Here is a 60,806-nt window from a genome sequence, read left to right as displayed (position 1 = left end):
TATCAAAAATACAGAAAAGCTCTAAGAATCTTCCCAAAATGTTGGCAGTAATGACTTCTGAAGTATGTCCCAATCCCCACATTGAGTAAAATATCTAAATAAAAGATCTTATTTACAAGCACATGTATCCAACATTAATATATTCCCAGCTGTACTTGTACACTTACAGCAAGGTATTTTTCCTAGAATCCACTCTAGGCTTGCCCATATTTTTCTAATATGATCCATATTTGTGGATATAGAGGAATTACAGGAAATCAGAACACAGAAATGCATGTATTGGAGAAAATAAAAACCCTTTGCAATGTATGTTTCTCATCACACAAAAATCCCCAGGCCTGTAAATAAATGAAAAAAAAAAAAATCCTTGTGCTGTGAAAGAGGCAGGTACTAAATTGCCACTGACAATTAGTCATGAGCCTGCAGAGGAGGAGGAGAACAACATGGGGAAATGCTGCTCTTTGTGACAGGAAATGGAACATTAAAATCCGGAAAAAGCAAAAAAAAATCCGGGAAGCAGCTTCACTGCCTCCAGGAGATGTGGCAGTGGGATGTGGAGCTCGAGTCCTCCAGACACCCCCCTTTCTGCAGTGCTCCAGAGTTTTGGAGGAGCACACAGACCAGCAAACCCATCCCACGACTTGTTTCCTCTCTTTAAGGAGGAGAAGATCCACACACACGCACAGGAATGTTTATCTTGGCAGGGTTTATTTCACTAATTGTTTACGTTGGAAATGATGGGATTTCTACCTCGCCAAAAAACAAACAAACAAAAACTAAACCAACAAAAAAAATTCCACCAACCAAAAAACCAAAAACCCAACCCACAACCAAAACCCAACCAGAACTGAAGCAGGTTTGTGAATTAAGCGTCTCCCAGCTCATGTGGCAGGAGGCACAGGAGTGCCAGAGGCACTGGGCACACAGGGCTCACATCCCCACAGCCATCCAGAGCCATCCTGAGCCTGCTTCCCACCTGGAAGAGAATTCCATGGAAGCATGCACTCGGGATGAGCAGAGTTCATGGGAGTGCTCTGCGCACGGGCAGCCCTCCCTGGTGCTCCTGGTGTCCTTCCTCCTTCCATAGCTCCTGGGCTTTTATCTCCTGCCAGCCAGCGGGCAAGTGTTTGATGCTGGCACGCCACCAACGCCGGAGGTGTTTTCCAACTGCTTTCCCTGCCCAGACTCCGGTGTTCAGACCTCACAAGGCCCAGGAGCCCTTTGGATTGATTATGAACTCAGCACAGGGGACTTTCCAGGATCTGAGGGGAGCCTACAAGAGAGATGGAGAGGGACTGGGGACAGGGGCGTAGAGGGACAGGACAAGGGGGAATGGCTTCCTGTTGCCAGAGGAAGGCTTAGATTGGATACTGGGAAGAAATCCTTCCCTGGCACAGGTTCCCAGAGCAGTTGTGGCTGCCCCTGGATCCCTGGAAGTGCCCAAGGCCAGGCTGGACAGGGCTTGCAGCAACCTGCAAGTGGAAGGTGCCCCTGCTGCCCATGACAGGAATAGGACTGGATGGGCTTTAAAGTGCCTCCCCACCCAGGCCATTCTGTGATTTGAGATGATCTAATTCAGTCCCGGATCCCAAAAATGATCATCCTCTGCAAGAATCCTTCTGCACACCACATAGAAAACAATCTGCCGAGTGGCCATGGTGCAGTCTGTGCGTGAGTGGGTGTGTTTATATATATATGTATGTGTGTATATATAAAATGGTGTTTTTATTACTAAGAAAATGGAACAGGTTTTTGTGCTCTCACACTCGCTTTTCTGACTGAAAAGAAACGCAGCCTGGGGAATTTTGGATGCAAGCAGGGCTGACTGCTTTTGTTGAGAGCACAGCAAAAGGTCTAAAAGCGAATCCCGAAAATAAAGCGGTGATAAAAACTGGCGCTGTGGGCAGTGGCAGGTGAACGGGACAGCAGGGCACGAGGGGCAGTGACCGTGGCTCTCTGTGTCAGGCACTGACACCGCAGGACAAAAAAAACACAGGTGATAAAGCCCTTTTCAGTGGAAAATAATCTTTAGACCAGAGCTCACCATCTCAGAGCAAACTGCTGCAAACTGCCGTTAGGATTGTTCTCGCTCTAAAAACAAACAAAGCCCCACCAACACCCAGGGATTTTGTCCTCTGAATGCAGGGACACGTCAGATCCTTCGTACCGAGCCAGGAAACAGAGATCTTTTGTGAAGCAGCGAGTTCCTGGACTTTGTTCTTGAATCTGCGCCCCTCGTGCGCCACGAGATCAAAGTCATCTTTTATCCCGTGAATTCACAGTGGCCCAGGATATTTGCTGACACTCCTCTCGGACAGTTTCAGGGAGAGAGAAATTGTGCTTCTTTCCCTGCTTTACCCCTCTTAGTGTGGACATCAGGGCCATCTCCTGGCCACTGCAGGCACTGGCGGAGCAGTAAATAAAAAAAAAAAAAAAAAAAAAAAAAAAAAAAAAAAAAAGTTGGAAATCTAAGGTGTGAAGCCTCTCAGGAATTATTTGCTCCCCAATACCCGGAAAGTTTAATAGAAGCCAGGTTAGGATTTGATCAGTGTTCTCCAGAGAACCAAGGAAATCATCTTTATCATCTGTTATCATCTTCGACCTAAGAGCTGTCTCTTGCATAGGATTTCTTTCTCCTCCCTCAAATGCAATACAACTAGATTTTTTTTACCAGTCTATTGCAAAACCAAAAATGTTTACAAGTTGATCAGTCGCAAGTTGATTACTCCTTCTCAGGTTTAAATACTCCGTGCTTACATCCCACAGAAAAGCACTGAGGGACCCGCAATTTCATTGTGCCCTAGGGCTCAATTTTATTGTACCCACCGAGCTGCCCTAAAGCTCTTCTGAACTGAGCCCGGGCAAGTGAGCCGAGCTTAGCTGAACCGAGCCGGGTTCGGCCGAACCGAGCCGGGTTCAGCCGAACTCGGCCGAGTTCAGACGAACCGAGCCGGGTTCAGCCGAACCGAGCCGAGTTCAGACGAACCGAGCCGAGTTCAGCCAAAGCGAGCCGGGTTCAGCCGAACCGAGCCGAGTTCAGACGAACCGAGCCGAGTTCAGCCAAAGCGAGCCGGGTTCAGCCGAACCGAGCCGAGTTCAGACGAACCGAGCCGGGTTCAGACGAACCGAGCCGGGTTCAGACGAACCGAGCCGAGTTCAGAAGAACCGAGCCGAGCCCAGCCGGGCCCGGCCGCACCGCAGCAGCCGCGGCCTGCTCTGAGGGGCGGAACCGCGGCGCCTGTGGGGCGTGCCGGGACGGCGGCTGGGGCAGTGTCGGTGAGGGTGACAGCGGCTGAGGGCATCGGCGTCGCCGCTGCCGCCATTCTCCCCGCCCCCGCCACAGCGGGGGTGGCGCTGGCATGGCGCCGGCGCGCGCGCGGAGCCGAGCCGAGCCGAGCGGTCACGTGGTGCCGCCATCCCTCCCGCCCAACCTCTCGCGTGGGCCGGGAGGAGGCCCGGCCGATCCCGGCGTGCACCGCGCCCCCCCTCCGCCCCCCCCCCCCCGCCCGTCGCGCGGTCGGCCCGGGCCGCGCGCTGCCCGCGAGCCCCGCCATGGCCGCCGCCATCATGGCCGCGCCCTGAGGGCACCGACCGGCCCTGCCGCGCCGCCCGCCCGCCCCGCCCGCCGCCTCCCGCCGCCAGCGCCGACATGGAGGCCGTGAACGCCTTCAACCAAGAGGTGGGAGCCGGGGAGCGGGCGGCGAAGCGCGGGCCGCGGCGCGCTGGGCGGGGGGGGACACACGGCGGCCGCCATCGCGTCCCCCAGCTCCCCGCGCTTCCGGCCGGGCCCGGCCCCGCTGCCTGCGGCCTGCGCGGGGAGCGCCGGCCCGTGCCTGCCGCCGGGCGCAGAGCGCTGCTTCGGGGCAAAATGGAGGCGAGCGCGGCCGGGCCGCTCCGCGGGGCCCCGCGCGGGCCGGGCCGGGCCTGCGCGGCGGGCGGCGGTGGGGAGAGCCTCGGGCCTCCCCGCCGGCCTCCGTGCTCCCGCTGCTCCCTCGCTCTGCTCCTGGCAGCGCCGCAGAGCGGCATCCCGGGCTCCCGGGCCGGATCCCTGTTGGCAGGGGTGCCCAGGCGGGCTCGCTGTCACGCGGGCTGCTCGGGACTGGCGTTGCCCGGTAGTGGCTTGGCGAGAGAGACGCGGTGCGAGGCGGCGGCACGGGCAGAGGCTGCAGAGGGAGGGAGGGCTGGGAGGGGGCTCATCCCTCTCTGGGAACGGCGTCTGGGATGGGGCTCGGGCATCGATCCCAGTTCTGGGGGCTGGACAGGTTGGAAAGCGTTCACTCACCTTTCCTACCGCACAGAAGGTCCCTCCTTGTCTTCTTCGTTTTTTTTTTTTTTTTTTTTTTTTTTTTTTGTTTTGTTTTGTTTTGTTTTGGTGTGGTTTTTTTTTTTTTTTTTATTTCTTCGGCAGTCGAGAGGAGTTGGAAGCAAAGAGGACCGTGGTTGTTTTTTGCATAATATGTAGCAACTCAATTCGGCCTCTGCGGCATAAAGTTTTTGACACGTAACTTCAATATGATTATTAATTACTGTTAGCTACACCTCTGCCTCAGTTGGACAGTGTTGCTTTGCAGACCATCCGTGGACAGAAAGTCACTTGAAGCTGAGCCAGAGCCTGTTCCTGTTTCCAGGTTCGTGTTGGAGGCTGGCTGGCTGTGCCTGCCTGTTGAACAGAAACAGGAGGAATGGCAGCTGCTCCCCTGTGATGGACTCAGGCCGTGTAAGGCTCACTCTCTGCAAGGCTTTGTCAAACACACACCTGAGAATGCCCTCATCCTACCAAAACTGTGCTAGAGCAAAGGGAAAAGTAGATAGCATGCAGCTCCTGTTAATGCTTTGTTTACTTGCCAGTGTTTTGGAAGTTTTGTGCAGCTCTGAACCAGTGGGATGGCAGGGTGCAAAGCCACCTTCCCCAAAAAATTAAAACAACACACGTGTGCCATTTTCAGTGTTGATAGAAAGAGGGAGCAGCAATATTGTTAATTTCCTGCCTCAGTATGAGCAGTGGTCCTGGCAGAGCAGTGCTGCTGCCAGACCTGAGTGGTGCAGGCAGTGCCCCGTGCCTGTCAGACAGTAACCCCACTGCTGGTGCTGAAGGGTGGCTGCAGAGCAGAAGTGGTGCTTCTGGGGATCCTGTGACTAATCCGTGTCCTGGCAACGGGCGTGTTTGGATCTGTACCTCTTCCTCTCCACGTAGGAATGGTGGGATGCCTTCCTTCGGTGCAGTTAGGAATCCTGAGACAAATCCTGCTGTGTGGCTGCTGGGGGAGCAAAGCACTGGGTTTCAGTTGGATCTCAGATCTGGGGGAGAGAAGCGCACTCGCTAAAATCCCTGTTCTGCGGTCCTTTGTATGCCTGAGTGCTTCTGTGCAGCTACTGGTGTGTGAAGCAGCACACGAATAACTTCAGGGGCTGCTTCAGGGGCTGCGTGCTTCCTGCCCTGTTCCCTCTCAGGAGCGGTGTTTGTGGTGCTGTGCAGGGCATAAAGTCCAGTTCTCAGACTGGTCCCTTTCCTTTTGCACCCGTGTTGCCTGGGGCTGTGCACTCAGAGCACGCAGGCTGACAGAGCTGTGAGGAGGGTCAGATTTACGGGCAGGTATTGTTCCTTTCTGGGCTTTCTCAGGGACAGAGCAGTTGTAGCAAAGCTCTGGGTGGTGTTCCCACAGCGGTGGGGGTAGCACAGGCTGCTCAGCCTGGGAGAGCTCATTTGTGAGGCCTTCAGGGTGCCACTCCCAGGTCACTGAAGAGTTAATTATTTTACTGGGAGGGGAACAGCTTCAGCAGTGAAGATGGGGCAGCTACTGAATACCCTAGAGGAATACAGAATACCCTAGAGGCCCGGAATTCCTGCACTTGCTGGCTGTACAGTGCCACTGTAGCCAGGGAATTGTGGTTTTACCATGGCAGCTCCAACTGCAGTTTGGTGCTGCGCTTGTCTTGTGTGCTAGAAGTGATTCCCTGCTGGCTTTGCTTCCCTGGAGGTGGCACCTGCCAGCTCTTTGCCGCTCTGCCTGAAAGAAGAGATGCCACTCACTCCGTCAGGTGGTCCCGTTATTTGGAGCTTTTGGGAGGGTTTGGATTTGGTGGCAATTTCTCAGATGGTGGGGGCCCAAGTTCAAAGCGTGGCTGTAAACCTGGTGTCCACTAAGCTGTGGGGTTGGTGTCCCCTCTTGGGCAGAAGGGCTTGGGGAGGGAGAGAAGCGAGTTTGGCTCTGGCAGCGGGTGGGAACTCCTGGGATGCATAATTGATGTTGGATTGTGGTGCCATCGCCAATCCTGTTCTTTGGACCTGCATTTTGAGTGCACCTTTGCCAATAAATGTCCCCATCCAAGTCCTCATGTTTCTCCAGGAGCACGCAGGGGTTTTGTGTTGGCTGCTTTCTTTTCATGCAGCTGTAGTTTGAGCAGGTGCTGCCAGCTGAATGGGTGGGATTTGACAGGTCTGTAGTGGAGTGTGTTTTCTCTGAGGAGTTTACTTCCATGAGTTAGAATTCATGTGCTATATATGTTATGTTACAGTAATGATATGGTATAAGTAAATCACAAAAGGTAACTGGATAATGGGACAGAACTTTACATGGTTTTAAGAAAACAAGCAAATATTTTTCTTAAAAAAAAAATTAAAAATCACACCTGCAAAACACAACCCCCCCACTGAACCCACACATCTGCCATATAAATCCTTGGAATGTTTTAGTTTAGGGGATGCCTGTCTTTTTCTTTAATCTGGAAAGCTTGAGGCATAGTTTACAGGTTATAAAAGTTAGAAATAAAGATTTTTTTTTCTGCAGTCTTGCTGCTGGAAGTAGAATAAAGTCAACTTTCCTGTTTTGTAATCTTTTATTTGTGTTGAGTAATGCATGTCATTCACTTAGTCCTGTGTCTCAGTCGTTAATGTGTACCCCTGAAACAATTGATACCCCACCTAAAAGTGCCTAGAGGCAAACAAATTAACGGTGCTGGTGGCTGTTTATTTAAAGCTGGAGCTGCACATTCCTTCTTTGCTGTTTGCCCATCCTTAGGGTGCTGGACAGTTGAGGTTTGGATCCAGTGTGGCTGTTTTCTGCCAATGGCAAAGCTTTATTTTGCCCTCTGTCCTGAGGAGCTATAAATAGAGGTTAGCAGGATATCCTTCCCAGTGGTTCTCCAGCAGTTACTGGAGCTCAGGATCACCAGTGAGGCTCCATGTGCACAGAAAAGGAGAAGGACACAGCTACCAGCATCTGGCTGGAGTCTCTTGCCTCTGCCCTGAACTTGTTTCCAGGAACATTGGGAGCTGTGACATTCTGGTAGGGATTCCTGGTAAGAGAAGTAGTGAGACAGGCAGCTTTCCAGGAGATGTGCTGGACAAAAGAACCCCGCGCCGATCCCGAAAGCTGCCTTTCCAGAGCACATGAGTAGAAAACAAAACTCCATTCTGTGCACTTGCGTGATGTCATTTTCATATGAGTATCTTTTGTGAAGATGTTTCTCCCCAGTGATTCAGGATTTGTGAATGGTCTTTTTAGGCCACAGAAGTAGCCTAGTTGATGAAGTGCTATTAAGCTTCATTGCCTGGGGGTCATATCTGGTCAAAATCAAATCTCACTTTATTTTCCAAAGAATGCATCCTGACAGCTTTGGACGTTATGGTGTTCTCTTACCTTCAGCAGCACCTAATACTTGCTGTGCTTCACAGCTGGTGGTCAAGCATTTAAAACTTGCATTGATCTTCTGAGATACAGCTTAGCAACAGATCCTTCTCCTTCCCTTAAGGAAGAACGGGGACCTGAAGAGGTAAGGAAGCAGTGACTTTTATAGGGGAAGGAAAATGTATAGAGTGACAGAATTCCTTTTAGAGATCTGGTCGTGCATTAACAGTAAAGGTGTTTTATTAACAAAACAGTGCAATATTTGTTTGTCGTGTCCTCCACGAGCCCTTTGTTTCTGTACAGGAACAAGCAACTGCAGTTATGTCTGTAAGTCACTGGTGCTTGGCTGGGTCGGGTGGTTTCTAAATGCATGAATAAAATACATTCTAAAAGACAGTGAATGAATGTGGAGCCTGCTTTGGGAAGGGTTGTTGGACACCTAAGGCGTGTTGGAATGGTTGAGGGCATGTTAGACTGCTCTGGAAATTGGAGAAGGGGAGGTTGAATGAGGTGTCCTGACAATGACCTGGGTGCTTGATATCCACTAATCACTAACCACTGTCTGGTTCAGTAGCTCGTGCTCCTCTCTGTGCAGCTGCTGTGCTCTGGGGTTTGTGTAGTGAGTGTATGAAATGGGCTCACAGCTCTTTATTTGTAAATAAAGACACCTTTTTATGGCACAGACACTTGAGCAAGAGGGCAAAGCCAAGGAAGTCAGTTCAAAGTCAGTCCTAAAAGGTACTTTTACTGTGTTACCTCACACTTAAAACAGATGGACTTAAGATCATACATCAAGGGTAAATTTTAAAGTAGCAGTTCTCCCTTTTACTTCAAAACCCCTTGTTCTCAGGTTTCCACATAAACATCACAGGGCATTAATTGTAGAATGAGAGAAATTAATATTTTGCTGCTCAAAAGACTGAGAAGTAAAGGCCATCAGCACCCTATTCCTTGTGCCATTACCTGTCCCTGGGCACCTCACGGGGCTCCTGGGCTGGAGCAGGGGCACAGTGGGAGTTGGAAGGTCTCTGTTCACTCTGCCCCATGTGGAGCTCCTGCATTTCACACTCATTCTGCATTTGGGGACAGTCACTCTCTGCGTGGTCTCCCTTTTGCTGTCCTGCTGTGGTTTAATAGCATTTTTACCCTGAAATTAAGTAGGTGAATTTTCTGCCTTTTGCATCCCTGGCTTTATAGATACTTCACCATGTACTTCCATCCTGCTGGGAGAAGCACCCAGAAATACTCTTAAATCCATGTTTTGTACTGTGGCTTCAGTTTAATACCCTTGAACACCTCTACTTCTTTTGTATCTGCATCCTGTGAACAGGCAGTTAGGGGCAGTAAAAGCAGAAAGTAATTTCTAGCAGGTCACAGCATTCCAGGCACGGGTTCCTGTTGTGAGGCAGGACTTTGGAAACCTCTCAAGCCGTAAATTTTCTTTGCCTTTGTTCCATACTACTTCCTTTTTTTATTTTTTTCATAAATAGAGTGTAAATTTTTGTGTCCATGTTGTTCCTTGAGTTGATCATGGTGTCCTTTGAGAAACTGGATGTATTATTGTGAAATAGCCCTCTGAAAATAGTGTTTGGGTGACTGTTTTGTATATTAGTTTGGGAAACGTGTGTGAAAGATGATCCAGGTCTAGATGAAGAAATGCAGCTGGAAGTAGTGGGGTGTCTTTTGAGCAGCTCCCCGTTCCAAAAGGGAGAAGCCATGAGGAACTAGGAAGGGAGCTAAATTTTAGCTGTAGCCATCGCTAAAACATGGTGTTGACACATGTAATATATCGAGAATTACATAAAAATTGACTATAAATAATTATTTGGTGTACTAAGATCTTAGGTAATTTCCAAAAAAGAGCAAAATTCTGATGTGAAATTCCAAGAGATGGTGGATGAGGTGAAAAGAGCAGGATGGATGGATAGATAAGATAGATATACACACTCATGTATATGTGCCTTCATTCTCCCTGGCAGTTTATGTGTCCTTGGTTTTTATTTTTTTCTGTGTTTCCCCCAGTTGCAACGTCCTGCTTGAGATACTTTTAAGACACTTCTTTTTATTTTCTTGCTGCACTCGTTTCTTGTCACCTTGGGCCCTGCTCTGAGCTCTCCCAATTTCCTCGGGGTCTCTCCTTGTGTTCCTGAAATACAAACATCAAAGCAGTGCTTCCACACCAGCTCCTTTGTTCTCTTTCTGTGGGACTGGATCCTTTCCTGGAGGAACCACTTGCTTCTTCATGGGTAAAAGAGGGGATATGGAGTGGCAGTCCTAATGCTGGTTGTTTTTCTTCCTCCCCCATCTCAGTTTTTGAGCCTTTTTGGTGGTTGGAGTTTGGATTTTCCCCCCCTTTCATTACCTCCTCAGACAGATTTTCCTGAATTTTAATAATAGCACAGACTTTGTTCATCAAGAGTCTCTGCACTTAACTTGTTTTCAGTTTAGACTTAAGTGCTTTAGAATTTTTTTTTTTAACCCCATCAGCTAAGAGACCCCGTTCTCCTTCTGTGTTTTTTCTGGCAGTTTTTATTTGTCCATACTGTGATCTCTCAGCAAGCAGGGATGTTAGCTGAAGTATCTCTTTACAGCTGAAATGGCTTTAAAACCCCAACGTTCTGGCACAAGAACTTGCATTTTGTGGGGATGAATAATGAAAAGTCATGGTCTTGTGTTGGTGTTGGAAAAGGCATGTGGCTACCACTGTCTGGAAGGACAGTTTTTCTTCTTTCCTATCTCCTGGAATAGGAATCAAATTAAGAAAGTAAATACAAAATAAGAAAGTAAATTTCCTACTCTTGGTGTTTTCTAGGTGTAAGGCTTCCTTTTATGCAGCTCAAAGCCCTGTTAGCACTTCCCTTGTCTCTGAGTACTTGGCCAGTTTTTTTTATCTCCTTCATTGATGTTTTTTTCCCTTAACTAAGACAGTGGAAATCTGTGTAAGTTGGTCACTTCACCAGAGTCCTGGAACTTTAAATTAATTAATAACATAAGAGACAAGGTTTTAAATCACATCTTACTTTCCATTACACTGACAAATGAAGACACTTTGATTCTCTTACTGTGATGTGTGACAAATAATTGATGACATTTTTTACTCACATTCAAAGGCTCAATTTTTTCTTTATGATGAAGACGAAAATGGAATTATGTAACACAAACCAATTTTTTCTGTGATTTGTGAGGAATATTTCAAGGTAAAAACAATTATGTGTGCATGCTCAGCTTTCTGTGTCCATCTCTGTGTGCAGTTCTGGTTTCCCTCAGTTTCTGAAACGTGGAGCTAATGCTTATTTTCAGTTACGACCAATGTCACCTATAATGATGACACATAGCTTCTATATACTTCATATAAACCTCTATACACTTCATATAATACCTATAGCTTCTGCAAACGTTCTCCCTGAGGAGTGAACTTTTCCCCTGGGAGCCATTTGGAGGGTAAGGCAGCCAAGTGTGCAGAGCAGTTGAAGCAGTTCTTTTTAGCAGTAACCTGGTAAATGCTGCTTTCCTTGGGTTTGTGAAACAGCCACTTCTCCCAGGGCCAGCCAGCAGCGTGGCCATGCACAGTGTGGGATGGCAGCAATCAAGTCACCCACCTGAAATGTTGTTTTTGCTTAATTGCTGAACTTCAGAATACATTTTTAATGTTTGTTTTCTCTGTTTAGCTCTTCTCACTGATGGAGATGAAACCTCCTATTTCCAGAGCAAAGATGATTCTCATCACAAAAGCTGCCATTAAAGCTATTAAGGTAAAGTACAACAAAACAAAGATGAAACTGTAACAGCAGCAATGTTTTATTATTTCACTTGTAAGTAAATACTCAGGATTTCCCAATCTCAGCTTCGAGGATGGTTTATTCTAGTTGCTGTTAAGGCTGTTGTCTAGAAACAAGTGGGTGGTGAATATCATTCCTTGGTTTTAGACTAGGAGCAAAATGCCAGCTTGATTTTTTTGAGTCGTCGCTTTTTCATGCTACACCCACTTGAGTGTTGTAGTTTTTGTGTAATAAAACTAAATACTGCAGGATGCAACTGCACCTTAACATGTGAAACCAGTGTGGATTGCAGAGAAAACGAATCCAGAAAGCTTTCACTAGGTACTTGGCAAGCTCTGTGCCTTGTGTGCACACTGACATACTTCTGGCTTGGGTCTGGGTTTCCCCCATGGAATATTTTTCTCAGTTTGGGAACATTCTGCTTTTTGAAATGTGTCTGCAGCGTTCTGTAGCCTTTCCAAAGTGGTAGTAAGCACAAAGAGTTAAAATGCTTCTAAAATGATGTGACACTGCTGAGGAGACGATAAATTAATGGATGTATTTATTTTCCAGCTCTACAAGCATGTTGTCCAGATTGTGGAGAAGTTTATCAAAAAGGTAAAAAGCTAAAAAAAAATTATTGATAAAACTATCTGCATGCCTTGCTGGATATTGCTAATAATGCTAGTAAATAACCAGAAAGGCTTCTGTTACTTAGGGGTTGAGAAAGGAAATTCTGTTTTTTTAGGTGTCCCTTTGTCTGTGTAAGTTCCACATTGTAGTTTTCCACAATACATTAAGGAGGGGAGGAAAGAAGTAAATTGTGAGATTTCCCACCTTCCCTGCAGCAGCTGGGGAAGAACCTGGAGGTGCTGAATTCTAATGAATTGTCACTAAGACAATAGGTATTTCAAGGGAATGCAGAGTTCATGCTTGCCTGGGCAGGAAGAGGAAGGGGCTGGGGTGCAGAGCAGTGCTTCAGCCCCAGAGCAGGTTTGCAGGGGGGCTCTGAGGGGGCTGTGGAGCCCCTGCCTGACTCAGGGTCTCTGTGCTGTTTGCAGTGCAAGCCGGAGTACAAAGTGCCGGGCCTGTACGTCATTGACTCCATCGTCCGCCAGTCCCGGCACCAGTTCGGAACAGACAAGGATGTCTTTGGGCCCAGGTTCTCGAAGAATATTACTGCCACATTCCAGTATTTGTATCTGTGTCCATCTGAAGACAAGGTAGGACGAGCCCTTCAGGTGTTGCTGTGCATTGATGGGGTGCTGCCTTGGTGCTTGCGCTCCTGTGGCAGTGATTTGGGGGGTCTCTCTGACCCTGGTAGTGACTGCTGCTGAGGGTTATCAAAGGTGACAGTTAAATGCAAATTCAGGCTAAAATGTATTTTGCCTGACCTCGTCAGTTTTGTTTTGCCTATGCAGACACTTCAGCAGTGTGAGTGTGCCAAAAGTTCTTCTTGAGGCTCCTTCAGACCTTCCTTTGGAAGGCAGTGTCTGCCACAACAAGAAAACATTGCAGGAGAAGGTTTGCTTTTGTAGGCAGAGACTGTTCTGCTCAGAAATGTTTTCTAAAAAAAATCATCATGTTGTTTTCTTCAGTCTTTTCCAATCCCATACCAATGTCAGGGGTAGTTTAAGGCCTCGTTTTTCTTAGTTCTGCTGTACTTTTTAGTAGGACAGAGGCTAAGAAAGTGGTGTGAATTCCTGATGGTCCAGAGAAGATGGTTTTTCTGACCTCTGTCAAAACAGACTCCCAAGAACAGTGTGTTTTAGAAGCTGCCAGTTGGTTTCCAGAAAGTCACCTACTCCCTTTCTCCTTGTGAGAGTGAAATAGTCCTTTTCTCCCTGACTTCCTCCCTAACTCTCTAAATAAGCTTTTGAAAGGCTTTGATGCTCTGTAGTTGTCTAATGTGGAACATTTAGACCTTCAGTCATCAGTCATTAAATCTGATCTTTGGGAGCTCCTGGGTTGATAGCCTGTGAAACAGAGCAATCCCTTCTCGTTTTTGTTTCTCCATTACCATTTTGTTCATCTGAGTGAATAAGACTGTCCATCTCCTTCATGGAACTACTTGAAATAGGGAATATTATTATTTAAAACACACTTGCTTTAATGACTTTCTAGTTCCTAAAAAAAAAAAAAAATACCCTGATCTGCAGATTCTCAACAACTGTAGGGGATCTCTGAAGAGGATAATGGTACCTTTATTTTTTTTTTAACAGCCTTTCTCTAAAATTATTATGTGACTGAAAATGAGAGTATTACTTTAGTCCATTTTTTGGCCTTTGTATGATTTTCAAGTTCTCTGGAGAGGTAGAATACCCAAAGCAATAAAAAAATGCTGCTGTTTTAAAGTTAACTGCTTTTCAGACCAAAGTGTTACTTAAAAATAGCATTTCAGGTTTCTCTGTAATGGATGTTATTTTAGCAAACATTTTGTAAAATTCTTTAATCACTTAGTTAGAGGTGGATTTACATGGGTATATATAACTGAGTCACAGTGAAAGAACAGAATTGATTCTTTTGAACCAGAAGGTACTTGAAGCTTATATGTGTGCAAGTGAATGACTAAGTCTGCAGAAAGGACAGCAATAAAACATGTGTTCTGCCTTCTACCTGCTTGCATGTTCCAGCTGAAGCAGCACAGCTACTGAGACATTTTTGTTTGAATGCTGGGCTAAAGAAGGAAAGGCAAATTTCCAGCTTGTTTCTGGAAGCTGCATTGTTCTTCACGTAAAAAAAAAAAAAAGAGCTTAAAATAACAGCTGACAATCAGAGATTCTAAATTAATCCTGCAGTGATCAGTGAGGATGTTTCCCACTTGCTTTCCTCATCTTTGGATAATGATGGAGATGCAGTTTCTGGTTTAAACATAGAATTGGTTGGGTTAGGGATAATACCAAGCAAGGAACCCTCAAACTGACTTCAAAGTGTTGTGGTAGCATTTTCTGGTCTAACTGCCCCTGTCTTCATGAAGGCTTTCCAGCTCATCTTCCTTTTCCTTTTGTTCATGTGGGTTGGTTGTTTCATCCCTTTGGGACCACCTGAGTAGATGTGGGGCTGAAATGATGTCCTGGATCACATCTACATTTCTGATCGGCCAGAAGAGTTTTGGGGAAATGTCACAGATTGCTTTGACAGTAAAATAAGTTGGCAGTTTTTATCTTTGCCAGTTCAAAGGTGTTGCTGCCCTCTGTCACAACACAGGGTTTGTTAAGTTGGTGTGATTATGTCACGTGCTGTAGAAACCTTCTCTGCATACAGAAGATAAAATGGTGGGTTAAGAAAGCTGGATTCAGCGTTGGTGCTTCCTTTTGTTTCAACAGAGTAAAATAGTTCGTGTTCTGAACCTCTGGCAGAAAAATGGAGTATTTAAAATTGAAATAATTCAGCCTCTCTTGGATATGGCAGCAGGAACCAGTGCCACTGCACCCATGGCAGAGAATGCTACTAACAATGAAGGTAGGAATGACATTTTAACTTCTGCTCTCAAAGGGCAAATGGCAACAGCTTGTTTGCTTTCAGCACAAAGTGCCTGCTCTTAGTTCCAGCAGTGACATAGCAATAAAGTCAGCTTTGTCACAATGAGCAGCCAAACTCATTTAAAATAAGGGCTGATACTGTACTTCAGAAAGTATCAGCATGAGAATACTGACTTGGGAAATATATTAAATGTTTATCATGTATATATGCACGTGTACTTATATATATACAGGTGACTTCAGTGGGCCCTCTTAAACAGATACTCCTTTTGCTTTGAAATATTTCTATGTGATTTCTTAATTTTATAATTCTGATGTCATTTTTAATGCCAGAATCCAGATAAGTAAGTGGGATCTTAGATGTTAAAGAGCTTCATCTTCCTTTCAGTCAGCTGTCAGTGTCTGAGTGTGCAGCCCTGAAAGTCTTGGACTGGTGTTTCACATCCAGGTTCTCAGAGAGGACATTTGTGCCTGGGATTTTGCAGGGGCTGCTGGCTGAGAAGCACCGACCTGCAGAGCACAGCAGTGCCAGCCTGCCCACAGTGTCTGCACTGACCTATTTAGTGCCACAGCAAAGCTGGGAGCGAGGTTACAGGGAATATGCATTCCACAATTCCTTCTTTCTCCAGAGAGCAGCTTTTTGGCTCTGCACTCCGTGTTTCACACTGAGCTGTGGTAACCTCCTTATTTACTGTGCTCATGGAGTAGGACTGGGAAAGTGGAATGGAGGGAGTGAGGTGTGGTGAGAGACAGCAAAAGAGTGAAATATCTCCAGCTGTGTTCAGGGAAGTGTATCCCATGAAAGGTTTTCTAAACCTGGCAGTGCCAGGGAATGCCTTGGCATCCAAGCCTGAGGCTGTACAATTGAATTTTGGTACAGGTGAGAGGCACTGCCTGTCCAGCTCTCTCTCTTCTCATTAGTGGTGAACAGGTTGGCTGCCTTCTGCAGAGATCTTCAGTGAGGTTATTCAGATGCACCAGAGGGGGCAATTTGGCCCTGCAATAAATATGCTAATACATAATAATAATAATAAATATATTAATGCATGATGAGAAGTAGAGTTTGTTTCACCCATAAAGACCAATGCAAATTTTCTCCCTTGAGCAAGCAGATATCCTTCTGAATGTATACAGGAAATAATTGGGGAGTTACTTTATATTTAAAAACAACACATACCTTTTTGCTTTATTTTTATGTTGCTTTTCACTTCTGGGAAAGTATTATTCAACACATTTGCCTGTGCTTGCTGCCTGTCAACACTGGAGTTGTTTGAAGTGCAAACAGAGGAAGGGCTTTAAAGGAGTTGCTATTGCAAGGCAAACATGTTTGCTTAGTGTTTCCAACTAAATATTTCTGTCTGTGGAGTTTTGTTTTTTTTTAACTCACTCCTTGTACAGCTTTATTATGTCCTTTAAAACAGATCTGCTTTAGAATAGTTACTCAGAGTATGTAGGAATTGATGGGATTATTGCTAATTTACTTGGTACTGGCAAGATGTTTATTAAAAAAGGTGTAGTAATGTAAGACAGAGAGAATGGGAGCACTAATAGCATGTCTTAAATTGTGATCTCACAATTGTGAGTCTTTTCCTGGAAAAATGAGTAAATATAATTTTCCTGGTAGGAGGATTTATCCATCAGCTGCAGGTGAGGCATGTGCACATGCAACAAACTTTATGTAAGAAAACTACCTCTTAAGTAATCCTTAAAAACCTTTAATTATTGCCAGACTTCTCTGCAAAGGTTCAGTTACTGGTGGAAAATACTGAGAGAAACTCAGCTGCTCCTTCCAGTGAGCCATGAGATGGTTGATTTGGATCATTCATCCAAAAGGATGAGCCCAGGTCTGTGGAAGCAGAGCCACCACATTCAGGGTATTGAAGCTCATTGCCTGATGCTGTTTGAGTGGCGAGAGCTTTCCTAAACCTGCAGAAAACAAACATGGAGCTGGGAGCCAAAATTCCATGTGGGGCCAGCTTTTCTGTCTCAGTGCATCCCACGTGCAGGTGTGAGCAGTGAGCGGAGCAGTTCATGGCAGAACATGCAGCTGGGGTGCTGTAAATAGGCCCTTTTGGGATAAACAGGGGGTTGCAGGCAGCAGGCACTTGTTATGGGGAGCAAGAGGGACGTTGTGGAGTCACACAGCCCTTCCTGTGTTCCTGGAAACCCCCAGGCTCGCCGCCCCCTCCGGCCAAGGTTCCCTCGGAGCCCCCGCAAGTGACCGTGAACTCAGTGCCCGCCGTGCCGCAGCTGCCCAGCTCTGATGCCTTTGCAGCTGTAGCCCAGTTGTTCCAGACAACACAAGGACAGCAGGTAACGTGCCCACTGATCCCCTCCAGTTTCTGTGTGAAATGAGGGGGAAATGGTGGGACTGATAGCCTGGATTTGAGGCAGAAGAGCTTCCCAAAGGTCTTCAGTGGGAAAGAGTATTTAAATTCTTCCATCCTGTTGTTGTGATGTTTGATGATACTCAGTTTTATGTTCCTAAATAAGTAGTTACGAATTGATGCAGTTACAGGGTTTCTGGAACAGGTGGAACATCTCAAAGAAAATGGGGAATTTTATTGTTCAGTCCATTTAAATGTTTGCTGTGTTGAAGGGCCTGAACAGTGCAATGTTGGGATCTACTGAATTTTGCCACCAAAATATTTAAAAAAGGGACTGGTGGTCTTGCTCTAAGTGCTCCACAGTTCAGTCAGGTCGTCCCCTGCCACAGTCTGTATTGACATAAAATTTATATCTTACGACTCTGTCAGTATTTGGTGTTTATATGAGGACATTCTCTTCATACTGTCTCACATTTCTGTAGCTCCAGCAAATCCTGCAGACCTTCCAACAGCCTCAGAAGCCCCAGTCACCGGTCATAGACAACACTGTGATGGCTCAGGTTCAAGCTATTACTGCTCAGTTGAAAACCACAGCAGCACAGCCCACAGAGCAGAAAGCTGCTTTCACAGCACCTGAGCAGAAAACATCATTTGACAAAGTAAGTCTTGGTTTGCATTTTCTGAAGCTGAAGAAATCTCGTTTTGGACAGTTTTTATTTTGTATTGGAATGTAGATTTCTGTTTTTCCCCAATTCTAACCTTGTCTTTAGTTTCAGAGCTTACATTGGTTGTAAGAATGTGATAATTAAGATATTTTGGCTGCCAATTGGGTAAGATACAGAAAAAATAGTTGTCCTGATGTGTTTTCTTTCAGAAACTGCTAGATCGGTTTGACTACGATGATGAACCAGAAGCAGTGGAAGATGCAAAGAAAGAAGATTCAGCTCCTTCCCCTTCAGTGTCTCAGCCAGCTTTGTAAGTTCTGTGTCATAATAAAACTAAGAAATGTCCTAAAACATTTTTAGGTTAGAAAGTAGATTAAAATTCCAAGTTAGTTCAATGTTTAACTGCTACAGTCCAAATTTAAAACACTGTTAACAGTTGCTGGTGGGGTGTTTTTTGTGTCTCATTACTTCGGGGATCTAGTGTAGATCTATGTTGCCTCACTGGTGGAGGACTGTGTTCTGTAGAGAAAAGCTCCGTTTTGGTTGCAGGATGAGTTCCATGTTTTTACAGTACAACTGAGGGTGTCAGGGCATCACTGGATCAGCTGGATTGCTGTACTGGCTGGGGAAAAGCTGCTTTTCCAAACGTTGTGATGGTTTATAGTGTTGAAGAAATGAAAATTGGCTTTGCAGTTATATGTTGGCAAACATTCCGTCCCCACACAAGCGAGTGCAGGCTCCTGTTTCCCTTTTGCTGTGCATTATGATAAAGTCTGGAATGACATGACCACATCCCAGTTTTTTCCACAGGACCTCTCTTTCATTCAGTGCACAGGCTGGATGGTGCTCAATGCCGGGGTTAGTCCATATTTCTTTTTTCCCTGCTTCAGTACGTGGCCCCATGTCTTACTCTCTGTATCTGCATCTAAACCCTGCTCTCAAAACCAGAAGCACTAACTCTGTCATCAGCTTTCTGACTGTGTCTCTCACCTCGAGCACTTTGTCCACGAGTTGTAGTTCATTTAAGGGTCTCTGAAGGAAATGGATAGTATTTGCCTTAGAATGCAGGTGGAGCTCTGGAGTAGAGAAAGATGAGGTAGGTCATAGGCACTGCTTGTGTCTGCCCAGCTGGAGGCATGTGGGCATGTTTATGTTCTGTAGGTAGTGCTTCAGGGCCTCTGTCCTTAGTGCCTCACAGCTGTGCAAGGTGTCCCTGAGGGTGGCATTCCAGTGTTCCCAGTCTAGGGCATGCAAGCTCAGTAATTCTCTCTATAAAATACTGATCTGTCCAGAATCTTCTCAGAGTTGTCTTCAGACACTGCAAAGTTCCATTTCCCATCACCATCAAATTCCTTTATCCCTCTGAAATCCTGCTGAGTTTCTTGCACAGGCTGCATCCTGCAAGCAGGTCCTGTTACCTGCACAGATCTCCAGAATTCCCTGAGCACTGTCCATTCTGTGTGTTGAATCAGGAAGTGATGGGCATCACTGTAATAAACCTGGTGTGATACCCACCCCCTTCTACTCTGCCCTATTTCCTCCCAAACCAAAGTGTTTTCTTACAGCAAAAGTACAGCCAGTTTCTTTTCCTTGAGGAGAAAAGCATTGCTTCTTTTGTTCCCAAAAGAGGAACTGCAAAGGAAGAGAATGAGCCTAAGGCAGAAAACCTTCCTGAAATGTTTCTGTAGGCTGAGATCTTGAGCATAAATACAGGGACGAGCGAGGCTCTAACCTTTGTGTAGCATTTCTTTAAATGTGAAAGGACTAGTCTCAGAGTGGAGAAAAGATCAGAAAGCCACTCTTTCTTCCTTTTCTTTTTTTGTTGGAAACGGGATCATAGTAAAGATAATTATTCTGTCTAAAATAACAGCAGGAATTTCTAAATGTGCATAGAAATCTGTGAAATAAAGACAAATCTGTGCATCTGCTGACTTGTCTCACCAAAATATTCCTGGTTTTAGTGGGTTTCCAGGAGAAGGCATGCAACAGCCAGTATTTCCTCAGCTCCCAAATATGGATCCTTTTCAGCAGCGGATGATGGGAATGCAGCAGGATCCGATGCGGCACCAGGTAACCCCAGGCTTTTCCCCTGACCCCCTGTTGTGTTTTCCATCCTTTGCTGTTTTCTTTGGTGCAGCAGGAAGGAAGTGATTTTCCTGCTGGTGAAGAGTGAATGTGGCTTAGCCCTCCATCTTCCCGAAGAAGCATATTTTTTGGTATCTGTCTAGTCAGGCTTTGAAGGGCAAGATGGTTGCTTCTACACCCAAATGCTAGGCCTGTTTCATCTTTGCCCCATCTTTTGTTGTGACTTTTGAGCAGACTTGAAACTTTACTTGAGCCTGCTGGGAAAGCAAATGTAATTCCTTCTCCTAGCTGGAATTCTGTGTTTTTTCTTCTCCCAAGGTGCCACTTCCTCCGAATGGGCAAATGCCAGGTTTTGGTCTCTTGCCTACCCCCCAGTTCCCACCCATGGCTCAGCCAGTGATGCCTCCAGCAGCACCAGTGCAGCCAACTTTCCAGTCTTCCTTCCCAGTCCAGGCTGAGCCACACCTGCAGAAACCCCACCAGCAGGTGAGCAGCCCTTGCAGTGAGCAGACTGACTCAAATACTGTCATACATGTCTTTCCCAAATGTGTGTGGATTGTCCTGGAGCAGAAATGTCAGGATGACCAGGACACAGCTGGCTGTGAGGGTGGCTCTGCTGGGAGACAGTTGGAGAGCTCCAGGACTTACCCTTTCCTGTCTCCAGCATTATTCAGGCTTAAAGTAATTTCTTATAACATCTCAGGGAAAAGTTGCAGCAGATCTCACTTTGCCTGGGATTTTGATGATGGAACATGATCCACTGAGTGATCTTAAGGAATAAAATCATATTCTGTGGAGATGCAGGTCTTGCTGAAATGGGGTGAAATGTGGAAAACCAGTAATTTGCAAAATGGAAATGGGAATTGTGTAAATTATTTCTGTGGTACCTTTTCAATGGTTATGTTACGTACATGCAATCATGGACCCTTTCCCTACTAGTCACCACAGAGTGAAGCTTTTGAGTCACATTACTCTTTAATTTCACACATTTGAATATTCAATATATTTTCAGTGTTGTTAATTTAGTCTGAGCATAAAAAGAAATAAAATGCTTGTCCTGCTCACCCATACCGCCTGTTACCTTCATGTTTTAGGATATGGAAGTGGAACAGCCACCCATTCAGGAGGGAAAACGGCATGTTTCTGACAGTAGGAAATCAAGATCTAGGTCTGCATCAAGGTAAATGAGTGAAAGTTCTTTTAGTGCAGGAATGAAAAACGGATTAGCTACTCTAAGATAATGAACCTCTAAAGTCATCTCCCTTCTAGGGAAAATATGCAGTTCTCTCTCACTAGGAGAGAGCAACTTCCATGCCTTTCAGTCCAGAGTAAATTTTAGGGAGGCAGAATGTGATAGTTTAATTTGCCTGTGCTCTAAAAACACTTTTCTTATGAAAACGTTTGTGATCTGTGACTTTATGTGTCACCGAGCCCGTCTGTCACATCCCAGCTGACCGAGCAGATCTGGCTCCACTCTCCATTTAGTTGCAAGTTACCTTGTTCACCAAGCTCCACACGATTTCTCTGAAGGTCTTCCACACCTGGAGTGGTTTAGAACTTGAACATGTGTAAAATACAATTTATAATAATTTTTAGCCACTTCTTTGTAAAAGTAGTAAACATTGGCCTCACTGATGCAGGTGTACCTTTCCCTGTGTTGAAGTGGACACAGTTTTGATGGTCAACTTCGAGACAAAATTAGTATACAATGAGAAATGGGAAAGTAATCAGCTGTTTGAGTGGGCTGCTGCAGTGATGTAGTGGGGTTCTAAATGCTGTGAAAGAGCTTGGATTGCTGTACTCCCTTACCTAGGGAACTCTTTGGGTGTTTTATAGCTGAGGCCGCGTGCCAGTGTCAGGGTGCCAGGCACTGAGCACGCGTGGCTCTGGTTCCGACAGGTCCCCCAAGAGGAGACGCTCGCGGTCGGGCTCGCGCTCACGCCGCTCGCGGCACCGCCGCTCCCGCTCGCGCTCCCGGGACCGGCGCCGGCGCTCGCCCAAGTCGCGCTCCCAGGAGCGGCGTGAGCGCGAGCGGGAGAAGGAGCGCCGCTCCAAGGGGCTGCCCCAGATCAAGGCAGAGACCGTCAGCGGTGAGTCTGTTCTCTTGCTGCTTGTTTGGGGCGCTCCGCACGTTCCCGTGACGCCGCTTTCACAGGGTTTGTGTTCCCCCGCTTTAATGCTGCTGCTTGTGGTTTCCGTGGCTCATCCAAACAGAGCAGAAATTAACTGCCTTGTGATTCCTGGTGGGAATTTCACCAAACTTCCCTGCACTTCTTTACTCATAGTGGACGGTTTAGCATTTCTGGAGTATCTCCAAGTTAGAAATATTTTGGCTGTAAAATGAGAAAAGGAAAAGCTGAAACCCCATGTTTCTCTTTTCCTTCCTTTGAGACATATAAGGTAAAGCAGATTGAACAAAAAGAATTTGAGTTAATTGTAAATTATTACAATTTTTCTAATTATTCAGTCTTGTGTATCTCTCCAACCTGAAGGGGAGATTTGACCTGGAAAACACACAGGCTGTTTTTTGGATTTCTGATATAATCCTGGCTTTGCCAGTGTTCATAGCCCAAGCATAGTAGTTAACTTCTGAATATTCCTTGGGAGTGTGGAATCTTCTCCAGGGTCATCAAGTAAAATAAAAACATTCTTCCTTGTATAAGAGAGACAGAAACCTGAGGTGTTTCAAGAGCCAAGACCTGGTGAGGAATGGTCCCAGGGGTGTAAAGGCCTGCAGAGCTCTGGTAGCTGCTCAGCAGAAGCTCCCTGGCAGTGCTGTGAGATGTGCTGCTGCCAACACCTTTCCCAGGTTCTGTCACGTTGGCTGTCAAAGTGTGCAGTTCTGAATCTCTCAGGTGGAAAACCTGGGTGAGTGTTCAATGTTCCTGCAGTAATCTGCAGCCTGGGGGATACCTTGAGCTCCTTTCCTGGTTGTTACCCTGGATTCATCATGGGATAAGTGTTGGTTATCTGTGCTGTAAGGAGCTCTGACCACCTGTGCTAACTCTTGGTTGTAGTTTGCAGTACCACACTCTGGGTAGGACAGCTGGACAAAAGGACAACTCAGCAGGATGTGGGAAGTCTCTTGGAGGAGTTTGGCCCCATTGAGTCCATCAATGTGAGTAGAAGGGGTGCAGTGTAAGCTGCTGTGATATGCTTGGGTGCAGAACATCTCTCCAGGCTGCTTTGAGGCAGAGTTATTTCTGATACATTCCAAAGAGCTGGCCTCTCATTCCCCATGCGTTGTGTTTTCGCTGTGGGCACTCAGATCATGTGGCTGACTTGTACACAAACAAGAAGGGAGCTGCTCTGGTTTCCTGTAGTACAAAAGTGCTCGTGGGGTAATACAGAAGATTATCCCATTTTCATAAAAATCCTGCTTTCTGTGCAGGATGATGGCAGCAGAATTACATCCCATGCTTCTGAGTTCCTTGGCTGCTTCATTTTATTTGATTATAGGAGCATGGACTCTCAGCTGGTGTTCTTGTTGCTCTTCTGTCATTTTAGCCATAAACACGGAGAACTATTGTTTTATTTTGCTGTATTTAAGGCTATTTTATGTATAAATTATAGCTGTTCCAGTAACTTCAAAAATTTCATTCATTCAAACAAAAATAAGTGACTAATTTTCTTCCTTTTCCCAAATTTTGTAAAAGAGCGTAAGAGTTTTTCCCTCAAATTCATTACAAATAAAAATGATTCCAAATCTGCAGCTAGAACTGAATGTGGAGGTACAGCTGGCAGAGTGGAGGGGGATACTGTTGTGCATTCCAACAAAGTAACCAATTGCCAGATATTAGAATTTACATGAACACTACTGTCTAGCAATTTAGAAGGATTAAATATGCAGAAGTCAGCTGTATTTTAGAGTTTTGGAAGTTTTCAGAAATTGTGGAAGTTTCAGTTCACTAGAAATGTGAATTTCCAGAAGATAGTGGCTTTCTTAGCCTCTTAAACTAACATTTCCTTCCATACTTCCACAGCCCCTTTTGGAACACCCCCTGATGTCCCAGCTTGCTGTAACTGAGCATTTGTGTGTTGTTCACTGTTTGTTACCTGCAAAATGAACTTTTTCCCTCAAACCCTACACAGATGATACCGCCCAGAGGATGTGCCTACATTGTCATGGTGCACAGACAAGATGCCAACAGAGCCCTCCAGAAACTGAGCCGAGGCAACTTCAAAGTCAACCAGAAATCCATCAAGGTACTGCTTGGAAATGTCAGCCTTTCCAAAGCTGCTGTAATTACTGTCATCCTGTCTCAACTGTGCTGGGCTTTGGGGTATTTCAGACTCATGTGTGTTCTGGAGATGATAGTCTGTAAAATCCTGAAAAAATACTTCAGTGAACTGGTTTTGGAGAATTATTGTTCCTGGTCTGTAGTGGGATTAGTGGAACCTTGTATCAGTGTCCTTGAAAGATTGCCAAGAATTATCTCTTCAATCAACAGAAAGGGTGATCTTTTGCTCATTACAGGGGACTTGGCACTGTGTGTTTCTTGTTGCCAGTTATTTGTCTCCTAAGAGTTTCATTGCATATGATAATCCTACAAAGAGTATTAATAAATAAGGAAATGTGCCTTCATTAGTGAAGTTCTTCCTTCTGTAGAATGTCAAATTAGTGTGACACTGTCCTCCAAAGGGAAATGGAATTAATCTTACTGGCTGGGGATCATCAGAAGAAGCTGGCTTTATACATTTATACAAATGGTGTGCAAGAGTCAAGCCAAGAAATAGGAACTAAGTCTGCTTAAAAAAAAACTTCCTTCAGAGTTTAATAGCTGTTTCACTTATGCTTTTTACTCTTTACCCTCAAATGCTGTTTTGTGAGAATGAAATATTAAATCCATTAAAATGGAAACATTTTGCTGACCACCTGTTTCCCCCCCCCACCCCAAGATTGCCTGGGCTCTGAATAAAGGAATAAAGCCAGACTACAAGCAGTATTGGGATGTAGAATTGGGTGTGACTTACATACCATGGGACAAAGTCAAACCTGAAGATCTTGAAAGTTTCTGTGAAGGAGGAATGCTGGACAACGAGACCCTTAGTCCAGGTACAGTGTTACTGCATGTTCTGTTGTTGAACCTTTATTTCAGGGTTTGGCCATTCTGTCCAGTTTGCCTAATTAGCTGGTGATTATTTTATATGTGCTTAATTGTAGCATCTCTTCATGCTGAACACACAAAAATCAGTTGTGTGATTTAAACAAAAATGTAATGAATCATGAACATAATGTCAGTGTGTTGCAGTCCTCTCAGTGCTTTTCTCTTTCCCAAAGTGCCCCCTCACTGATCCTTCTTTGTGCTTAGCTGGCTTTTCCCAGGAAGTTCTGACAGACAATAGGAGCTATTTCTTCCATAAATTAAGTTTAAAGCTATATTTGACATTTTGTTACTTTGCTGCAATTCTTTATACTTTTATTCTCCTTTTCCTTGTTTGAGACTTGAAGATGTTGGGTGTTTTAGAAATGAGTTCTCAAATTAGTGACAAAGCTGCTGCCTTCTTGCCCGAGAGCAACAGAATGAACCTGTTGAAAGCTTGTCCCAAAGAGCTTTACAGTTTTTGTCACAGATAATATAACAGAATCTTGGGTGTGTATAAACACTGTCAGTGCAAAGGATTGTTAAATGACTACTGAAAAGAACAAGTTTATTTGCTGTTTCAATGTTTGCTGTGTTGAAATTAATTTGGAATTTTTATTGTCAGAAATAGTATAAATGCTTCAGCTCTGTGCTGCTTATTGCCTGAGTATTTTCAATTCGGTCCTTTTTGTAAACATGACTAAGCATGTTTCACATGGCACTGCTTGTCTGACCCCTGTCTGTTGGGATTTTGTTTTGGACAGAGTGGAAGGGAATTCCCAAGAAGTCTGAAAATGAAGTGGCTCAGAATGGAGGTGCAGAAGCTGTACACAATGAACCAGTGTCACCTATTCCCAAAGCTTTACCTGTCCCAATTCCTGTTCCCATGCCTGCACCAATAACAGTACCTCCTCCACAGGTGAGAGTTGTTCCACAGAAACAAACAAGAACTCAGTTTAAATAATAATTCAGGGAGGGAGGGAATGCCATGAATGGTAACTTTATTCTCTCAGTCACAGAGAAATTACTTCAGTAGAATCTTTGTTATAGAAGGGCTGAATTGCATCTTCAGGTTTTGTGATTGGCTTTTTTTTGTTATTTGTTTTATTAATTAATGTTCCTCTAAAAGCTTTTCTTATTGGCAGATACTCCACCACTTTCATATCAGTAGTTTCTTGTCAGTGTTAAAATAGTAGAATCCCTTAAATCAGAGCGAATTTAAATTCAGAGCTTGATATATGTAAATCAAAAATAAAGGAAAAGAAAACCAGTCACTCCAGTGTGCAAAGTCAGGTAGTGAGAAAGCGACAAGCAGAGGTTTTTAATTGCTCTGAAGTTGTGAGCATTCCAGTGGATCCTGTCTGGAAATCCATCATGCTGGGTACAAATGAATCCCAGGTACTGTGTGAGGGGTATGTGGAGGTGAGTTACCCACACACATTAGTACCCATGTAGCACAGAGGAAAAGCCTTCTCCAATTACAAAGGCAGACAGGGCTAGTGTTGGTATTTTCAGTGATGGGAGTTCCTGGAGTGCTCCTGCATCTGTTGTGCGAGTGCCCCCTTGTTGCAGAGGAATTTGAGGTCGCAGAGATCTCCTGGTGGAGCTGGACAGAGATAGAGATCACCAGCGGGACGGAAAATCATTGAGGCACTCTTGGGGTAACCCATCTTTCCCCTTCCTTTTTCCTAGGTTCCCCCCCATCCATCAGGGCCTCCCGTGGTTGGTGCACTCCAGCCCCCTGCTTTCACAGCACCTTTAGGAATCCCCCCTCCTGGATTTGCCCCCGGGGTGCCGCCACCGCCACCGCCTCCATTCCTTCGGCCAGGCTTCAACCCGCTGCATTTACCTCCAGGTTTGTGGGCTGTGCCAGCCCGGGCCCTGCTGGGCCCAGAGCTGCACGGGGGGTTGTGCCAGGGGGGCACTCAGGGCTCTGCTGTGCTTTTTGTAGGATTCCTTCCTCCCGGGCCACCACCTCCCATAACTCCTCCGGTCTCTGTCCCGCACACTCCGGCAGTGAACATCCCAAACTGTAAGTGTTGGGCCCTGTGGAAGGCAGGGATCCTGCAGGAATTGCTGGCTGGTGTTCAATGTGTCCTTGCCTTGTTCCTCAGCTACAGCAACTGGTGGGAATGAGGACACTACGAAGGAGTCGTCTGTAGGAAATCCCATCCCAACAGTAGTTTCTGGAGGCAGAGGGAATGCTGAAAGTACTGACACTTCCAAAATCTATGGCACTGTTCCACCTCCTGTAGCACCTACCAATGTCCCTGCTCCCGTCACCCAGGCTGTTCCACTCCTTGGTAAGTTCCCTCTTGAGTAAGTTCTGCACTTCATTCTTCCCTACATTTTAAATACCATTTTGATTTGGCTACTGACTTACAGTCCAGGGGAAAGGGAAGCACATTTTTTCTCAACTTGTTGAAATTTCTGTCCTACTGTTGGCTTTGAAATCAATTTTAAAAGCTTCATTTTGCACAGAAGAAACAGTCAATATTTTTTACTACTGAAGATCTATTTTCTGAGAAAACAAAGCCATGATGTGTAAGTTACAAATTCAAATTCTGTCCACTTTTAACAAGTGAAGGCTTATGCAGTCTAGAAAATGAACTTACAGCAGCACATCTATATGACATAGGAACCAGGTTTTAGACTCAGCTATTAGATATATAAAATTAATGTGTAGGGAAACTATTTGTAGTGTATTTTTGAAATCTCTGAGGATGGGGTACATTCTGGTTATGTATGGAATAAATTGTTTTAATAGAACAGAAAACCAAATGCTTTTACGCAGCCCTGCAGTAGGACAGGTTTTGAAACCTTTGTAAGAAGATATTATTTAAATATTACCAAATGGGTTTTTTTACTAGCAAACCCAGGGTAATGGGAGTATGTTGCATAAATTACTTTTCCTAATATGATACAAACTTGGTCAGATTTTAAAAGGGAATGTGAACTGTTACAGAACTCTGCTAAATGCTTATTTTATGATGGCCTTGGATGAGTCAGTGTCAAGAATTTACTCAAAAGACTTGTTATCTACAAATTTTAGTGAGATTACTGCATTTATGAGATTTTAGGCCTCTACATGAGAGCCTAAGAAATGAATGAAAAAGTTAATTTTGTGTTAGTGGGTTTTGGCCCAATATTTTCAGTGATCACTGAAGAAAATCAGAGATTTGTCTCCCTGAGAGCTCACTGCTCTATTGGACGTGAGGGCTAAATGTTCCATCCATGACTAATAATTTATGAATCCTTCATGTTGAAAACTTCACAGAAGACTCTTTCAAAACAGAGAAAAGCTTAAGAAACTCTGTGCTGACACCGTGGAGTCAGGGAGTTTTGTTAGGAATTTCAGAAATTCACACCTTCCTGCTGAATGACACTTTCTGTAAAGGTAGCACAGAGTTTTGGAGTTTCACTGTCTTGGACAGCATAACCTGCACTTCATATTCCTGGCCTTTGGAATATATGAGGCTCTGAAAGATTCTGTAGCAAACTCCAGCAAAAACCCACCAGACTGACAACATAGTCCCTCTCTCAAGAATTCCCTGGCAGTTTTAATGCTCTAGTGGTAAGATGCCACATTCCCCACTGGAGAACATGCAGAATGTTGGAGAACAGCAGTGTCAAAGTGGAGTGAAACCCTGCTGCTGTTGTGCTGGATCCGTGAGCTTTTGGCTTATTCCCTGTGTTTCCGTGATGTTTGTGTGCTGGGACACACAGAAACCACAGAACTCCACGTGCTGGGAAGTGATTCAAGGGGTTGCGAGTTACTGGAACCACTTAGTGAGCAGAGTTTGTGCAAGAGTAAATCAGGTGTGTCAGCACTGGTGACATGGGAATTATCGCAAGGGAGCACAGGCTTTGTCCAGCTGGGAGAGATGGTCAGATCTGGATCACAGTGACGTGGAAATCTGGCTTCATACCTAATTTATCAAAGCAGTTAGGATGGCTCCTGTGCCTTCTCTGGACAGAAGGTCCTTCAGGCCAGGCTGAGCACGTTGGGCTGTGTTGTAGGAGTCAGGTGATGAAACTTGGGACACTTTGGTGTGTGATGGTCGCTCCTCCGAAACCAATAAAATCTGTTGTGAAGGCAAGGTGTGGTTTTGCACATTGGGACAGAGGAGCAGGTGTCAGGTGTGAGGGAACTGGCTCCAGTAGAACAAGCTGGTTCAGGAAATCACCTCAGGGTTTCTCTCGGAGCTCAGGGAGTTCATATGCAGTTCAAGAAACTACTTGAATGTCAGGTACTTCCTAAACCAAAAGAGGACTTTAACTCTCCCCAGACATCGTGTGTGTGTGTCTGTACCATGAATTTCCCTGAGCATTTTCAGTAAACTAGGATGTGTTTCTGGACAGCTCTTTAGGTTTTTAGTTGGTGCCTCATTTGTCAGGAGAGTGAGGAAACTCCAGTAGTTCTATAGTTGCTTTAGCCTCAGCATTGAAGGGGGTTGATATTTAAAATAAATTTAAAATAAAAAGTGTGTAGCTCTCCAGCCAGTGCATTTCAGAATGAAGGAGTTCCAGGTACAGTTATGTTGCTTCAGTGCTGCAGTTTGTGTAGCAATAAGGTTGAGAAATTAAATGACTTGTACTTATTAAATGTGAAACTGCCCTCCCTCACCTCATGTTCATGCTCTTGTAACCCACATCTGCTCTGCTGCTTCTAAGTAGAAGCACAGGCTTAACTTCAGCTCTTTAGTTCTCAGTTACTCTATTCTGCCTTGTTTTAATCTTCTGAGAAAGATTAAAAGATATTTTTGCCAACAAGAATCCCCAAACCTCAGAATTCCTGGGAGACATAATTAGCTATGAGTCTGTCTTGTCAGATATGTAATTCTGTAACAGGAGTTTAAACTGGGTGCTTACAGACCTGGTTATTGACCAGCACGACGGAAGGCTCTGCATTTTAGAGAAAGGGAAAGATGCAGGAAAAAAATGCTGTTGGTACTGGACCATTTCTCTCCAAGAGTGGGAGCTGTGTCTGACTGCTTGGAGGGGGAGAGGATATCAATGACTGGAAGACGTCACACGAGTCTTCTCACTGGCAAAACACAACTTCCTTCCAGTATGAATTTAAAGAGCACTCAGGTGAAAAGGTTTCTGTCAGAGACGTCCCTAAAAGTCAGTAGTGTGGTCAGAGGGCAGCAAAGAAGGCTCAGCTCTGTCTGGGGACAGGTGCCAAAGCCACAGAAGGGAGGGATGAACACCACGGCAGCTGAAGGGGAGCTGCTCGTGGGCCTGCACCCAAGTGCAGTTTTCACTGCTGACTAATTCCAGCACGAATTCCCGCAGTATTTCATCCTGGTTTTAAACAGGCAGGGGCTGTGTTTCTAGGGCAGGAGGTGCTGGTGAGCAGGAGCAGATGGGAGCAATGAGAGGGCTCTGGGAACACTGGACAGTGTTCCTGGTTCAGACTGAGGAGGCACCTGGCCTGTGGTGGGAAGACCTCAACTGGAGCTCAGAATTCTCAGAATCCTTCTCCCTGGCTCCTTCTGTTGGTGTCCAGGAGCTGTGGGCTGAGCTTTATCTGACAGTATGTTTGGAGAGGGAGGTTTTTTCCTCCTATGAAGAGCGTAGGAATAAAACTGGAAAACAGTTGGTGCTAGGTATGTGCTATAAAGGATGAAACACTGTTATAAAAAAAAGAAGTCAGGAATGACCTGTTGCATTTCCTTTTACTTTACATTGCAAGGTTTATTCTACTGAAATAAATCTTTCTTGTGTCCCTTTTCTCTGGAATGGCAAAGAGAGCTGTGCTCCAGCTGTATCCCAGCCTCCTCCCTGCCTTTGGCTGGTGCTGTGCAGCTGTGGGGTGTTCAGCTGTTGTTTGTAGCAGAAGGAAATGTTTAAATCCCACTGGAGGGGGTGAGGTACCTTCACTTGGAAGCTTAACACCAGGAAGGGGCTTTGGCTGCAGGAGGCTGAGCTGGGGCTGAGGGGGAGCAGTGACTGCACCAGGGCAAAGGCTCTCCCCCAGGAAGCCTCTGGGATCAGGGATTAGTTGCTGTCCTGGGCACAGTCATTGCTGCCAGCAGCACACAGCAGGTGGAAAGCCCAGGAAGCTCCTCTCCAGGTCCTAGGGTGCTCTTTTCCCGGGATAACTGCAGATGGGGTTTGAAGTTAGGGAAACGCTCCATGTTCCCTCCTGCCTGGCTCTGACTGTCCCTTGTGTGTTCCTTGCAGGCACCCAGGGTGTGGCCCCGCCGCCGCCCGCGCCCGTGGTGGGGCTGCAGACTCCATCCACGGGGCTGCTGGGCGCCCGGCCCGGGCTGATCCCACTGCAGCGCCCGCCGGGGATGCCGCCGCCGCCGCCGCTGCCGCGCTTCCCCATGATGCCCCCGCGCCACATGCCCCCGCACATGATGCACAGAGGGCCCCCGCCGGGCCCCGGCAGCTTCGGGATGCCTCCCCCGCACGGAATGAAAGCCCCCTTCCCTCCGCCCGGCCACTTCGTGCGGCCCGGCGGCGGCCCGGGCGGCAGCGGGCCCGGCGGCGGGCCTGAGGAAAACAGGGACGGGCGGCAGTTCAGGAACGACAGGCAGTTCACGCCCAACAGAGACCAGGAGCGGTTCGGGAGGAGATCCTTCGGGAACCGGGTAGAGAACGACCGGGAGCGCTACGGCGGCCGCGACGACCGGGAGCGGGAGCACGAGCGGCTGGGCGGCCGCGACAGGCGAGACTGGGGACGCCGCAGCCCCGAGCGCGACAGGCACAGGGACTCGGAGGACAGGAACAGGCGCTCCAGCGGCCACCGAGACAGGGAGAGGGATTCCAGGGATCGGGAGTCTCGTAGAGACAAGGAAGAAAGCCGCGGCAAGGAAAAGACAGAGGTGACAGACAGGGCGGAGGGCGACAAAAACCACGAGTCCCACGGCAGCAAAACGGAGGGCGCGGAACTTGTTTCAGAACTCGCGGCGGGAGATGCCGAACCCGCGGGCGCGAAGCCCACGCCAGAATCGGTGCCCGAGGCTACCTCATCCCTGGAACAGGTGGACAAGGACACGGGCTCCGTGGCGGAGGCACCGCGCTAGGGCCGCAGCCCGGCTTGGAGTGTCGAGCTTTAGTTGTACAGTGCTGTAAATCCGCTTCCGCCCCTGCGCCCCCGACGCGGGGCACTGTGAGCAATTTGATTGCTTCCCTTCTATTTAAAATAGCCACAACATAACATAAAATACTGAAGAGATGATTAAAATATTACCCATTTTTGCTGTAACTTTTTTAAAGTTTTGACTTTAAAAAGTTTACGAATCAGAAGTAGAAGTGCTTTCTATTTTTTTTTTAATTTAAGAAAAGGTAACGGTGAAAGCTCCTCAAAACAATAGGGATGTGTTTTTAATAAACTCTATTTTCGTAACAAACTTTTAACGTGTGCTATTCTTCCTACGCTGCACTGAAGTGGAAAAGGAGTGTTCAGCAGCCTCAAGTTGGAACTGTTAATGCTGTACTGGAGTCTAAATTAGAGTGGTTTGGTTCTGTTTGTTAAAGGAAATCCATCTGTTTGTGTAGCGATTCACGGAAGTGAATTTTTATTTGTAACAGTCCTCTGGAGTTTTAGATTGCTGCATTTTAATGAGCTACTTGACCACCCCGGGTAAAAGTTAGTTTTAAGATGTTAATTGCGGAGTTAACTGTTTTAGTGTTTGCAATGCAGTCCATTCTTTGCTTTAGTTTTTTTTTTCCCTCACTCCCTTCACTTGGTTCTGCAGTTCCTGTTGCCCTTAATTTGCCTTTTTTTTAAAGAAGTGGCACCTTCAGGCACCGACCGTCTGCTCTGAGGTTACAAAGCCTGTGCCGGGCTGGACAGCGCCCGCTCCGCAGTTTTGATACTTGTTGGGAAGTGAGACCTCGGAGCCTCCAAAATTCCAGCCTGGCTCTCGAGGTGGGGCTGGGACAAGGACTCGGCCCTTCCTCCAAGGAGATGGCGCTGCTCCTGCAGGAACGCCGGCCCCTCCTCACCCTGCCAGAGGTAGGTTGTGCCCCCCTGGGCTGGGGACAGAGGGTGTTCCTGGTGTTCCTGGGTGTTGTGGCACCTCCTCTCCAGAGCACTTCCGTGTCCTGTCACCTGTGCTGAGGGCAGGTGCAGTTTCTCCATGGCTGATCCCTCGGGCAGGGACACTTTGGGAAGTTCTGCCCACCCCACGTGGCTCAGAGCTGTCATAACCCCAGCAGCATTGGTGTACCAATCCTGTGCATATTCAATGTTTTTTTTCTCCTTGCTCTAGGTGTGTTCTACCTTTAAAGCTGGGGATTTTGCCCCAAAGGAAGGGCAGCTGCTTCCTTACATCAGTCCTTTTTTACAGCTGCCCTGCAGCAGAGGGAATTGTCTCTGGGGGAGGGAGAGGGTGGGAGAGCCACTGTGGAGCTCTGGACTGGGGAGAGGATATCTATTTTTATGTTCTTGCAATAGCAGAATAAAGAGAGAAAGAACCTGTTTACAGATTGTAGTGACCTCAACTTGCATGTGTTAAAACTCGTGTTCTCACTGGTTGTTTCCTGCCGAGCCCATGGGACATTCCCTTGTCCCACACATCGAGGTTTGAGCCTTGGAAAAAGCTGCCCCAGCTCTGTAAGGAGGGAGGGTTTGTTTCACTGAGAACACCTCCTTAAAGAGCTGGAGACAATGAGACAAGGCTGCTCTGTTCATGCAAATCCCACCCCTGTTCTCTGCCTCAGTAGGGATCTGAAAGCAGAGCCTGGAACAACGTCTTACCACCTTCTGCAGCAGTGCCTGTGCATAACCCTCACAGCAGCAGCAGCACCAACCCTCTGGAAGAGGCACAGGGAGTGAAGACTCACACAGTGGCAGCAACAGGGAACGTAAGTTCAAAGTGTTTTTACAGTATTCCTGCTCTACTACCCAGTTGCCTCAGTACAGTGCCTCAGTGGAATGGGGTTACCTAGAACTACAGCCTGCTACTTCCATGAATAGCCTGAAGTGCAGAAGAAAGGAACATTGATACAAGTCCTCATTAAAATGACTCTTTTTCTCTATGAAGAGAGACCCTGAAACCTGTTTCAGAAGGACACACCAGAACAGGACGGAGGCTGGCACTGGCACACAGTGGGCACTCCTGAGATACTGCCTGGAACCTCTTGCTGGATGGGATTTAACCACACACCTGCCAAAGCCCAGGCCTCCTTTCCCAGCAGGGGCAGGTTTGGGGTGGTTCCCTGTTCACAGACAGCCAGACCCAGGTGTATCTGCCCAGAACATTTATTACACAAGTTTGAAGCCTACAAATGCTGCCCCTGCCCCAGGAGGAAGCCCTGACACACCCAGGGACTGCTGCTCTTTGTCAGAGCATGTGGGGCTGATCCAGAGGCTGGGAAGGGGCAGAACTCACATCTTCCCTCACAGCAGGGATGTGACATGGAATGGTGGCAGCAGGAGTGTGAGCAGAGAACACAGAGCCATTCCATCAGGGACACTTTAATTGAACATACATCATACAAAACTCGGTCAGTCTCCAGCGTGTGAGTGCTGCTCGGGATGCAGAAGAACAGGAGATAAATGACACATCTTGAACTTGCAGAGGAAGGGTAAGAGCAGCCATGAAGAGCACTGCAGGTGCCACACTTAGCTTTTGGCAATGCCAATCACTCCGCAGGCCAGGCGGGGCCCTGCATTTCCAGTGAGCAGGCTCTCATCATTGCCCCCTTTGCCCAGGTCATCCCGCCTCTCGTGCACCTGCAAGAGAATTGAAGGGACCTTAATTGATCCAACTGCAGGTCCAGTCATCGCTGCTCCTGGTAGCAGCAGCACCACCAGACTAATTACACAATGCCAATGTGATCTCCATGCCACAAACTTCCAGCTGGACCTGTCCAAGGGTGATCCAGGCACCCACAGCGGGAAGGAGCAGAGTTAGAGAGGGACATCTCCAGAAGGCTGGCAGGGAATGGGGGTCCATGGCAGTGAAGTGCCACACTGAGGCACACAGGGATGGCTGTAAATCCCCTCTCCCTGCTCTCAGGGTTCCCTTGCCACTCACCACCATGGTGCGGCCGATGATGCAGTGTGGTCCGGAGAGGGAAATGACGGAATCCTGGATCGACACCTCGGCCACACCTCCTTTGGCAGTCACATTGCCCAGGTCTCCCACGTGCCTGCACAAACACACAGGAAACTCAGAAAGTGGCCTGGACTGAAAGCTCTTCCAAGGGAAGGCTGGGAGTTTATGGTACAGCATAACAAAGGCTCCCAAATCCAGTGGAACAACCTTTCCTGCAGACTTGGTGAACGCTGCCAGTGTTCTCAGAGCTTTTGCTGTCCATGGCAGCTCAGCTGTTCCACAGGCAGCTGCAGGCTTTTGGTTTAAGGAGGATTAGGAGAAGCGCTTTGTCAGGCAGCAGGTCAAAGGCAATGCAGGAACTGCTCAGTTCCAGGCAGTACCAGGGATGATTACTCCAGTTTGGCATTGCCCCATCACTTGGCATACTGCTCTCCCACACAGCTTCTATCAGAGCTGCATCTCTGCTAAGCCTTGCTAGGAGAACTGAGCCTCAAGCAGTGGAATTTTCACAAGCCTTCTGGACATGCTGGTGTGCTGTGTCCTGCACACCTGCCCCAAGCACAGCAATCGCTCAAAATGCATCTGATCCTGTTCTGTCAGGCTCTTCTGTCCAGATTCAGAACCTGGAATACTGACACATCCCTGCCAGGTGACCAGCTCAGCCAGCCCAGGGCTGACAACCAGCTTTCTACAAAAATTCCTTATTTTTAACCAAGTCCTACAAAACTGGGTTAATAGCAGCTCTCCCTTGAGGAATTTGCTTGATGTAAACTTCCAGAAAGCTTTGGTCCAGTTGTTTCTGTATACTGATAAAAGCAAGATCCACTTCTTGCACCCTTCCTAAGGAATTCCCCTGCCCACAGCCACACCAGGAGCAGGATCTGCCAAGGCTCCAGAAGCCACAATGTTCATGCACTCCCAACCTTTAGCCCCGAGCAGTGGCTGCCAGGGCCCCGACACACATTTCATGCTGTGTCATGCAGGAGCTGGCCCACATCCAGCTCTGCCGGGCCTGTGGCTCAGGTAGGATTTATCAACCACCAATGTCAGTATTCCAAGGGCTATCCCAATGCCAGGCTGGTCCCTGTGCAAGGCCAGGCTGCCTGAGCCCTGCTCCACCAACACAGCAGGCACAGCCACACCACTTCCTCTGGCACCCACCCAAGGGAACTGGGCCGTGAGAGCTGTTCCCAGGGGAGAGCCAGGTCTCACAGCCCACTCGAGTACAGATACCCAGCACAAGCATCAGGCCCTCGCTGTCCCCTCCCACCCAGGCCAAGCCAAAACCAGAAAATGCCCCCAGGAGAGTATTTCACAGCACACTCTCAGAGAAACAAGCTGCTTGGGTTACCAAAGTGCGGCTAAGTGACCTCGGGAACCCTGCAGGAATTCCCAGGGTTTTTCTGGCACACGTGAGCCCCCGGCAGTGCCCATGTCCTGGACTCACCTCTCAGCATCGCTGGGACCCCCGTGCTTCTTCTGCTCTGGGTTGAAGTGAGGGCCTGCACTGGTGCACCCTGGAACACAGCACAGTCAGAGCAGGATCCCAGGATAAAGCTGCTGCTCCCACACCACTCCCAGCGACAGCAAACAGCTCCTCTCCCGTGCCATGCCCTGCTAATCTCCTGGAGATAAATCACCTGCTATGGACTTACAAGCCACAGGCTCAGCCAGAAGCTTTCTTATTTCATAACGCTAGTTATCCAAGCGTTCAGGTGAGTGCTTGGTATGTCAGGTCTTGACCACCAGCCTCAACACGCTCAGAGTATTAGCCAGGAAACAATTCCTCGGGAACGGCCACGATTTCCTCACACAGATTTGCAGCTGTGAGACCCAAGCTGCTGCTGCAACAGCACGAGCAGCTCTTCGGAGCTGAGCCGCCTTGCAGCCGTGACCCAAAGGCTTGGAGGCACATCTTACCATTGGTGTTGTCCCCGAACTCATGGACGTGGAAGCCGTGCTCCCCATCGGTCAATCCAGTGATCTGCCCAGTGACTTTCACCGGTCCGGCACCCTTCAAAGGAGAGCATTTGTCACCACAAGGACTTCGGCATTACACGGCTCCGTGTCAAACCAAAGTGACAGAAAGGCCCCGCCACGAGCCCACGATAGTGATCTAGAATGTCTGCGTTCGTTTAACGCCCTCAAACGCATTCCTTCACCTGTTTTATCAATAAGCGCAAGCAGTGCCTGTTATCTGACGGGGCCTTCCAGAAAGATCCCGTACTTTCACACAGGAGCGCGAGTGACCCCGCGGCCGCGGCTCCTTGGCCGGCGGCAGGGGACGGCGCAGCTCCTGAGGGCCGCGGCCATTTGGAACCGCAGAGCCCTCGAGCTGAGCCTGCCCCGCCGGCCACGGGCAGGACACCGAAGAGGCAGATCCCGGGGGAGAGGTCTCAGCGGCCCGGCCGTGCCCTCACCTGCTGCTCGAAGTGGATGACACCCTGCACAGCGCCCTCGCCCCGCATCACGCACACGGCCCGCATCGCCGCCATCTTGAGCCCGCCCCGCCGCAGCGCCCGCGGACTGCGGGCACGCCCCGCCCTCGCTCCCGTTATATAGGGTGGGCGGCCAGCTCCGCGACCAATCGAGCTGCGCGCCGCGCGCGGCCCGGCCAATCGCGGCGCGGGGAGGTCAGAGAGGCGGGGCCGAGCGACGGCGCGCGCGGAGGCGGGAGGCGCCCTCTGGCGGCGGGAGGCGCATAACGGGGACCGGGACCGGGACCGGGATCCGGGATCGAGATCGGGACCGGAATCGAGATCCCGACCGGGACCGGGATCGGGATGGGGACCGGGGCCGGGAAGGATTCAGAGGGACCGGAGAGGGCGGTGCACGGCTCACAGCTGTGTCCCCGCCGTGCCGGGGGACGAGCAGCAGCTCAGTGTCCCCACCCCGCCCCTGCTCCTGCCGCAGCTGTGGCGGGGCTGCGGGCGGACGCTGCGCTCTCATCCCAAACTGGGATGCGCTTGTGAGGCTGCCCTGAGCAGCTCGGCCCTGAGGGTGTTTGGAACTTAAATCAGAGTCACAGAATTGAGAGTACCTGGGGCTTTAGGTAATCACGGAAAGGTTTGGGTTGGGAGGGACCTTAAAGCTCGTCCAGATTCACCCCTGCCATGGCAGGGACACCTTCTGCGGTCCCAGGCTGCTCCAAGCCCTGTCCAGCCTGGCCTTGGGCACTTCCAGGGATCCAGGGGCAGCCACAGCTGCTCTGGGCACCCTGTGCCAGGGCCTGCCCACCCTCCCAGGGAGGAATTCCTTGCTGATATCCAATTTAAACCCACTCCGTGTCAGTTTGAAGCCATTCCCCCTCTGGACTTTCCAGCAGCTCCAGGTCCTGCTGTGTCCCAGGGCTGGGGCAGCTCTGCAGGTGGGGTCTCACCTGGGCACAGGGACAGAGGGGCAGAATCCCCTCCCCTGCTGCCCACGGGGGTTTTTATTAATCTCTGTCTGTGACTGAGGTATAAGGGACTTAAAGCCCAGGTAGTTCTAAGTGACTTGTTTGGGGCCTCATTAGGCCAGGGAAGGATGCAGAGAGGTTGTGGTTGTCTCACACCTCAGACTCACAAAAAAGACCTGAGCCACGGCTCAGGTGACATTACTGCAGCAGAGATTTGTTTGCTGGAGAACAGCAAGCCAGGTGAAAAAGACTTCATCCACATAAATACATGGAGGCTGTTTGTCTGAGAGACACACTGGGATTTGTAGCTCAACCTTGGAAAGATGCTGGGAAGAGAGCCAGCCAGAGCTTCCTATCCAGGAAGGGAAAGATAAACTCCTTGGAGTGTCAGTCCTGCTGTGCCTGGAGAGGAGACTCAGTCACTTGTGAGGAAACAGGCACAGCAGCAGCACCCTGAGTCTGCTCCATCAGGAGGAGAGCTTCCAGCGCCCTCGAGGTGGCCCTTGTTTCATTTAAAGAGGTTTCTAAACTTCTTAAAAATGGCAATGTCTTATTTCCCTTATCACTGTATCACTGCACAGCTTTCTCTTACTTTGAGTCTGATCTCCAAACCTGCCCTGATGTTTTCATCGGGTTTATTGTTTCCTCCCTGGAAAACAAGATCAGTTCCAAGATCTGCCCTTCTCTGTGCCCCCACACGAGTGTGGCACAACAGATGGGCGAGAGCCAGATGTGGCAGGTTTCTTCATAGGTGAAGTGAAATAAGCAGAAGTAATTTCGGAGGCTGATGGCGTTAGTAATCCGTGTCAGGACAGCTGGGGTGCCCCGGTTGGGCAGGTTTTGTTATGTTTTGTCCCGCATACTTCTTTTTAATTCCTTTATTTTCTTAAATCTCACCAGCAGCTGAGAAAATCCACCCCCCCCTCCCCCCATGCAGCTGAATGGGGTGTTTGATAGCACAAAAATCATCATTTGACCCTGCCCACATTAAGTAGTTACGTGATTATTTTGTTGTTTGGAGTATCAGAGTCAGAGCTGAGGACAGAAGAGAAAGAGCATCTTGATTCTCTCTAATCTGCCAGTTTGAAGGCAGTTTTGGCATCTTGATTCTCTCTAATCTGCCAATTTAAAGGATGAAATAACTGCTGGTGATTCAGGTTAACAGCAACCTAAACTATATAGAGAAAAGTTAATAAACTTCTCAGCAAAATGTGACAAAGCAAAAAATCCCAACCCTTAGGTCCCGTGAAAAGGTGGCCTAGAGCAAGGCTAAAGCCCTTGAGGGAGCTTTTATCAGTGAGGTTTTATATGGGTTCAAAAATAAGGGAATTTTGAGAGTTGCGTTTCCCATGGTGCAAATAAATCATATTTCCTGCTTGTGGTGATTCTCTGGGAGAAGCACAGAGCTGGAATGTCCATCTCACTGTGGGCTGCCTGTGTCCTGAGCAAGAGTTATGTGTCATGAACAATTCTCCCTGGTTGTGAGAACTTTGTCCCCACCGTGGGGCGGGAGCTGCGCCTCTCTGCCAAGGTCTGCCCACGGAGGGCTTTGATTATTTGTAACATTCCTGCTACTTTTGCCAGTTCACATTCACCAAGTGCTTCAAGTATTCCACACAGCCCCAAAGCCTGGGCAGGATTCCCTGTGGGAACAGCCTGACGGGCTGAAACTGGGACCACAGAGCCAGGAAAGCCAGGATGGAGGAAAACAGGAATTCTGGAGCTGTGGCACAGAGGGATGAGTGCAATCAAACTGAATCTTAGCTGGAGTTTTAAATGGTTTTTAAGCTAGAGCATGGAAATATCCCTTCTGAAACTGGCCAAAGACAGAATATTGTCCAGAAAGCACATCTGAAAAATGTTTTTGGTTTTTTTTTGGTTTTTTTTTTTTGTTTTGTTTTTTTTTTCTTTTTTTTTTTTTTTTGAATGAGAGTCTCGTAAAATGTTTATGCACTCAGGAATGTTATTTTGGCCACTGAAAGGCACCTAAAGGAATGCAACCAAAACACTGTGTGTCTGTGTATAAATATAGAGACATATTTATGGGATATGTGTTTCAAAATATCAGCTTGGATAAAAATCAACAAAGGCCAAAGAAACCCTGCACCTTGTCATGCTTTATGACTGGATAAAGATTTCATTCCCAGTGATGAGAAAGGATAGCTTGGTCTTAGACTTTATTGCCAGGTTTTTATTTGTGAAAGTTCTTACAGTGGTAACTAAACTAAACAAAAAACTCTGCAAGTCCCAGCCCACGTGAGCGTGTGCCAGAGGGAAGATCCAGGGGGCTTCATCTGGATTTATTTCAGACACAAACTGCCCTGCACTCTCATTTTTGCCACAGGCACAGTTTAGTGGTACAGCAGGTATCAGGACACCCAGGGGTGAGGTGGCTTGGATTTAACTCAGCTCTGTTGGGTAATCCTTGACATGCAAAGTACAGAACCACAAGGAAAATGCTAATTATTATGCAATTAGAAAATAAATGCTACCACAGGGTAAACTTCCCTGTTTCTGCAGGAAAGCTGGAAATGCAAACAGAATATAACAGGCAGGTGTCCAGAATACAAAGATGTGGTTTTATTTGGAGTTTTAAACACGTGGTTTGTTCTCTGGGAGCTCTGGATGGTCGGGCACCGTTGGGTTTGTAGAGCTGTCAGTAAAACGAGGCTTTGGGGTGCTGGTTTAATACAAGCAATTAAAAAGTGGGAATGCAGCTGGAAAATGCACCAGCCACGTATTTTCATACAGCTTCCACAGCACTGTGGAGCGTTTATTCAGTAGTATTTATGTGCCTGCATCTGTGTGGAGGTTTTTCCACAGACTCCAGCCGTGCCAGAGGGCCGAAGGGCGCTGCAGGGGGCAGCCTGCAGACTTTGCCCCCTGCGTGCCCGCAGGCAGCCACCACCCCTGCGGGCTCGTGTGGCTGGAACACCTTCCCAAAAGGTGCTCGGAGCACCTCTGTGTGCCTGCAGGGCCAGGGGCTGGGCTGTGGCTGCTGGAGCTGGAGCTGGAGGCAGGAGCAGAAGTTCCCGTCCACGCTGAGCTCTGTGCAGAGACTTCAGCCCCTGCCGTGGGCTCTGCCAGGGCCGGGCTGTGTGGCTGCTTTGGAAAAAGCTGTGGCATCTCCAGAACCGGTGTGTGTGCTGAGCCACATCCAGGCCTGGCAGTCTGGGCCATCCAGGCGGGCACGTGGGCCTGGTGGGACAGTTTAAGGCTGCTGACAGTCCCTGGCTGGCAGCCACCGTGCCACAGCCTGGGGAGGGCTTGGCAGTGCCCAGCCTGGCAGTGCCGCTCTGCCCTCAGCTGGAGCTGCTGGAGAGCAGCACTGGCTGTGCTTATTCCCTAGTCCCAGCCTGTGGCCAAGCCACACTTGGAAGAGCAGGGATTTTCTGGCCAGGACCGCTCTGACAAGCCGTGCTCCAGGGGCAGCTCTGCCGGGAGCTCTGAGAGGCTGAGGGAGCTGCTTGGCACAGGCAGCGGGTGCAGCCCTGCTCCGCTGTGCCAGGCACTTCTGCAGAGGCAAATCCTCCTCACTGCGGCCTCCTGGCACCTTTCCTCTTGTCCTGCCCCCGGCTGCACCCCCGGCAGGGAGTTGTGGAGAGCCACAAGGTCCCCCATGGCATGTGCATTTCTGGGTATTGCTTCAGAGACTGAGCTCTAAGGACAGTTTGTAGAGAAATCCTTTCCCGCAAGAAAGGAAACCGTGCTTAGCACAAGCCAGAACCAGCTTGTTGCTTCTCACATTTTTTCAGGTTCAGCGTGGGCTCTGGTGGGGACAAAAGAGGCAGTGTGGATGACTGCAGACGGTGCGGAGGGAAGAGTTTGGGGTTTGCTGTAGGCAGTTCGGGGTCAGGGAATGACACTGGATGGCGCCAGTGCTCCATGTTTGTGGGATAGGCTCTCCCTTCCACAGTGCTTCTCTTTGGCAAAATAATGTAAAATTTGGAGTAGCAAAACCCACAAAAAAAACCCACAAAAAACAAACAAAAAACTCCCCCCCCAAAAAAAAACCACAAAAACTTGTATGAGTGAGGGGTCTGAGGAAGCAAAGGGAAGGAATGATGTAGGCTGATCAGCTCCACAAAAATAAAAGTCCTTTCCTATCTAGTTTTATAAATTGGGTACCTTGATGAATCTTGGACTGTGTGGCAACATAAACTGTGGAAAGAAAAAAAAAAACCGAACAACCTCCTTCCATGTCCCACAGAAACTGAGGAGGAGGTCATAGTTTTGTGGAGGAGACAATCTGTCTTGCAAGGGTTGCAAACAAGAAGTCTGGAGAAAGATCCAGAAGCTTTCACAGGGGTAGAAATGATTACTCTAATTCCTCTGGGGACCCAGAGCAGATCTTTACATGGCACCGTGCACAGGCTGAGATAAAAACAAGGGGCATAAGGGCGTGTGTTTGTGGGGGGAATACCCCATCCATGAACATGAAACCAATCTGCCTGGGGAAAAAGAATTTTAAAGCGAGTGGCACCACAGGTAGCAGGAGTACAAACAGCCCAGGTGTGCACTGTTGGTTTCATTTGTTTATTTGGAGGCAAGGCAGTGACCCCATTGCTCACAGGCCCTGCAGAAGCAATGCTGCTGAGTGTGGCTCAAAAACACAGATAAATTGAGGGGCAGCTCACTGCCCTGCTTCCCAGCCCTGCCTCCCGCTTGTCCCTGCAGTTCCTGCCTTCCTTCCCCACTGCACACAGACACACACATGGGAGAAGAGGCTCTCTAACAGCTCTGGCGCTGGTTTTGCTCTCCACACTGCTATCTCCAAAGCACTGGGATGTTGGGAATGCTTCCCAGTGCTTCCCTCACTGGGCATGATGGATTGGACAGACCCTGCTATAAAACCACAGTTAAGTAAAAAGTCACTTCTGTATAGCTTTCATATTCTAAATGAATTATTCAGAGGAGTACACGGGCACAGTCACCTTCCCATAAGCAGCAGGTAATCAGGGAAACATTAATACTTGAGGAAGAAAAGCTCTGGACTAGTGATGTAGCCAGGAGGGCTGGGGACACTCTCTCCTGTGCCTTTCACAAGCAGCTGTGTGCCTCTGTACGTGCCATGGGCATAGAATCATGGAATTGTTTAGGTTGGAAAAGTCCCTGGGGATCATTGAGCCCAACTGGTTTCCTGTGGGAGAACTATTTAATGTCTCTGCTGGTGACAAGGACAGTGGGGCTGCTGGCACTGAGCTCTGTGGGGGTGTCACACACCAGAGGGAAGGGATGGGGCATCCAGAGGGGCCTGGGTGGGCTGCAGAGGTGGCCCTGGGACAACCTGGAGATGTTCAGTAAAGCCAAGGGCAAGGGCTGCACCTGGGTCAGGGCAGTGCCAAGGACAAACACAGGCTGGGAGAGAATGAACTTCCCACTGCCAGAGGGCAGGGATGGATGGGACACTGGCCAGGAATCCTTCCCTGTGAGAGTGCCCAGAGCACCTGTGGCTGCCCCTGGACCCCTGGCAGTGTCCAAGGCCAGGTTGGATGGGGCTTAGAGCAGCCTGGGTGTCCCTGCCATGGCAGGGGGTGGGAATGGGATGGGCTTTAAGGCCCCTCCCAACCAGAGCCGTTCTGGGATTCTCAGAAATCAGCACCGACATTGAAAGCAAGACTTTAATCAAATAAGCTGACAACAAACAGGATTGGAAGCCAAGGCTCTTGCCTGCCTTGTGCAGGTCCTGTGGGATGGGCAGCAATAGCCCTGGGAAAGCCCCAGCTCTGCCATTATCCAGGGAACTCTGATTTCACAGACCACTGCACCTGCAGCGCCAGAGAACACAGATAACAGCCTTCCTCAAAAGACAGGCTGTGGTGGACAGTAATTCATCAAATGCTTCTACCACTTTTACATAATCCTACAGGATGTCATCCCACTACCAGCCTCGCTGCAGCCTGACAGAAATAGCAGCTGAAAAACACCTGGGGAGGCTTTTTTGTGATTTTTGAAGCATGCAGAGGCCTGGAAGAGCTTCTCCAAGGGACTAGAAGGGCTAATGGATATTTTGCACTTAGGAGAGCAGACTGTCTTCACAAAAATTCATACTAAGCAGGAATACTTATCTTCTCTGTATGAAGCTGGCAACCAATCTGAGTCACTTACATAAAATCCAGAAACCTTCATTATTATCTTGTTGTTCTTGTTTTCTAAGGCAAAAATAAGGCAACAGTTTCTGGGTCGTGGTGAGCATCTTCTGTGAGGTACAGGGAAATCTGACAGGAAAGTAAGTGTTTCACCAGTACAGAACAAGGCCTAATTCCAACCAGTTTGGATGGCCTGGTTTGTACTGGTCACACTCTACCACACTTTTTCAAAGAACAGTTTCCTCAATTTTTTTTTTAACCCTTTTTTCCACCTTCCCACTTGAAATGTCCCCTGTGGTTCCTGTCTCTCAGGTATGGGCTTGCACTCCTCCGGAGCCAGAGCATTCTTTTGTGTGGAGGAGAAATACCACAACGTGCATTGCACAGAGGAAAAAAGGCTTTATTTACAAAATTTAACAAGTGGAATGTCTGCAGCAGAGACAGAACTTTGCTTCTGAGCCTTCCTCCTCCATACAGATTCTTCCACGAGGAATGCTGCGCCGTGTTTCCAATCACGGAATTGCCTCCCTTGCAGGTTTTAGGTTTTACTGTGTTCATTGGGAGTTGCCAAATTGTTTCTTTCTGACTGAGCTACTCCCGCGTGCCCCTGTCAGAAACAGCTCTCCTTTGTTCAGCTCAATCATTCCTAAACTCAGGATTTCCCTGGGGAGGTGTTTTACCCCTGCTGCATTCCCTGAAAACAAGGTTTGCTGATGCTGGGCGATTGACGTGTATTTTCAGGGGGAATTTTCAGCTCAGGCCCGTCTTCTGCTTCCTTTGGAAACTTTTTGGAGGAAAACCGAACTTTTTATGCAGACAATCACCGCAGAACAAAAGCAGCAGCTCCCAAAAGCAGCAGCCCGGGCATGCGGACGAAGAGACGGGGCTTGGTGTGCGGAGTAACTGGAGCTGTCAGATGAGTAATGAGCCTCAGCCACCGCCCCTCGAGGCCCTGGAAAAGCAGCAAACCAGGTGGGATTAGTTACAAACGCGCCCACGCGAGCTGGCACAAGCCGCAGCTCCGCTGGGCTGTGGCACGGACACGGGGAACGGCATCCCACTGCCAGGGGGCAGCGTTAGACGGGATTTTGGGAAGCAGTTCCTGCCTGTGTCACACCTGGGATCAAAGTCAGGAAAGGGCCCGTGTTTAATCTTCTGATTAAATGCTCTGCCTGAAGTGCTTGGTGTGGTGATGCCATTTAAAACCTGCCAGTAATTAGTCAGTGGCTTGATGAAGACAATTGACATTTAATATTTGGACTTGATTTGCAAGCAACACGTGAATGATGATATCTGAGATTTTGTATTTGATTTTTAAAGGCAGAACAAACACACAGTATTAGAAAATAAATATTCTTTATTAGATACACAATGGGTTGGTTTGGATTTCCCCGCTCTGACTTTCAAAGGTGTTGGGGAGGTGCTCCCAGCTTTTTGTGTTGAAAACCACTGTCAGTTCAGACAGAGCTCATGTTTATTTATTAGTGCACTATAAAATGTGTTTTTCCGGGCTGGAGCTGAGGCTTAACAAAATCCAAGTGCTCGCAGAGCCCGGGTGCTCTCCTTGGGCTGAGCCGTGTCCCACCTGGTGCAAACAAAGGCGTCCATGTTCCCTGGTATAAGTTACACAGTTCTCTTATTAATTACTGCTCTGTCGTCTCTTGGTTAATGATTCTCTGGCTTCTCCTGCTCATTCCTGTGCTCGGGGCTCCTCTTCTTTTGGGTCGGTGGGGTTTTGGAGCTGCTGCTCACGATCTGCCCTCCCAGAATTCCCTTTTTTCCCCCAGTGGGAGCTCACTCTGCACAGTTACTTTTATGAGCTTCTTCCTTATCCTGGGGGTTCTGCCAAATGTCCTTCTGCATCGGAGGCACGTCCTTCTTCCCGAGCTTTGCTCACCTCCCCTACGTCTGACATCATGGAAACACGTCCAGCCCTACATCCTAGCAAGTAATTTGTTTTTCTAACACCTGGGTATCACCTAGAGCTTGTCGGCTGCTCACTGTTTAGGGGATTAAATCTCCTTTCTAGCTGATTAGGCTTGAAAGTGTACAAAGATCAGACATCACAGAACATCCTGTTCAAGGGAAATTCGGCACATTCCACATTTTGGGACAGAGGCAGAGACGGGGAAAGCTCAGCGCTGGTCCTGGGGGCTCTGAAGGGGTCAGGAGCCAGGGAGGAGAGGGTGCCTTCAGCAGTTCCCCAGTGCCTTGTCAGAAACGATAGAGCTTTATCATTTTAGTTAATGGTTTTAATTAACTTTCAAATTATTTGTTTTTAATTTATCATGACCCATATGTATATTAATTATCGTCTGTTATTCCCGGATTCATCCTAGCCAGCATTTAGCGAAGCTGTCATAAGCTACATCAGTGGCTTATGGGCAGGATGACTGAAACTTCTGATGAACGAACTCTGATGTGCTCCAGCGACCAAAGCCTGGGAGAGGGAGATGGACTGGTGTGCTTGGACGTCTGGAATGCAGAATTTACAGACCACAAGGACGTTTTGCAGAAAACAGAAGGTAAAGAAGAGACAAAAAAAAAGAAAAAAAAAGAGTCAGTAGATGGCTTGGAAAAGTCCTGCTGGAGGAAATAGATAATAAAAAAAATTAAGAATATGGACTAATGCACATGACGTGAGCAATCAATAACCAGTAGGACGGAATACTAATTAATGAAAGAGAGCTGTGCGATTTAGAAGTGCCATTATTGGATGAAACGCATGAATAGGTGAATAGGTTCTGCATCTGCGCCCGTGCGGAGGCTGGAACTCTGCCGTGCGCCCAGCCGCGCACCCCCGCGCCAACAATAAAGCAGCGCCCGACTCGCTGGCGCTCGGAGGGCGGTGTGAGAGGGCTTCCTTCATCCCGAGCCCGGGGGAGGGTTCGGCGGGAGCGGCAGTGGCAGCGGGGGCGGCCGCGGAGGGCTCTGAGGGGCCGCGGAGGCTCCGGGGCTCTGAGGGGCTCTGAGGGGCCGCGGGGGGCCGGCCCCGGCTGCGCGCGCCCGCCGCGCGCCCCGCGCGCACCGCGCCACGATTGGCCGGGCCCCGGCGCGCGCGCCGCGCTCCCGCGGCCCGCCCCGCCTCTCCCGCGCGCGCCCATTGTCACGCGCGGGGCTCCCCGACTCCAAAGGCCCCGCCGCCGCCGCCGCCGCCTCCCATTGGCCTGCGCGGCCCGGATTGACGCACGGCGCGGCCAACGGGCGGCGCCGGCCGCGGCGGGCGGAGGGATCAAGGCGGCAGCGGCGCCTATCGGCGGCGTCGCGCGCTGAGCCGCGGGCGCCCGGCGGGCACCGGGAGCGGCTCCCGGGGCGGGTGGCGAGCCCCGGCCAGCGACCGGCCCGCGGCCACCGCCCGCCCGCCCGCCCGCCTGCCTGCCATCCACCGACCGACCGTCGCCGCCCGCGGCGGCGGCGACCCCGGCGCCGTGCAGGTGAGTGCGCGTCCGGTCGCGTCCCCGCATCGCCGCGCTCGCTGGAGCGCCCCGCGCCGGGGCATCGCGGGCGGCCCCGTCCCCGCTCCGCTCGGCGCGGGGGGTGTGCGGCGGGTGCCGAGCCGGCCCTGCCGCAGCCTCCGGGAGCGCTGGGGCTGCGCTGGAAATGTCCCCGCCGGACCCCGCCGGGGCTGCGGGACCTCCGGCGCCAGCCGGAGCCCGGTGCCTGCCCCGCCGGTGAAGCGCGGGCCAGCGGGCCGGGGCGCGCACAGGTGAGCGGAGCGGGGCAGGTGAGGTGCCCGCCCCGGCCGCGGGGTCACCGGAGGCGGGCACGGCCCGGAGGTGCGGCTCCCGAGGGATGCTCGCAGGCCGGGGACCCGCGGGAAGCGCTGCCCTGCGGGAGGTGCGGGTCCCGGGGGATGCTCACAGCCCTGGGGTCCACGGGCAGCGCTGGCACCAACGCGGTCCTGATGGCATGGCAGGAACCGGTGCGTGTTCCCAGCGCTGCCGCGTTGGACTGGGAAGCGCTGGGGGAAACTGACGTGTTGTTGTTTCTCGTCAATGGCCCTCCGTTCCCGCTTGATCGGGGCATCCTGAGGGCTGGGCTAGCGGAAACTGACCGGGGCTACGGAGTAGGTAGCCCTCGGGAGTTGTTAATAATTTTGAAATTCTGATTAAAAAATGTATTGGAATAGATCAGGAGAGGCTGCGATCTGTAGAGTGATTAGTTGGGTGTCTGAGATTACAGCATCTTTCCCCCTTCCTGTATTATTAAAATGGTCCTGTCGTTTTCAATGACACTTCTGTGCTGTGACGTAAATTATTGAGCAAGGGCAGACGACACTGCCTTCACCTGTGCTGTAAGGGCCCAATCCCACAGAGAGCAACTTCCTGCCACCCTTCCTGGCTTGGCAGCTCCTGGAGCTTCTCTCCTGTCCCTGTGCAGTCCCTGGCTGCCCGTGCCCTGGAAAACCCTGCCTTGGGCAGGCGGGGTGTTGCTGTTGGATTGCACAGAGCTGCTGTCCTTGCTGCTTCCCAGGGTGCCGCAGGGATGGGACGGTCCCGTGGGATTCTGAAGGTGTGGGTGACCTTGGTGAGTGTGGTTCCCTCCCAGCTTTTGCCTTCTTTGCTCTTCTGCAGTGGTTTGGGGCCCGAGAGGTGCCCAAGAGGTCCTGGGAAGGGTCTTGGAAGGGGATGTTACCCTGTGATGGTTATTGGCTGTGCTGCACTTGCACCTTCGTCCTGCTTGGGGGAAAACAGGACTGGGGAGTGGGTGGGGAATGAATGGGGCTGTTTCTTCCCTTCCAGGCCCTGCAGTGGTAGAGGTGGAAAAGGAATGTAGCACAGTTGGCTCACCTCAGCTTTGGCTGCAGGCAGATCACTCCCGTTCTCACTTTGGGAGCACTTGCTGCCCCAGAGTCGTGATTCTCATGGAAGAAAAAGCCATTCCTTCTCCAACAGCAGAGCAGCTTGAAAATGCCTGTTGTGACAGGGATTTCTCCCCAAAATGCTTTATTCTGCAGCCTTTCTGCTGTTGTTGTTATTCTTGCATTAATGACCCAGTTATGCTTTCCGGGATATTAAAGGCAATATTCTGAAGTTCTTACACAAATGCTTGTCATCTCTAATGGTAACTGACTTTGGGCTCTGGCCCTGCATAATCTCAGGTGATGCTGACTGGAATTCGCCTGGAGGGAGACCAAATAAACTGCTGTTTAAAACGGCCTTTGTGGTGTCTCTGGGTGCTCTTGACCAAAGCAGAATCCAGTGACTCCTGCCCCACGTCCATCCAGGGATTCACCTGGTCTTGCTTGGAAGAGGAAAGGCACTGGTGGGTTTTTTTTTTTTTTGCCCATCAGAGGTGATGGTGCTGTGTAGCCCTTCAGTGGTGAGGAGCATTGGGAAAGCCTTGTGCTGCCTGGTTTGGGGGGATCAGTGTGTGTGTAACGGGGGGGAGGACCATGTTTGTGAGTACCAGAGCTCTGCTTTCCGGGCGAAGTTCTCGTGCTGTAGTGAAGAGCACGGTATAAATAGCAGTGCTGGGTTTTAGCCACTGAATTCAAAGTTATGGTTTCCACAGCAACCAGCACTCGGGCCGTGGTTTGTGTATGGAATATTTCCCCCTGTTTTTAAAAAGCCCATGTGGCTGGCATCTGGTGTGGTGCCGTGTCCAGTCCTCCTCCATGAGCACTCCTCGCTCCTTCCTCCCGCTAGGTGTTTGAGCGTTCCCCTCCTGCTTTCCTTCTCCCAGGGGCTGCTCTTGCTCTGTTCCCAGCTTTCTGGGAACAGGAATGATAAATTCCCAGCCTTTTCCTGGGCCAGGGGTGTGTGCACCAAATCCCAGCCCAGCCACCGTGTCCCTTTGTCTTCCAAGCCCTCCTTTTGGTGCTTCTGTCATGCCTGGGGTGTGAGAGGCACATCCATGGTGTGTCCCCCAGACACCCACCCGTGCTTCCCCTTTCTCCCTTACCTGGGGTGTTGTTATTTCAGTGGTAGCCTCCCTGACTCTCCTCGTGTCCCTCAGAGCTCAAAGGAAACCTGGGCTGTGCTCTGCTGTGGAGGACCACGGGATGTGCTCTTGCTATAGGAGGATGGGGATGCAACGCTTGCTTTAATAAATATTTGTCATACAAATGTGCAGTGTTGCTAAAGTGGTTTCATTTATAGCCAGGGGGCTGATGTATCTGCATGGTTGTGTCCAAGTTACAGTTTCCAGAGCAACTGGAGCAGCTTTGTGTCTTGGAAGACTGTTAACTAAAGCATGAAATGTTATATCAAATTTTCCTTTCTTAAATTCTCTAATCTCAGCTACTGTTAAAAACACAGCTGTGCTTATCTGAGGATGTGTTTAAAAGCCTTGAACGACCAAGCAGATCTTCTTCAGGTGTGTACCTCTGCCACGAAAACTGGGATGGGAAATGTCAGCCTCCAAAGTAATTATGCTTAGAGTTAGAGCAAAAGGCACTTTAATTAAAAAAAACCTAAATAATCCACAAAAAAAAAAAAAAATCCCAAGCGAAAAAAGACAAAAAGGAATGACACGTGTCCTGTTGAGTGGGGGTAATTTTGCACACCACAACATAAAAAAGGTCTCAAGATGTTGGAGAGTGTCCAAAGGAGGGACACGAGGATGGTGAAGGGTCTGGAGGGGCCACACAAGGAGCAGCTGAGGGCACCTGGAATGTTCAGCTGGAGGAGAGGAGACCGAGGGGAATCTCACTGGGCTCTGCAGCTTCCTCCAGAGGGGCAGCTCTGATCTCTACTCCCTGGGACAGTGGCAGGGAAGGGCTGGAGCTGTGCCAGGGAGGTTTGTGTTGGATATTAGAGGGTGCTGGGCACTGCCCAGGCTGCCCACAGCCCCACAGAGCTCCAGGAGCGTTTGGGCTGCCAGGGATGCTCAGGGTGGGATTGTTGGGGTGTCTGTGCAGGGCAGGGTTGGGCTGGATTGGCCCTGGTGGGGCCCTTCCAGCTCAGGACATTCTGTGGCTCTGTGTCTCTGACCAGAACTAATGACAAAAATACAGTCTGGGAAAACAGTGTAAAAAGGCTGATGTCAGCTGGAAACAATCATCAAATGAAGGCTGGAATAAGGAGTGGGGCTTAGGATACCTGGGGGCAGCTGGGCATGCCATGGTTCCGAAGGCTGCTCTTTTTTTTTTTTTTTTTTATTTTTTTTTTTTTTTGTTCTCTTTGCTCTCCCCTTCGGCTGCTGCTGCCTGTGAAGCCGTGCTCCTGTTGCAGTGTCTCCCAGACACTTATCTGAGCAGTAATTTCAAGGACTTTGGGTGTAACAACGAGCCACTTTCCCAGTGCAGCTCAGTTAGAGCCCTCGTCACTTTCCAGGCAGCGGGTGTCGCTCCCTTGTTGGTTTCGCCTCCTTCAGTGAAGTGTTGTGTCAGGAACAAACACAACATTCCCTTGGAAATGGACCTGCTGGGTGCTTGCATTGCTTTGAGCAGCGATGCTGTAAAGTGCTTTGTAGGTTTCTCGGGGAAACTCAGCCAGGAGACTTTAAGTGTTGGCGTGTGTCAAAAGGAATTACAAAGCGAGCGGCTCAGGGGTCTTCCTCTCTGTTTTTATTAGTAGCCTTCCAGCTCAGTGTCTTCCTCTTCACATGTTTACCAAGTATGTAATGTCCCATTGATGCTGCCGCCTGCAGCAGCCCTGGCAGCAGCCTATGGGCTTTGCTTAATAAAATGGAGGAGCGATTCTTCTACGTGATGCTTTTGAAATGAAACTTAATTCCCAAACCTTGTGATCTTTGGTGTGCTGCCCAGATTAGAGAAACAAAATTATGGAAACGGCAGCTGGAAGGGAGCTGCAATACCTTGAACTTCTCCCTGAGTCGCTTTCGGGAAAGGTGAGGGTTTTCCCTTCTCTGTGCTCGGCCCAAGCTTTGTGATGTGGGAAGGGATTTTAGTTTCGAGCAAGGCTGCAGTGGGTCATGCCGTGTATCTTCCAACGGGGAAGTCTCCCTGCAGCTTTGGCAGGTGAGAGGGAGGAGGAGAAGGCTGGGATCAGAGGGGAGAGGGAAGGCAAGGCTGCTTTCCCTGAGTTGGTGATGAGGAGGGGCGGGCTGCTCCTGAGCACTCACTTGGGGCAAAGCATTTCCCGAAGTGCTGTGCTCTCCCCCAGACACTGGGTTTGAGAAAAGCCCAGTTTTAAAGTTCTGCCCTTTCCAGCTTGGCAAAGTACCAACTTTGGACTAGGGCTTTGTGCTGGCTGAAAACAGTAATTTCACCTCCCAGTCGGAAAACCTTTCTTCTGGTGGCAGCAAATCTCTGTGTTGTGAGTTTTGCAGCCCAGGCTGCAGTAACAAACACTTGGGATGCCTCTGGCCGCAGTTACCTTGTGCGTGAGAGGATTCTCTGCTGCATCACAGCGTTTGGCATGCCTTTGTGTCTGTTTTTCCCCTTCATATGCGCTGTGCCTAAGATTAGTACAGTTTTCCTCCTCATGGATAAATAATTTAAACACCTGGACTGATTAAGTGTGTGCATCTCAGCTCAGAACAGTCGTGACTTCTTATTTTTTTTTAAATTCCAAGAGTGCCTTTCCTGAAGAAGATTCAAAGCAACTGAAAATAGCTTTATCACAGAAACATCAAGCATAACTTGGGGGTTGTTGCCCTCGTGGCAGGGATTCTGGCAGTGTACGTTTGCCTCCCCATTAACAACATCTCATTGAACGCTCAAGGGTTTATTGACAACTCGTTTGCTTTGCCTAATCGTGTGCCTTGCTGCGGGGCAGGTCTGCCTTCCCTTGGCACTGCTGGTTGAGGGGCCAAATCCCCGCTCTCCCAGTCCTGCTGCTGTGGGCTCGCCCCAAAACAAGCGCCTAAAGAAAGAAATCTTTTTCCCTGCTGTGAGACCCGTCTCATCGTGCCTCAGTCAGCGCTCAGACTGGTTGACAAAAGCGCTGTCAGATGACTGGAGTTTCCTCTCCCTTTGTTGTCAAGAAGTGCTCTTGGAACTACCTTTATGGAGCAGCTGAATGTCTCTGGGCTCCAGTTAAACCACAGCTGGAAAACATCTCTCATCTCTCACTCAAAACATCTTCTATCAGGAGATGTAAAGCCTCGTGCCAGAAAGCTACAGTGGAATTCTTTGCCCACGATTTTTCCTGCTGCACTAGCACTCCTCTGCAAGAACACGAATACCCTGGCTGCCTGTGTCTTGCCTGTCTGATCTGCAGGAGGAAGTGTGCAGAAAGCCAGCAGCATCAGGAAAGTTTTGCTTGGCTTTTGGATTTTTTGATTCACCACCTCCTCTTTTTTTAATATATTTTTGAGTTTTACAGTAACCTGGTAGGTTTGTCAGGGATTTCAGCCCTCCCTCTGGTTTTGCAGCCTCCCTTAAAAGCAGTGCTCAGCCAGGCATACAGTTCTCAGCAAGCCAGGGCAATTCCTGCTGGGATCCAGTTCCTGCTTGTCCGTGGGACCCCTCCATTGCTGGAGCAGCAGGCAGGTTTTGTTGTTTCAAATGATCCCATACTCCAGCCCATCACACTTTGCCTCTTCTAAGGCAAATCTTAGCCTGGCTTGGGGAGGAATGGCCTCTCCAGCCCTTCCCCTCCATCTATCCACTGAACTCTGCTGGGATTTTTCCCTGGAAGTTGCTGCCCTCAGTCACCAGCAGGCCTTGGACAAAAAGCCTGTCCCTCCGTGTTCCAGCACGACTCTGTTGGGCTGCACCAGCCCCTCACCTCGGCTTGCTTATGGGAAGTGTGTCTGAAACCTTGAGAGTCCTGCTTCCTGACCACCCAGCGAGTTCCTGGCGTTTCCGTGCTCTTTGGAATGTCCATGAAAGCCTAAATTCATGCCCTAGCTGCATTTCTGCATTCCTACCTGCAGGACTTGCTGGAGGCCTCCATCTGTAGCTTGTTCCTTCTCCAGGAACCTTCCCTGATGTCTGGGCAGGTGTGATGCAGTTGTAGAGGCACCTCAAAATCTGCAGAAACACAGGAAGGAAAAAAGCCCCACAGAGAGAGCTGAGTGCAGTTAACTTTTCCACTTAATCTAATGTGGTGCCAGCAGGCTTTCAGGAGGTGGCAGTGGGTTTTGATCCGGAGGGTTTGGTGTCTGTGATCCAGGAGCTGCCAGTGATGGCCACGAACTGAAACACAATGAGTTCCACCTCAGCCTGAGGAAGAACTTCTGTCCATGGAGGGGGCAGAGCCCTGGAACAGCTCTGGAGACATCACAAAATCCCAAATTCCTGTGTCACCCGCTCCAGGTGACCCTGCTTTGGTAGAGAGGTTGGCTGGGTGATCTCCAGAGATCCCAGCCATCCCAGGGTTCTGTGAACATAAACCCTGGCTTGCTTCTACTAAAACACACTTCCTGGCTTGGCCATGCCTGTGTCCTGGGAGAGTGACACTGGCATCTTGGCGGATCTGTCAGTGAAGGTTTTTTGGGATCTTTGGGATTTCTCCCGTGACTCGTAAAACTTTGTTTATTCTGCGAGTTCTAGCAGCAGGATGGCTTCGTGCTGCCCCTTTGCCCAGGGGTGGTTGTGAGGCAGGGCACTGGAGCTGACAGAATCACCTGCTAGCCTAAAGAAATGCATAGCTAAATGAATATAAATATAAAAACACCCGATCAGTGAGTTGCTTTTGTACAAGTCGCCTTTTGTCTTCGCTTTTTTATTGAGGCTCGCTGGAGTGCGGCGATCCCTCTGTGCAAATAAGGGGAGCAATTAGTATTAATTGATTTGGGGTTTAATGTGGGTTGGGATGAGCTTGCTGAGGCTCAGCATGGCAGTGTGTGCAGTTCCAGGAGAAACTGACTGCGTTTTGTCTCTTCCATGTGTCGCTTTCCCTTAAAGGACTCGTGAGATTCCGTCACTAATGAACAGGATGTTCCATTAAACGGGCATTCAACTCCTAATCGTTAACAAGTGTCTTTTTAGGATCCTTCTTCCTCGATAGCCCGCTTTTTTGCTGGGTATACACTACTGGATTTTCCTCTTGGCTTTTTAAAGCTGTGAGTGGAGGTGGCAAGAGCTGTGTGTCCATTCCTGTATTCCTCTTTGGAGAGTTATTTTGCGTGGCCTGGCCAGGGTTTTTGTGTGTTTTGCCTTTGGTAGCAATTACTGCTGCTTGCATTTGTGGCTTCCAGTGCAGAACAAAGCTGGTTTGTGTGCTGGCCAGCAGTAATTGTTGACAGTTGATAATGCTGGAGACCTCTCATTGTGGCTGGGATCTGAATTGTACCAACTTCTGCTGAACCCAAATTACAGGGGTTTCATTTTAGCTTCGGGGCTCCCATGCTGGAATATTTTCTTTACCTCTGGTAATAAAGCAAAGAAAAAAAAATGAGTGTTTGAGGTCTTTCCTAAACCTGCCACGCGAGACACAGAACTGCAGTGTCACAAAAACTGCCAGAATTTCTCTTCTTACCCTTGTCTGCTCTCAGACTGTGTTGGTAACAGAGTTATTGTGTCCCACGGGGTGGTTAAACACATTCCCTGCCTGTTTCAATCTGTTCTCTATGTGTGTTAGGTGGAATATACTGAGTAAGTGGGACTACCTGGGGGTGCTGCATGTCCAGTTACTGGAGCAGCTCATGGACCATGAACCATTTAAACCCCAGCTCAAGGAGCTGGATGGGAGGGTGGGCACCCCCCCAAAGTGGGGAGCTTCTGGGCTTTGGCTGAGAATCTGCTTTTCTTGGAGCTTTGAATGAAGCCACTAGTGTTACCTGGGCGTTTTCCAATTTCTGTTCTCGGTGGATTTTTCCTGAGTAGGATGGTTTGAGAAGGAATGTGTCATTTAGGGAGGTTCAGGTTGGGCATCAGCAGGATTTCTTCACAGAAAGATCAGGCATTGGACTGGATGTCCCACAAGGTAGGAAGGCCTGGATGTGACACTCAGGGCTGGAACAAGGTGGGGATCAGACACAGGTCAGATTCCATGGCCTGGGAGGGCTTTTCCAACCTGGATGAATCTGTGCTTTACAAATGTCTGAGAACAGTGTTTGCCCGGGAGTGATTAGGAGATTAAGTAATGGATTAATTGTAATTATTGCACTGGAACCCTCCTGATGTGCCTCTGTCCTCTCGGAAAGGGTTGTGCGAGAGAGGCTAAGGGCCCTGTTTTGCCTTGGGCAATTACTTGTTGGCAATGCACGTTTTTGTCCTTGTGTCCCAAAGTAAAGCTGTTTAGCTTTCAACTCGGAATTGCTGTGAAATTCCTACTTCTCTTCTAAGTGTGGAAATTGTTTGTTGGCAGCATGTGATTTCAGGGGAATGTTCTGATTTGCATCACAGGAAGGCTTCAGAAGACTGGGGGAATAAAAGGACAGTTTTCCTTTGGCCCCTTGTGGGTATTTGGAGGTACCTGCTGGGGCAGGATTTGGGGTGAGCTCAACCTGGGTGAACCTGGAGCTCTTTGTGCAGCTCCCCCTTCCCGTGAAGGCATTCTGAACTTTCTTGCACTCTGAAATACATCTGTATTTCTGTATTTGTAATATGAAGGGACTAAATAGTGCCAGATCCTTCTGTCCCGGGCATGAGGACAGACCTGGGCAGGTGCTACTGACACTTCTCCAAAATGCTCCCCGGCTTCCAGGAATGTGTGTGTGGGGGGGATTTTGCAGCCTATTTGTATTTAGCAGGGTTTTTTTTGGTTTTCCCAGAGGGAGCCTCTCCCTTGGTTTTTAACCATGTGCATCAGGTTTTGTGAGGACTGCATGAGTTTCTCTCTGGGGAATATGAACTTGAAAATGGGCAGATGGCATCATGTCTGTCAGGTATGTGTTGTGTGAGGCTTGTGATGGCTCAAGAAAAGGCTTGGATGGTGTTGACCAGCAGCCAGCAGTCCAGCTGGTGGCCACATCCACGCTGTGGCTGGGGTGGGGTTGCTTTGGTTGGTTTATTTATATATTTATTTATTATGTGTGTGTGCTGAGGTGAAGGGTGAATGAAGTGCAGTGTAAAAGCTCCTGCAGTCCCTGCAGCCTGGCCTTGGACACTGCCAGGGGTCCAGGGGCAGCCACAGGTGCTCTGGGCACTCTCACAGGGAAGGATTCCTGGCCAGTGTCCCATCCATCCCTGCCCTCTGGCAGTGGGAAGTTCATTCTCTCCCAGCCTGTGTTTGTCCTTGGCACTGCCCTGACCCAGGTGCAGCCCTTGCCCTTGGCTTTACCGAACATCTCCAGGTTGTCCCAGGGCCACCTCTGCAGCCCACCCAGGCCCCTCTGGATGCCCCATCCCTTCCCTCTGGTGTGTGACACCCCCACAGAGCTCAGTGCCAGCAGCCCCACTGTCCTTGTCACCAGCAGAGACATTAAACAGCTCTTGCACAAAGAGGGAAAGAAGTGTCCCTGAAGCTCTCAGAAGCAGAGCTGGGCTGTGTTTGTAAGACAGCAAACCCTGTAAAAAAATCCTGTGAGTGTGGGCACCCCTGAATCAAGCCAGGGTGAAAACTGTACCTGTGTAGTGCTTGCTTGCAGTTGTGAATTCAAACGCTTGACTTAACTGACGGATCCCACAGGCCATCCCTTTTCTGTGCCTTTTCTCCCCACTGAGGCTGGAATCTTCACCCATGTCTTCCCTCTGGCCTTGTCCAGGGGTGGGAGAGGCAGGAGGACAGCGAGGAGGCACCTGGAGGGGGGAGTGGAAAGAGTGCTTGTAGGTCTGGCCAGCAGAGAGGAGGTCTGCTCTGTACTTTTTAACTGAGTGTGCCAAAAGACACTCCCCCCTCCTTTCTCTTCCTGGAAAAGAAGGGAAAACATTCCTCAGAGGGACCCCCCGGGGTCTGATAGATAAGCAGGCTGCATTTTTGTGGCAGGGAATCATCTCCTTGCCTTAGCCCCTCTCCAGGTAGGCTTTATCTGCCCCCATCTGCCCCCCGGGGCTCTCTGGTGTTCCTGACTGTTTCACAGAACTAAACTTGTTCCAGTCCCCAGGAGCTCCGGGGGCAGATGGATGTGGCTGCTGGGGGGCTTCTCCTGTGTGCCCCAGTTCTCACCTGGAACTCTGGCCAAGTGAGTTTGCCCACTCCCTTGGCACACTTGCTGCCTCCTGGCTGAGCTTCTGTCGCTGCTTCTGGCCCTGGCCCCTCCAGTTTGGTTTCTTGAGCTGGCCCTCTGTCCCTGCAGAGCTCAGATGTGAAACCAGGGCTTGCTCTGGTACCTTCTTGCTGCCTTGGACTGTTCCATTCCAGTGGAGCATGTTACAAGTTAATTTTTTTTTTTTTTTTTTTTTTTTTTTTTTTTTTTTTTTTTTGGTCAGTGCTTTCTCTGTTGCCTCCTTTTGCCCTGCAGTGGGAGCAGGAGAGGCAGCAGCAAAGGGGACTGAACCCTGTGCTTGAACCCAAACTCTCAGCTTGGTGTAGCTGTAGGAGCAAATCCACAGTTTTTCTGCAGAGGACCCAAATTTTCTTGAAGAGAAATTGTGCTTCAGGTTGTTCCTTGTGCTGGAAGCGTGGAAGGGCATCCTTGAGCTTGGCTCTTGCCTGACCTGATTGCTTCATCCTGGGTGGGGGGGCAAAACCAAAGCAGTGTGGATGGACAAGAAGGAGGAAAGAATGTTTTCCCAGAAGGATTGGAGCTCTGCTGTGCTGTAGGGTTGGCAGCAGCAGTGGAAGCAGAGTTTTGCTGAGAGCCTGTAGGATCCAAATCCTGTAGAGGAGACAGGGGCACCCTAGTGGGAATCATGCTGTGGGGAATTGGGACTGGCAGGACATGAAATGCCTCGGGAGATCTGCCTGCTGCAGATGCTCCAGGTCTCTGGAATCAGTGAACAACCGAGCCTCCTGCACAGGGAAGTCATTCATTCCCTGTTCTCATGAGGTGGGAGTGAGCCTCGGGATAATGTGAGCAGCTTGGGCTGGGGATCCTCTCTCAGATCATCCCAAATCCTTGTTGACAGAAGGAATGTGTGGATTTCTTGCCTCGTGGCTCATCTGCAGCAGCACAGGCAGACAGGGACCTGTTTATCCCGTTGGGCCACCAATAATCTTTTAGGGAAGCCTCCTGCTGGGTTTCTGTGTCCCCCTTCATGTGAGGGGCCTTGCCAGCATCCACTTGTGAGTGGGGACCTTGGAATGATGTGTGTGTGCTCTGTGACCCTTTTGCGCAGGGGAAACCTGCGTTAGAATGAGGGGAAAGCAATGGCACTGATGATGGTTCAACATAATGTCCGTGGTGAACACCGGCCTCTTTAGGCTGTCCTGAAAAGAATGTGACCCTTCTCCCAAGCTGAAGCTGGGAATTCCTGTATATTTTGTACTTTTGGAGGTTTTCCAAGGAAGCAGTGAGAGTCATGAAGCATTTCTGAGAGTTACCCAGGGCTGTTGCCCTGCCTGGGGTCTGCAGAGCACTTTCCCAGCAGCAGTGTTGGTGTGCTGTTCTGCTGAGCCGTGTCTCTCTTCATGCCACTGAATTATTTTCTTGATCTCAGCTGTCAGCTGTGCTTCAGCAGTGGAACTGCGTCCTCTGGAGAGCTGTGCCAAAAATGGAAAAGACTGTGCTTGACTTGTTCTGGTTCTGCACTGGGCTTTGTGAGAAGGGATCGTTTCATCACCATCACCATTACCCCAGGGAAGGGCTGGAGCTGTGTCTGGAGGGGTTTAGGTTGGAGATCAGGGACAGGTTTTTCCCCCAGAGGGTGCTGGGCACTGCCCAGGCTCCCCAGGGCATGGGCTCAGCCCCACAGAGCTCCAGGAGCCTTTGGACAATGCTCTCAGGGACAAGGTGGGGCTGTTGGGGTGTCTGGGCAGGGCCAGGGGTTGGGACTGTATGATCCTTGTGGGGCCCTTCCAGCTCGGGAGTTTCTGTGATAAGTGATTACGAAAATACAGAGGCACTTGGGCAGTCAAGGAGTTAGAAGTGTCTTCACTCAGCTTGGGCTGGCAATTCTGGATTTCCCCTCAGCGTGGATAGAAAGAACAAGTTGTCCCAAGGGAAGGATTCTGTGTCAAAAAACAAAATCAAACCCCAAACCCTCCACTTTTAAAAAATTAATTTCTAGCATGTCTGTGTGTTGTTTGCTTCCCTGCAGAAGGTGCACGTGCCCTTCCTTCCTAATTTTTAGCTACCTGTTGAAGAGAACCAGTAACCTTCTCTTTCATCAAGAGCAGCCAGCCAAGTGCTGCTGGAATGGCCTCATTTGTGAGGCATTAGGGGTTTGTGTCTTTCTGAAGGCATTAGGATGTGCTGGGCTCTGATCTGTCTCCAGATCAAGTGGAGTGTCTCTCTTGCACGTGCCATTGCATGTTTCGAGGTAATTGTTGCTGGTTTGGCTTGGTGAGGGATTGGGATGGAAGCTGGGATGAGTCCAGGGGCTGTGGTGCCTCAGTGGCCACGCTGTTCCTTGCTAAAGCCAGCTCAGAGCTG

General features: G+C 49.1%; 2 protein-coding genes across 3 annotated transcripts; one reads left to right on the top strand and one right to left on the bottom strand.

Moving 5' to 3' along the window:
• Positions 1–3,500: 3,500 nt before the first annotated feature.
• Positions 3,501–32,393, top strand: SCAF4 (SR-related CTD associated factor 4). 2 transcript variants are annotated; one of them, XM_068180390.1, is made up of 21 exons: positions 3,501–3,679; positions 11,297–11,380; positions 11,960–12,004; positions 12,448–12,609; positions 14,713–14,848; positions 17,042–17,181; positions 17,678–17,854; positions 18,070–18,170; positions 18,671–18,718; positions 19,822–19,930; positions 20,264–20,431; positions 21,040–21,125; positions 21,845–22,035; positions 22,963–23,063; positions 24,038–24,151; positions 24,845–25,001; positions 25,794–25,948; positions 26,722–26,884; positions 26,981–27,061; positions 27,144–27,332; positions 31,219–32,393. In XM_068180390.1, exons 1-21 carry the CDS (start codon positions 3,650–3,652, stop codon positions 32,064–32,066), a joined length of 3,285 nt encoding a protein of 1,094 aa, XP_068036491.1. In that variant the 5' UTR covers positions 3,501–3,649; the 3' UTR covers positions 32,067–32,393. The 2 variants fall into 2 exon arrangements, with proteins under 2 accessions (XP_068036491.1, XP_068036492.1); XM_068180391.1 differs by lacking the exon at positions 18,671–18,718.
• Positions 32,394–34,233: 1,840 nt separating this feature from the next.
• SOD1 (superoxide dismutase 1) lies at positions 34,234–37,614 on the bottom strand. Its single transcript, XM_068180393.1, has 5 exons — positions 37,469–37,614; positions 36,969–37,062; positions 36,496–36,565; positions 35,028–35,142; positions 34,234–34,723 (listed from the first exon to the last, which is right to left on the bottom strand). Exons 1-5 carry the CDS (start codon positions 37,541–37,543, stop codon positions 34,613–34,615), a joined length of 465 nt encoding a protein of 154 aa, XP_068036494.1. The 5' UTR covers positions 37,544–37,614; the 3' UTR covers positions 34,234–34,612.
• Positions 37,615–60,806: the final 23,192 nt, after the last annotated feature.

Source organism: Anomalospiza imberbis, chromosome 2, assembly GCF_031753505.1.
Source record: "Anomalospiza imberbis isolate Cuckoo-Finch-1a 21T00152 chromosome 2, ASM3175350v1, whole genome shotgun sequence".
Lineage (NCBI taxonomy): Eukaryota > Metazoa > Chordata > Aves > Passeriformes > Viduidae > Anomalospiza > Anomalospiza imberbis.
Note: the sequence above shows the minus strand (reverse complement) of the source record. Positions and strands in the feature narration are given on the sequence as shown.

Bases quoted from the DNA above. Each gene is read 5' to 3' on its own strand.
- SCAF4 (XM_068180390.1), top strand. From the start codon at position 3,650: ATGGAGGCCGTGAACGCCTTCAACCAAGAG. The intron at 11,381-11,959 runs GTAAAGTACAAC...TTTATTTTCCAG, and splicing joins CTGCCATTAAAGCTATTAAG to CTCTACAAGCATGTTGTCCA. The intron at 14,849-17,041 runs GTAGGAATGACA...GGAAACCCCCAG, and splicing joins GAATGCTACTAACAATGAAG to GCTCGCCGCCCCCTCCGGCC.
- SOD1 (XM_068180393.1), bottom strand. From the start codon at position 37,543: ATGGCGGCGATGCGGGCCGTGTGCGTGATGCGGGGCGAGGGCGCTGTG. The intron at 37,063-37,468 runs GTGAGGGCACGG...TCTCCTTTGAAG, and splicing joins TCATCCACTTCGAGCAGCAG to GGTGCCGGACCGGTGAAAGT. The intron at 34,724-35,027 runs GTGAGTGGCAAG...ATTCTCTTGCAG, and splicing joins TCATCGGCCGCACCATGGTG to GTGCACGAGAGGCGGGATGA.